This window comes from Strix uralensis, chromosome 3 (genome assembly GCF_047716275.1).
Source record: "Strix uralensis isolate ZFMK-TIS-50842 chromosome 3, bStrUra1, whole genome shotgun sequence".
Taxonomy (NCBI): domain Eukaryota; kingdom Metazoa; phylum Chordata; class Aves; order Strigiformes; family Strigidae; genus Strix; species Strix uralensis.
Genome location: NC_133974.1, coordinates 19,229,049 through 19,301,137, shown reverse-complemented (window position 1 = coordinate 19,301,137; position 72,089 = coordinate 19,229,049). Strand labels below are relative to the sequence as shown.

At 39.4% G+C, this 72,089-nt stretch overlaps 1 protein-coding gene and 1 long non-coding RNA gene across 2 annotated transcripts; one reads left to right on the top strand and one right to left on the bottom strand.

The window, feature by feature from the left end:
* Positions 1-41,179: 41,179 nt before the first annotated feature.
* LOC141940565 (uncharacterized) lies at positions 41,180-44,717 on the bottom strand. Its single transcript, XR_012628013.1, has 2 exons — positions 44,198-44,717; positions 41,180-44,039 (listed from the first exon to the last, which is right to left on the bottom strand). It is a non-coding gene; the product is annotated as an uncharacterized LOC141940565 (long non-coding RNA).
* Positions 44,718-45,358: 641 nt separating this feature from the next.
* On the top strand, positions 45,359-48,142 carry SOX11 (SRY-box transcription factor 11). The gene has a single exon (XM_074861625.1). The coding sequence runs from the start codon at positions 45,451-45,453 to the stop codon at positions 46,660-46,662; it is 1,212 nt and encodes a 403-aa protein (XP_074717726.1). The 5' UTR covers positions 45,359-45,450; the 3' UTR covers positions 46,663-48,142.
* The last annotated feature ends 23,947 nt before the right edge of the window (positions 48,143-72,089 follow it).

The window sequence follows — 72,089 nt, the reverse complement described above, 5'->3', positions numbered from 1 at the left end:
TCTGAATTCTCAGTCTTCTTCCTGGTTCATCTGCTATTTTGTTGCTTGAAAGTATTCAGCATGACCCTCTGTAGGAAAAGATCTATCCTAAGGGGCCTATCTCAGCAAGAAGGATCATAGCAGAAAACCCCAAGTGAAAACACACATCTAATTACTTTTGGAGATCTGGCCCAAGTCTTACTCTGTTCCTTAGCATGTCCTGCTCTAGGAGTTCTTTGATCATTCTCTTTGCTAACACTCCTTTTGCTTTGAAGAAAGGGCCTTGCTGTTTTCCACTTACTGATAGAGCACATATAATTAAGGGTTACAACACTTAAGTCCTTTTGGCTACATCTGCCTTAGCAAATACAATGGGCCAGTGACTTCTCCAGCCCTGAGGCTAGCTGCCATGTCATCACTCACATCCATAGTTAAATTGTCTTCTCTGTTCCCCACCACTACCTTCATCCAGAACAGGGAGACTGTGTTCAGATTGCTCGTTGAAAGCAGTCCCTGGATTGTGCTAGCTCCTGAACTGTGCCCAGGCACTGGCTGGGACTGCTAGCTGGCCATGACCAAAACTACATCAGGGACGATGATAAAAGATAAACTGTACCGATGACTGGGTGCCAGCGAATGGGCATGAACCCATATCCTGGTTCATTTTAGTTCACTGATGTAGGCACGGACTTTGTGTCTCAATATGTTAGAGTCAGTATTCCTGACTTTAGGCTTAAAAGTCTAATTATGCTAGGCTCCCATGCAGTCAATGGAAACATTTCCAGAGGAAAATTCAGATCTCCTTATATACACAACACACCCACTCATACACACCAAGATAAACAAGCAAACAAAACCCAGCTAAACAAAAAATGTGTGATGTAATGATGGGAAGGGACAGTAAAAGTATGAAGACATAAAGAATCTACCACACAAATACAGTGTTTCTGCTTCAAAAAGATGAAGGATACTCATGATCTGCTTGTTTTTTGTAGGGCTGAAATGTTTTCAGTGGGTAAGCATTTCTGACTCTGTTCTGGGCAGATAACCACATCATATTTGCCAGGTGGCTCTAACCTAGAGGAAAGATTACAGACTCATTTTCTTCATAAATCACTAGGTATAACATTCCAATGCATTCACCTCATCAGCTGGTACAAGCTGGATATAAAGCTGTCCAAAGGATTTTGGTGCGGGTCATTGGCAAACTCCTAGATACACATATGAGTTGACTGGGGGGAACTTGTAAACACTGAAAATAATTCTTGTCCATCAGCAAAATGGCTAATATCCAGAGTCTCTCTTGGAGTCATTTGTGCCTGTGCCTGGTTTGTCGTTGACTGTCTTTGGTATCACAAATCCATGACTACTGTCAAACCAGAGTGATTTACAGAGCGAGAACCTTACCATAAGCCTGCTGGCAGGGTTGCAGGGAACTGCTCTCACCAGAAGCCTCTAAGTTTGTATTCTGCTAGGTTCAGCATAACAAGAAGTATGCTAGAGGGGAAACTGCTTTGGCCAGCAATGATAGAGTAACTTATTTCATAACAGAAATTATGTCTTAAATCAAAACTTTTGGAAAACTTTGATTTCCAGCTTCTGAAGGAATGAGATTGCTTTGCCTTTTTAGTTTTTTTCATTCCAAGAGAAGAAGTTACAAACAGGGAATAAAACCTAAAAAAAAGTCTGTGAGCAAAATGCTTATTTACTGTTTTCATTAGGTTTTTTTCTTACCCAAACTGTAAGTACCATTTTCTACATAGTACTAGTTTAGGCATTTTCTGAGTAACATACTAAAATCAGTTCCATTCATTATTTTGCTATTGCAACTTCAAAATCAAAACCTGGCCTTGAAACCTGACATTTACTGTTTCAAAACCTAGCTTTTCTGCACGAATCTCTCAGATTCACTTCTGGGTTTCTCTGGAATCATCATCTGTATATTGATTGCACATCATGCTTGCATCAAATATTGGTACTGTCTATTCTGTTAATAATTATAATGATTTTCCCACATAACCCTCAAAATGAAGAAAGCGGTAGTCGTTTTCATTAACATAGCCAACAACAAAAAGTTAAATCTGTTAAATTTATTGTCACTTTTACAACAGAACCTGGCCAACTGGAAATATTATCACGTTTATATATGTATAAGTTTGTATACATATTTTATGTATATAACTCATATATAATGATGGGTAAAATTGATGTATGTTTCAAAACTGATTAGGCATTAAACAAAAATGACAAATTATTTCAAATAAATAGGAAACTAAAAAGTCAGGCATAACTATTTTATGTAAAGAATAATAAACATATGGAATAAGTTAGCAGGAAAGGCGATTGCAACAACGCACAGAAACGAGTTGAAGAGACACCTCTGCAGATCTTTTCCTCTCTTTTCTCCTTTCTCTCATTTTCATGGAGGAGGAAAGGATTAGGAAGAACAGTGAAAAAACAGGGAAGCAGGCTTAAGATATACTAAAAAAATGCATGCATGTAAGGCCAGATGGCTTTTTCCTGTTCCTTAAAACATCTTATGTTCTTGACATGGGCCTCATTTTGAAACTGAACTGCAGGCCAGAAAAAACAGTTTTTACTAGGGAAATCATACAGGTCCTTCTTGTAGACATGATGCCTTGTTCAGCTGAATCCCTATCTTCAGGTACCTGATTCATGCCCGTCTGGCCCTTCCCCAGCACCTCCACTGGACTCTTTGCATGGCTCACAACCTGCACCTGAAACACAGAGCTACATTGCATGGCAAAGTGCCTCGAAATGCTCACTGCGTGGGTGCTGTGCTGATTCCCTGAACTCCTACACTCCACTGCTCATTTATATCTCTTCTCTGTGGTGGGATTTATCAGCTTGTTCACAGATCCTCCCTGAGATGTCCTTGCTTGTGACACCTCCCTCCCCAACAGGGTTGATGTGGGGCACTTTTCCATTTTGGTTCATCACTCAGTAAACTTATTTATTGGATTCAGCACTGTGTGGAGCTGAAGGTTTCTGAAATGCATGAACAGAGCATCTCCTTTCTCACATGACTCCTCACACTTTTTATATGGATTAAAAGTCTTGTGGCAAATCTCAAAACCATGTAGCCAGGACAGGTTTGCATTGCTCAGAGGGACAGATTCTGTTGGCTAAGCGGAGGTGCCAGCTATTGTTTAACACAGTCTTTTATGTTTGATTACTCAGGTATTCCTTTAGGGATATATAAATGAAACTGTGTCACTAACTGGTCTGCTGCTATTTTACTAACACGCTATGCATGTTACAGCTGTCGACTACGGGATCAGCAATCTCCATGGCAAGAGATGTTCCCCATATACATTGGATTCCCAGCTATGAACAAGTATGTTTGGCTAAATCACATAAAAGAGTTGCAGTCTGAGTCACATTTTTTAAATAGCTGAAAGATTTTATCTTTACCACAGGAGAATTTTCACTTCTGGTAAGTTATGAATAATGATATTAAAATACACATTGGCGTAATCCTCACCCCAGATAAGATCTTGCCCATCGTATGGCTGCTTCATTCAAATCAATCTTCATTACTCAGGAAATCTTAATATAGACAAAGATGAAAAAAATATCAAAGTGATTACAGACATCTCCATACAGATTTGAATAACACCAAAAACAAAAATTGAAGGGGACAAATTTTCAGCTGGAGTAAGCTAAGGTATTTAACATATACATTAATTGAAAAGTATATTTCAGGGACTACATATGCTCCAGAAAGGGTGGGGCACACTGAACAGACCTTTGTGTAAAATAGTTTCCATCCCAAATAGCCCTTGAGATTCTCTTTTAGAGTCCTACTCAGAGTAAGTGTCACAAAGTAACAGATGAAATGTCCTGTTCATCTGTGTTAGGTAAGGTAAAGATTTACAACTATCAAGTGTATAAGCATAAACAATGATGACAATACTGATTTTATTTCATTGAGAAATTATAAGTAATTTTAGATGGAAGGATGTTCTGAATGAAATGTCTCCTTGCTTCAGAAAGATAGTGGTGGCACCTCAGTCCTTGCAACAACAAGTAAAAAAAGGTCAACCCCATAGCCACACATTTAACTCCCAGCATCACTTAGCCAGTGGCTATGAGAAAACTAAAAATGAAAACCATAGTAGTGCCAAGCAAGTGTAAACCCAGTCTGAAGACTTAAATTAGCATTTATTCTGTTGATTTCAAAGCAGAGAAAAAAACCTAAATCCTGATCTCAAATTCCCTGTAACATTTACTAGTCTATCCACCCTTTTGCTGATGCCTGTTACCCTTTTTGTCTTAAAAAGTTTAATAAAAAAATTTATAAACAGAGTAACAAAGAGCAATTCCTAACCTGTACTTGAATTTTGACACATCTTTTTCAGATCTAAAGAAGAGCATCTGTGTCCCAAACTTTGTCTGATTTTCTAACATTACATCCACCTAAAAATGATAAATTACTACCTCCCTGCCTCAGGTGAACTTGTTTAATCCAGGGTCCAATATGATTCTTACTGAAATGAATAGAAAACTTGCCATTGCCTTCATTATAGAAGGACCTGGCCATTAAACTGTAAAGACAGCTATCCCTAGTGAACAAGATTATTGATTACTCAGCAGCTTCATTTCTGAGTTGGGAATTAGGAAGTTGATAGAAAAATTTAAGTTAAAAGATATTTGTGCATTCAAACCAGATTATCCTAATTTTAAGATTAATGGTGACTCTAAGAGTGAGCATGCAGCCCTAGAAAGTAAACAGATGACCACAGAGAAGTAAAATGAGCTAAAATATTATTTACATTTTGATGCAATTGCTCAGTGGAATTTCGGCAGATGAAATCATCCCATAAAAGGGGGAAGGGAAAGGTTTTGCTCCCTTCTCCCAGAACAGAAGACAGGAACCAGGCCTTGCATTTTTATATGACACCAGCATGTTCTCATACAGGAACTAAAGACAAGGAAACAGTAAAAAATACCCCTCACAACTAAACCCTCAAAATCAAGGCAAGGCTACCTGTAGCCCTCTGGAGAATTCGGTACATCATCAGAGTGCTTCTTGAAGCTTTAGTTTTCTCCTGAGCCTTATAACTATAAACTGTGGGATGGGATGAATAGGTGTTATGGATCCACTAGCTGCCATATTTCCAAAGACCTTATGATGCTTTCTCCATCCCATGAGGTGAATGCTGCAGGATGGAGGTGCCCGAATTGCTCTGCCAAATCAGTCTCATACTGACTCCTCCTCATACCCATGCAAGGAAATGTTATCCTGTTTGATATCTCAGTCTGGAAAACTGTGAAGTTACATTAGTGCTTAATCTATCAGAAACATCATTTCACTTGTTTTACACACTGCAGTCCCATTTGCACATTAGGTGTTACCTGTTGGGGTTTTGGTTTGTTTTGTTATGTTGTTTTCACAACTGTAGGATATTGGTGGTCCCTATCTTGCATTTGTGTGGCTGACTATTTGACTTTGGTAAAGTATTTTGTACTAGTCTTCAGTGACTTTTATCCATGTTTTTTCAGGCTCGCTCTCTAGTTTATATGGATCAGTTTGAATTCTGATACCATCCTGCTCCATGTATGGAGCTATTTCTACTACAGTTACCTTGACAATATAGTAACCAGCCTCTCTAATTTCCATCATCCCCATTACTAATGAAGGTACTAAACAATTTACCAGACACATGACGGATCTTTACTGACAATCTCTTAATACATCCTTTCAGTTTAATGACAAGCAATCCATAACTACTATTAAAGGACAGCTTTTCAAGCAACTGTGCACCCACTTCACAGTAGTTTTAGTCGTGTCAGTGAGGTCTAGGGCACAATTCCTAACATCCTTAAGTCAGTGTCTAAAACAAGCCAAATGAATCTTACCATCAAGGTGCCAATTTCTTTCCACTGATTATTCAGATATAGATATCCATTCTGTAGATATCTAAAACTAGATAAGGTGAATTTCACCTGTTTGCTCCTTTTTGGTTTTCTGTAACCTCATCTGTGTTGTATTAAATGGTTTCAAACAGTCCCCTATGATTTCACCAAGCCCAAAGTAACCAATTTATCTAGGTACTCTCTCACTTATTTTTCTTTATTCTGGCTTGAATTCTTACCCTTTGAATGCAAATGAGGTACATGTTATCCAGCTGAAGCATAGCAGCATTAAATATTTTTGCCTCTTTTCAACTGTCATTCTTGTCCCCTTGAATAGCGGGTGCACTGTTTTCTCATTTTCCACTTGCTGCTAATGTGCTTATGAAATATTTTATTGTTACATATTTTATTGCTTGTTAGTTTAACTCCATTCTGTGTCTGGCTTTTTTTGATTTTCTGATCTTTTCTAATGTTTCAGGAACTAACAATTGCTGCTGTGGTTGGTCCTTGCAAAAAGGCTCTAGAGGCTGACCTAGTACACATCAGAAGCTAGATTTCAAAAGGTCTGTAGGATATAAAGGTGACAGTTAGCTGCTACAGATTGGCTTGAAAAAAATGATTTAGCTAATAGAACATAATTTATTGTAGTTACAAACTGATGACATGTCACAGTCCCAAGCACCGAGAACCTCCAGCTCCTGTGGAGCACCATGGACAACTGCATCATGAGAACTACTGTCACTGCTTGCAGCAAGATTGCCATTTGGCAGTCGAGAATTTCTTGCAAGAAGCAAGGCAAAGAATATTTCAGCTCCTGATATAACCATTTTCTTAAATTCCTGGAACAACCTGAAGTCTAAGCAACAGTATAGCATAAGTAGCTAGCACCACTGATACCTCTCTCTAAGGCTTGTAAAGTCTTTAGGAAAGAATGTTGCTTTAGCAGGTAGACAAATACCAACCTGCATTGGACTTCCGAGAAGTAGAAAGACAACTGTCTAGATAACAATTCTCAAACTAGTAATGTACAAATAATAATGACCTAACACACCTTTTGATTATAATAAGACCTATAAAAGCTTTTGTATTTGTAAATATCTTATCTATAACCAACAAAGAGCAAAACATCTGTTGCTTCAGTTTGACATCTACAACAACTGTCCAGGTTCTCTCCTGGATAATGTAACAGTGCTCCTCCTTATTAATAACTGTGATTACTCTAAATTGGTTATAAAACTGTAGGATTTAACTAGACTATGAGGGGACATGTTATAACATTTAAAATATATTTTATGAGGTATGTCATGATAAATTATAGCTGTGGGATTCTTATAATAACACATTCTGCTGTGTTTGCAATCACACTAAGATCAATCTCGCATTTAACTATACACCTGAAAATGCAAATAAACTGGAAGCAGTCAAAGGGACTTTGATTCAGATCAAATCAGAAGGACACTAAGGTCTAGAAGTCAAAAAAATAAAGAGAAAATAATAGACAAGCAAAAGGAACCATTAACAGCACTCATCATCATCATTTTATTAATTGTAGGTTACAAGTGCCCTTCTTCTGGACAATATGCAATGACCTTTTCAAGTCACAGATCTCATCTTCCTGCAGTCAGATTTACCCTAAATACAAAATTCAGTCACTTCTCTTTTTACAAGTTTAGATCAGTAAATAACTGCATTTGCTTCTATTCACAGATTTCCATTAAGTGAAGAAGTTTTCTGAAATAAGAATATTCTCTTGATTTGGGAACTCTCTGGATGCACCATTAGGTGCTAGAAAACAATGTTCCAGCTCTGGTACTGCTTACCAATGCAGACCAGTTAAAATGACAATAATGGTTTTACTTTACACAAGAAACTACCCAAAACAAATGGCATGGTCCATTGACTTCAAACTGGATACATGTCAGAAAACCACTGTGAAAATTCTTATGTTTTCTGTCACAAAAGATAAGGCCAGACTTGAACAGACATGGGTATAGAAGAGGTCTTGTCTTTTTTTTAAAGAAATCCATGCATTTCAGGATTCTTAAGCAATCATGTAAAACGATCTTGAGCTGCTCACACTAGCTAGCCCATTCTCTGTTGTTAAATAAAGGGTTCGGTTTGTGAGACAAATAAACAGTTTTATTAAGTTTTACCTCTCTTGAATGTAGATAAAGTAAACAAAACCAAAAGTTCGGTATTAAATTTGCTTCTCTTGCCTTTCTTGGTAGGTTTCCTTATGTTCCTTTTTCTTTGCATATGCTTACTGTGGTCCTGAGCCTTTTACTGGGAGCAGGTGCATTTTAATGGTATTTATAACATAACTTGGCTTTCTAACATTGAAAAATGGACAAACTGCCTAAGGAAGCTACCATATCTGATCATCCGTTACTTGATGCCTACCACATGTATCCTATTGATACATGTTGAGGAGGTGAATGTTCAATGATTCACAAAGGTCTGACAACAGACATGGGAACAAATCCAAGTCCTGAAACATTTCAAGGAAATGCTTCAAGAGTTGTGGCTGAAGGAAGACTCAGAGATCGCTGGTGAGGTGCGTGCTGAAGGGAGCAGTCATAGTATTCTAGGTGTTATATTTTTGCGTTGAAAATATACAGGGAAGAGCTGCACATATGAAGACTGTAGCTGTAGTCCTAGTAATGGGGTAAGGCCTGAAACGCTCTTCCCTGGGAGTCAGCCTGACTGTAAAAAGGTCAGCTCCTTCGCACGTGAGTGCTACCTCTTGCAGAAAAGGATCACGGTACTTTTCCTCATGTATATCTCCAGGAGACACTTGGAGGCTCTATGACATTCATTTCAGTGTGCTGTGACAGTGGGGACACTCACTCACTGTCTCCATCTCTTCTAGCAAATGAAGACATGCAAAGCCATTCCCTGACTCAGCTAGCACAGCCTGGGCACATCCACGGTCTTAAACCCTACAACCCTCCAAATCAGGGTGGCCATATGCAACCTTTCTTACATGTGCAGGGTCTGCTGCCACAGGCTCAAAGCCTGCCAGAGACTCCTCTGTCAATTTAGCAGTACAGGTAGTTGCTTTCCAGAGTCAGTACCAATACACTGGTGCCAGTACAGACATTGCTACACTATCCAACACCAAGTGCCCTATGAAGCCAACAGGGAAAGGTGATTAACATCCTTTAATATAAGAGCATCATTCTCATGTACTATGTAAATGATGTCAAAAACAAATGGGTAAGAATTAGGGCCTTCTTTTTACTGTTTTTTAGGAATAGTCAAATACTATTCCTACAATAGACCCAAATTCTCATTAAATCCAAAAATTACTTTTGGTGAGCACAAAATATATAAATCAGATCACAGTCAATTCTGATGAAATGGCAGCAGACCTCATGCATCTGACAAGATGATGCCTAATAGAGACATGTGCTGTCTCCAGTTTATAGAGAAATCACCAAGGTTATGTTACAAAAAAAGTAACATAAAGGGAAGTGATCAGAGGGCAAGAAAATAGTCAGAAAAAAGCAAAAGAAAAAAAAGGAAATATAGTATCCTGTAAAAATAAAAAAACAAAAATAACCTTTCTAAGAAGAGAAAGCACAAGGGGAAAGAGAATAAACAAAAAGAAGAGAAGGTAGTATGGATTAACAGAAAATGATCAGGAAGAAGAAAACAAATGAGACTACACCTTGGAGAAAGAAAAAAAAATCATAACAGCGTCTGTATTTAGACTCATGGAATTGATTTCACTTGCACACCTAACAGCTAAATATACATTATTTCTCTGAAAAACTTTCATGAGCCAGTGTGGAATGAGAACAGAGTGGAAGATGATAACTTCAAATAATGAATGCTGATGTCATTTGAGAAAAATCTTTACTTACTCCTCTGTACAAAATTCAGCCACTGGGCTGTTGTGGTTAAAATGAAAATACTTTCCACCAGACTTTTTTTTATAGTGAATTATAAACTCTGCAAGAAGAAGAACCCAAACCAGTGTCTCTTATGCAAGACCGGACAATGTGTGTTGTTCTACAACTGCTGTTGTGTTTTTAATTTGCTTGAATTGATTTGTCTTTACTTGTTCATTTCCCTGTGTATATGATCTTTCAAAAATATTCTGACATCAGCCACAGGCTAACCAAGAACAGAGCTACTGTTATCAGCAGGGAAAATAGATTGTATAAAAAAGAGCCTTTTACAAACAGAGAAAATATAATTGCAAAATATATGACCCAAAAGAGCTTACAGCTATCTTACAAAGGTGTAGGTTGATGGCCTAAATCAACCATATCCAAATCCATATTGTGGCAGAATTAAGAGATTATCTTTATGAAGTGAGGACTGAGAGGGGATCACGGGATTTAGCAAATAATCCAACTTCTGGACCACAGGAGATACTTACAGATTTGAAGAACTCACAGAGGAAAATCTCAAGAAGGGTGATAGAAGGTGTCAGCTCCTGCCTGCTTTTTGTGAACACTTGAACAGTGTCAAGGGCACTGTTCCCAACACAGTGAAACCTGCCATATGTTAACACCCCCTAAATGTGTAAAGATATTCACCTCTGGCATGAAACATCTTGGGACAATGGGAAGTGTTATAATATCAACTCATCTTGAGTAAAGAGGGTTTTCGTGTTACCATCTGTATTTAAAATGCAGTAGTGCTTAAGATTTGCAAAGAAGATGAAATAGTAATGGCACGTATGGACCAGAAACAGCATAGGGCCCCACAGTGCCAGCTGTGTCCTTATGCCATTACACTCTAGAACCAGTACAAATGGTTGAAATCCCAGCAAAATGAGCTTTGTGCTGTATACAGAGAGGGTACTCCTGGAGTGTCTGGATTCAATGGGAAGGATGTATGCATATTTAAGGACCAAGATTCATCCCAGGCTGTAGTTCACAATATCTAGAAATAAGTCTGATACAAGAGTTACTGCCCTCACTGTTTAATGCCATTGGTCAACAACTCCCTAGGAGACACTATGTACTGCATGGTGAGTCCACTCTTGAAAAACTTTTTAATAATCGGAGAACACTGTTAGTGGGGCAAATGTACAGATGTTAACCTCCTGAATCTGGCTGGATGTTAATCAATGTCCTCTGAATTGGGGGTAGCAAGGGTTAGCTTCTAAGAAAGAGCTGTATCTCACACACCAACCTAAACAAGGCCCTCTCAGAGTCTGGCTTTGGCTCCTTATTCAGCATTGGAAGACCTCTGCAGCTTGCCTAAATGAAGGCTGACTTGGGACTTCAGTAGCCCTTTACTTTTAAAGTGAAACCCTTCAGAAGTCTTTCATGTTAAGGGACACATTGGTGGTTCCAAGGAAAGACAGAAGGAGCAGGAGTGTTCCAAGGGCAAACCTCCACCAGCCCACCTGAACCCAGCTCACTACCTCCCTCACATAGCTCAGCAGTTTCACCCAGAGCACTCTCAGCCCAAACACTTTCTGTTTAACTGACCCTTCCTTTTCCTGCTTCCCTGTGGTGACGTTCTTGCAACATCTGTATCTGTTCTTAGTCAAAGACAGGAAAAGAGAGGAGTGAAGATGCTGTTATTAGCCTTACACATCAGTACCACGGAAGATCACAAAGAGTTTGCCTATATTTTTACATTGTCAGTCTGCATTTTCACTGTTTTCTGTCTCTTCCAGTTCCTGCAGAACCCCCAGCTGCAAATAGCTTCACAATAAATTGAGCTTTTCTATCAGCCACAGAACTTTGAAACTTATAAAACTTCTCAGACTCTCCATTTCCATATAAGCTACAATAATTCTTGCTAAACTTTGTATTTAAAATAACTGTACTGTGTATGTATATTTCCCTGCATTACGTAATAGGAAGAGAGATCTGGTATCTAACACAGGGCTGAGTGGTTTTTTTTTCAGTGAGCTACAATAACTCCATATGCCAAAACATTAAAATAGCTCCAGTTTTTTGTAAGTGGGAATAAGGCATATGCAACTTTCTCCACATGAATTTTTAACCTGCTATCTCCCAAGTTCCTTGTAAGCAATGTGAGGATGCAAAACTTACTCTTGTCCAAACAGAAATTAATCTTAAAATGATCTCATGAATATTTACCGAAAATAGATACTTAAGTGGTAACATATACCACCTTACTATCATATTTTTAATACCTGAAAAAATCTTGGTATGCTAAAAATGGGCAGATTGATTTAGTTAACTGACAATACAAAGATGAGTTTTGAAGTTTTATTTTGCTAAATCCATATATCCAGCAAGGTAAGGGTTTGCAACACTATTTTTCATAATGAAAGCAAATTAGCGTACTCCTAGCTAGTATGTTTGGTTATTAGATTTTCCCCCTTAACCTTGTGCTAAAATATGCCACATGGAAAATGCTGCAACTCTTTAACCAGCAATTCTTAGTTTAGTTTACTTGAAGAAGTATGCCTGCTTACAGTTACAATTACTACAGTTGTTTTGGCAATAAAACACAATGGAAAGCCTGCTTATAATTTAGTAAATATCTTCCTCAACCACACCATCCCAAAATTCCAATCTCTTCTCCGACTGTCTATGGTCCTGCCTACTGAATTCGTAGCTTTTTTGTCCAGTTCCTTCCCCTGACAAATTTTGCTTCTCACCTCACCCACATACACTCACTTAGTATGTGAAGCCAATCAAGAAGCGTAAGGGTGACCAAAGAGGTTATTAAGAAAAAGCTATGGTGATGAGACTTGGAAGAATGGCCAAACCAGAGATTTATGGCCCCTAAGCCTGAACAGAGGGAGGAGGTGGAGGATAAAAAGGAGCAGCAACCTGCTGAGAAAAGTGCAGGCAAATGTTTCACAGGGGAGAGGAAACCAAATTTTCTGAAAGGCTTTTAGCAGTGGGCTTTACTGCCCTAGATGCACCCCTCTGTAAGTGTCCACATAGTTTCCTTCTCCTGCATACATGCCTTCTCCAAGCTGCCTTCCCATGCTCTATTCCCCAAGTGGCCACTTTCACCTCATTTTCAGCAAAAAGTCAGTTAGTTCAAAACAGCGAATGACAAAAGAAAATATTTATAAAATATCACAATGTATCAGTAGAATATTTCCAGTCCAAAGCTGAGTCACCATGGCAAGATGCAGCCAGACTGGCTTCTACCTCGGCTCCTGGGCTTAATTTCCCATTGGCCAAGTGCCTTTGCATCTCTGAGTCAGTTAACAAGAAAACATGAGGAAAGGAGATGCACACAGACAGAAGTCCAGCTGAATTTGGACAAGCTGTACTTTTATTATGCTGTCTTCCTACTTCTTCCATCTTCTTGGCTTCTCCTTGCCATTTGGTTAACCTTTTGTTGTGTCACCTCTGCATACACTTTGGCTCCTCTATGACAGCATGAAATGTTCTGCTGCCATAGCTGAAAATGCTGAGCCAGCCTCAAGGGTCTTGTGAAGAATGTTGCTCCATTGCTCCATACAATTTAGCTCAGTGTTATTGCTTGTAAAATAATCCTCTTTTAAATACAACCACCTTACAACCACTTTACAGCCTCCCATGGCAATGAATTCCACATGCTACTTAAGGACCCCGTACTTCATTTTATTTACCACTCATCATATTCTTTGTATAGTTGTTTTGGAACAGCTAAACAGGGAGAGAGACACACACATTTATTTTTGCATTTTACTGTAACCTCAACATTCTTAACCCCTTCAGTCAGCCACCTTTTACCAAAGATAAGAAAAACTGCTATTCCTATTACTCTTTTAAAATTAACCAACAGTCCTACAATCATTTAATTAACACAAAGGTTTTCCACAGCCTCCTTCATAGTCTTCATATGATATGTTATATATCTTATGTGTATGCAGTTGTGATAACTGCATTCACTGATTAAATCAAGATTCTGCATTTCCCTTTACTGGCAGATTTAAATTACTGATTTATTTTAAATAATCCAAATTTTTCTTTTGAGAAATATACATTTGAATTAGTAGGGTGTGAAACTAATAGATGGTTCACCAATCTCTAATAAATGTGCCATAGTCGCTTCCCCATTGTATTTCAGTTGTCTAACATGAATATGAAAGCACTGTAATTCATTTTCTGGGAGATTTGTTCCACTAAGAATTTCAGAACAGTTTTTTCTATTAGAAAATCCACCTTGACCTACCTTGCCAAGACCCCTGTTGAGTCAATTTGAATTAATTACTTTAACAGCTTGAGTTTTCATGAAAAAAGAGAATTGAAATAACTTCTAATTTGACAGTATGTATTTAAACTTATTTATTTATTTAGACTTACTTTCATCATGTCCAAGGTCTTCTTCATCTCCCGCACTTTAAGACAACTCATTTTGAGAAGTAAAAAAAGGGCATAGGAGACCCACTAAGTATGAAATCTGCCAAAATTGAAAGTTCCATTATTTTGGCACTTGCCTTTAAGAAACTGGAGCTGTAACCGCCTGGTGAACGTGTGCCAGAAGTCTCTGACTTGGCCCATTGGCAGACACCAGATAATGTAGCCATACTCACCAACAAGGTGGCCTGATTACTGGAAGCAGAAGGTGACAGTTTAAGGCAGAGTCTTGTGGCAACAAGGATGTATGTGCACTGGACGGCACCAAGAAGAGGTCGTGATTCTCCTAGTCATGTCATTAAAAGTGTTAGAGAGTGCTTTGACAGGACTCAGTTTAAGAACAGATCTTTATGTGCGAAATAGGACCACAAAAAAACGGATCAAAATTATCATGTATGAAAAGCAGACTGTGATTTGTCTCTTTAAATATACCCATATGCTGCACCTTAAATCTCAGACTCCTGACCATTGGCTTTATAATCTCCAATTCTTAACACTGTTTGGTGTTGATCTTCCTTTTAAGACTGATTACCTTAAACTCAATAAAAAACCATAGTTCCTTCAGAGGAAGAAAATCACATATCTCTGTACCATACTGTGCAACTTCAATTATAGCAACAACAACAAAAAGCAATAGACAGCTCACAGTCATCCAGAGGACATATTTTTCCTATTAGAAAGACATTAAAAATATTAATTCCCCACACTCTCAGTTTGGTTTCCACTGAAAAGTACAGTTGATTGAAATGTTAATGAGGGAAAAAGAAGAGCAAGGTAAAGATACTATGAATCTACAAATATGGTTTTGCAAAGACACAGAAAAAGCTAATTATTAGAATGTCTGTCATCAGCTGTTATCATATCTGTCATCTGGTGGTACCAGAAATGCTGTGTGGTGACCTCCTGGTATGCACTAGAAATTGCTCACTTGCCTGTACAGAAACTCATCTTAATTTCATAAAGATGAGTGAACTGCTGTATGGATTTTTTTTTTTTTAAATTTACTCTTTTCTTCTTGAATTCTTCAATAGTAAAAAAATAGGGTTTAAAATATTTATTTATTTAGAGTCATTTAGAGTCATCACTGGTTTTAGGCTGTGGGGACTCTCTGATGATGCAAAATGTAAACACAAGTCATACAGTCACTCTAACCTTATAATTTGAATTTTATACCTGGCTAGAGTCTTTTTGGTAATAACATTGATTCAGCAGGATTTTTCTTCATGGCTATATTTGCAGGGTTGAGGCCCTGATAATGTTACGGCTGAGTGTCCAAACCACAACCTAAGCCAGCAGCAAACCCTGCCATTTCCTCTTAGCTCACCTCCTCCTTCTCCAGATACCTGGAGATGTGTAAAACAGTGCTCATCTTTACTGGCAATGCAGCCATACAAAGAGCCAGCCTTTTCTGAGATTTCAGTGGGAAATACAGGAACAGACGCCTTAACTTTGTTTGTAAGGGTAATAATCTATAGGCTATCAGTATAATTTAGCAGAAGGCAAAGTTAAATGTAGTAAGTATGCAATTACCGAATCACAGCTTTACTCAAATTCTTCAGAAGGACAGTAGGAAGTGTTCTTATTTGAAAACAAAATGAGAGACTAAGCACCTACCATTTGCCTTTTCTAAGATGGAATAAAGAGTTTAAATAGAAATATAAGCAAAGCAAATTGGTCTAACATGCCTCTGGAAAGAAAAAGTTATCTTTAATTTGGCAAGTGTGATATAATTTGGAAAAAAAATCCACCCCCACTAATAAATTTTAGATGTGAAATATTTCCTGTGTTGTAGCAAAGAATTAACATTTCCTGGAAAGTTTAATCTTGCAAAGACATATTTCTGTATGGCTCATGAATTTTTGATTTAGACAGCAAACATCCATAAGAAGAAGAAACTCTTCATTCAAGAGCAAATCAACCAAGAAACTCTTGTTGACTTCAAAAATGTTGGATCCAAACCTACAGTGGTTGTATACAACCATTTGATAGAATTGCATTCCAGTTTACATTAAGTAGTATGATTCATCTATCAAATCTAATAATGAGCAATGGCCACTTTGGCAACCTCCTGGGATCCTATAATATTGATTAAGGTAGCAGGGAGTTGTGAACCAAATAACAGTAGAGGCTTCAAGTCTTAACTCTGCACTGGACATGGACCTGGACATACAGCTTCCCTGTAAATGGTTCCCACTGTTAACAGCCACCTCTGGGACAGAGCGTAACTGTAAGTCCCCACCATCAGCCACTGCCACCACACAATAGTGGAAGACAAAGAGTGACATGTTTTTTTCCCCACCACATGCAACTTCGGAAAAGCTTTAAACAGCTTAGAGGTAATAAAACACGAAACTTTGTAAAACATATAAGTTAATCTTAAAAATAAGTAAATGTGCAAATGTGAGAAAAGGGTAAATGAAAGCTGATTTGCACATGGCCAGTGCTAAGTAATACTGATACTAAACCCAGTCTGAGGGACTTAATGTATTTGTTTGCTTGCATTATATCTTTTATGTCAGCTAATCATATCCTCATGTTTGCAGAGGCGGAATTTCTCATAATTAGTGGAAAATATAACAGCTTTCTATAAAACAGGCTTGCAATAAAAAGCGTTTTGACACTTCCACACAGGTTACAATCCTGATAACTTTATATGGAAACAATCCAAGCCTGGCAAAGAAAAAATAAATCCCACAAAAAAACTGTTTGAAATTTTTTTTCCTTGATATTTAGATGCTTTTCTATGGCTTTTCATGAGATGTGATATTATAGGCTTCTTGCAGCTGAGTCTCCATACACTTTAAATATTGGCAAATGCTGAACATATGTAGGTCAAAGTCACTCTTTTCAATCATATTTCACTTTTATATGTGATGACTGTATATTAAAGTAACAGAAAAGAAGTAGCTTAGGGCCATAGAAACAAGGCTTCTCTTGGCCCTGCAGGAGAACCCTGTGTCCATCAGCCTTACAGGAGAGCACTATACCTTATACAAACTGGGAGCAACTTATTTTGGCAGAGCCTTTTATTAAACACCCAGAAATGAACAGAGGTGTGGGGTTTAGACTTGTGTTCTTTTATATGTCCAGTCCTGATTCTTACAGGACCTCAGGTTCCTATTTGCAAATGAGAAATATTGTAACTATTGCAAAATTTACAAACATTATTTGAATGTTAATTAACGTCAACTCTGAGACAGTGCTGTAATTGGTGTGTAACTATCCATGCAGACAGACCTGTAAATTAGAGGTATTCAATGCCTTATAGGAAGCGGTCATCACTTTTTTCTTTCGATCTCTTTTTCTTTCCCTGCTTTTACCTTGCACAAATAGCCTCTGAAATCTGCCAGCCACCTCCCTTTTCCCTTCAGGCTGTTCAAACCCACCTAGGAACCGTGCTTCTGCATCTGGCTAAAAGTGGAGAATTATTTCCTCTAGTGGAACCCTATCCCAACACACAGAGGACACGCCTTGTCATCACATGGGCAGGACAGAAACTACAATCTCATTTTTACAGTATCTTTAAATCACCTTAATTGGTGATTTACCACAGCCCCTGCCCCGAGCGGCACTGATGCAGAATTCCCTCAGAATTACTAAAGTGGAAAATGTCTTATTCCCTAACTCCAGACACATTGCCTCAAAGTTACTGCTGATGGTCTCCTAGGGAGACAGAGTTTGACATGGTCTTCTATCAACGTGGAGTTAGAGTTGATCGACAACTTATCTACAACCACTTTTCTCTTTCTTTTAGTAATGGCCTTTCAAAAGAAAATTAGACGCTAGGGTTTCTACAACTCCTTTCTGCAGCATTTGCATTCAAAATAAGTACAAAAAAAATGGGTTTAGCACAAAGACTGTTCAGAGCAAGCAACACATTTTGCAGAGTAGTTATATAAAAATTTCAACTTAAAAAGTCACAAAGTAAAACACACCCACCCCCCTTTTTCCCCAAAAAATGCAAGACCAGTAGGAAAACCTGTGCTTAAAAAAATCCACCTTTAAGATGTGGAATGATTTTCATCTGGTAGATAAATGTACTTGGCCTTTTTGTAATAAGGCCATTTCTCCTTTCCATCAGTGAAAATAGCACTAATTATATTTTCTTGCTTTTCAGGGTAACTAAACTCTATGAATAGGTGTATGAAAACAGCAACTATAACAGACAAATGTAAAAGTCACACTCAGAATCGCATTCACTTCACTAATTGCAGATGATTATTATAAAAATGTGTTAGTGTTTACTATGACCTGCAAAGGGGAAAATAGTGAATCAATCAAGATTGCAATTATGCTCTGAATGCCCTTAATAACCAGACTAAGATGGGCATTCAGCAGATAATTAACTTTAAACATACAAGTTTGTGTTGTTGCTTTTAAACAGACCCCACAGCAGTTTTCCATCCTGTAGTTCACCCTTGTGTAAGCTTCCCCCAAGCATTCTCCAGTAATGCAATACTACCCCAGAGAAGTATGAAGCCAGTGAAGAGAACAGATTTTCCAGACACCTCCCCAAAGCAAAGAAGCTAGTAGTGGTTTGCTTGTTTGAGCATGTTCTCTTCAAATAAACCAGACAAGAAGTAACAACCTGTGAAGAGACACTCACCCTCTGCAAAAGAGAACAGGCAGTTGTGGAAAATGGCCAGCAATGACCTAGAAAATGCCCTAAAGTTTCCTCCTCCTAACAGTCCTTGTGAAGGCCCTAAAGCTAAATTTATACCTGGCCTCATCAGTGAAATACTGAACTGAGTGGTGTTTTGCCACAGTCAGCAAAACTGTACTTGCATCAACATAATGGTCTCTTCTGCAAAAGAGTGCTGAATAACTGACCTCTGCGGCTCTGTACTTTCCAGATTAATTTGCTCCTTTTCACAAGTTGAGTTAAAGTTAGAAGAGGCTTAAATTGTAATAAACATTTTCCCTGTTATTTTTTCCTTTGCATTTATTACTCTTAGGTTGCCATTGAGGAACTGTATTCAACCATGTTCTTGTTAAGTTGTGGCTAGGTTCTCCCACGGCACTCCTCATTTTTATTTTCTTTAACTACTCTCAGCTGTTCACAAGCTTCCTTTGGTTACAAAAAGTTATGGAAAAGAAAAAGCCCAAAACAAAACACTGTAAATTTGCCAATCTACCTTTCCAAAACTTAATGGAATTCTGAAAAGTTAGAGATTTTCAGTTACTGCTATACTTCTTTCTTCAATTCATACCCCACTGCAAGTTAAGAAAAATTTTAATAGATGTTCAAGAGTACAAAGAGAAGAGAAAAAAAATGGAAAAAACCCCCAAATATATAAAGGCTCTTCTCAAAAAATGACAGGCACATTTCTTATGAATAGATTCAATACAAAAGGAAAAAAACCCAAAAACTTTAAAAACATTTTCTGAAAATGTTTGAAAAAATTAGCAAGTGTTATGAATTTTTTCTTTCAGAAAATATTTACATGTCAATATTCATTATTAAAATAATTGAAATTGGACAATTGTGAATTATGAATGTTTTATGTCACTGGAAACATAATTAAAAATGATCTAACAGTCTTGAGACAAACATAGTGACTTTATTATGAATAAATAGGTAAATAGAACATGCAAAAACACAGCTATGCACATGTAAATGAACTATTTTGATTATTTTGTTTTTTGTTTATACATATAAGATACATGAAGATGAGCTAAGTTTTTTAAAATATCTTCTCTTTTGGGACAGTGTGAGAAAAAACTAATCCTGAAACTCATGCGTACATAAGTTGAACAAATCAGCGGCTCTGTTCCTTCTGCAGTATGCAGCAGCTAAGAAGTCTGGTAGGCTCCCCAGTCAACAATATGGGGCCACATCTTTTCTCATTTGGGTGGGAAAAGTTCCTACAATATCTGAATTCCAGTTGTGTTGTCTCCTTTGCAGGTAACAAAGAAGGGGTAGACTTTCCCACCTCTCATATACCAACGAAGTTGGTAGACACAAGAGGTGAGATTCATCTTACTTAACTTCACTATTCACAGTGAACTTTAGTGATGATGCCCTCCTGCTACCAAAACCTTGCCACATAAACCCAATGCAATACTCAAGAGAGTCACTTATTGGACACAAATCATCCAATGTATTTTAGGTATTTACTTTAGCACAAAAAATTTAATGTTTGACGAATAATATCCCAGAAGCATCTACTTCTTTCTACTGACTATTAGAAACTCTCAGTAACTACTCAGATGGCAACATTTATACAGTGAATCTCTAAAATAATTGAAAGGTATTCTCAGAAGTCAAGCGCTTTCTACTGAAACATTATTTCTCTAGTTGTAATTAATCCCTTTCCAATGGGCTATTCTTGATAGTATACTCCTAGATGCTTTGTGATGCTTAATTATAAATGAGATGATAGAAGTTTAATCAATTCCATTAAGAGACTATTTCACACTCAGATTGGTATCATGTTAAAATTTGCCCGGTAAGATCTGAGCTAAATATTCACCACTTGGGCTGTGAGCATTTTATTTGTGCGGCTTGCACAGTTGCCTTCTTGAATATGCTGAGGGCTTTCAGGTCTTTATGGACCAAGAGACCTAGAGAACTAAAAGGAAAGTAGTCGGTCTGCTTTTCTGTTTTGGTGTAATTCAAAATTGCATTAAAATACTATTTAAAACTTCTTCAGAATGTGAGAACAATGAGTCAGGACTTCAGGAAAACAAGTTTTTTGAGTCAATTTGGAGCACCATAGCAAGAGTCAGTGTACTGCTGGAGCTATCACCTTCATGAAACATAAAACTGAGATCCTGGTTTCTTGTGGCCATTGAAGACTCCAGAGCCTTTTTTCCAAAAGTGAAAATGCTAACAGCAGTTTTCTATAATGCCCAAGTAAAGCAATAGCATTCTGGTACAGCACACACCTGAAGCATACAAAATTACTATTGGGGTATGCAAAATAAGGGACTCTGATTCTGTATTAAAAATAGGATGGTGGAGAATTTGTGTCTTAACAGCAGCAGGAAGAAGATAAAAATAAGGTATATGTAGCTAAGTGATTGAATGCGGGCAGTTACATGTACATCTATCATGCTGCAGTCAATGCACACTCAGTACTCACATAAGCTTCTGCCACCTACTAGTCTTGAATGTAGGACAGTCCGAGCTGCACAAGGGGTGGCTTTCTTCAGTGGATAAGCATGATTTTGCAGTAGATTATTTTGTAAGGTATGTATGTATCTAAAACTGCTCACAGGCACCAGGTGAGAGACTCCATAGAAAAAAGTTCAGTTTATTTAACATTTATTTCAACAAGTTACCTTGGAGTTACACTTTTAGAAAGTAAGATCTTTGGCTGAGACATGAAAAATTGTTTTGTACTTAAATAGCTGAGTTAAGATATTTATGAACCTCACTTCTTTTTATTTACTTCAGTCAACACTAACTTTCTAAGAAAAAGATTTGTAAGACTAGGAATTATTGCTTTTACAATGAATCATTATTCTGGATTAAGGCATACTCTGAAAGACTGTCAAGCACATGACAATTTGGGTGGTGAGTTAAATTCTTCTATATTTAACCCTTTAGTAGTAATTTGCTGTAGCTGTAATGGTGTAAGACCAGTGGCAATAAAAGGGTTATATATAGATGTAGTATCTTTCATTAGACCAGATAATACTAAAACCGACTTTCTGACACACAGATTCTGAGAACTGAAGATGATGTGAACATTTAGTTAAATCCTGAGAGTCAATATAATTTACACAGCTACACTGGCTGCAGCATCTGCATTGACTATCCTACAGCATATTTTGGGGACTTCTTTCCAATAGCACACTGGCCAGAATAACTGTTGTGCAATACTTTATGCTACAATATCTGTTTGGAATAGTTTGTTGCAATTTCGTCTGTAGACAATCTATTTTGGATTACAGGCTTTTTTTTTTTTTTTTTTTTCTTTATCACTTGGTGACTGTTGTAAATGTGACAATTATTCCAGAATAAAATAATTTGTATTCTAAAATACATTGCCCATGAAAGGAGGTATTCCATCGTAACTACCGCAGACTAATTTAGTCCACTAGAGGTATCCCAGTCCATTTCCTTGCAGAGACAAATTCGGAGACAGCAGGAATGAGTTCCAAATATTGTACACAAATGTGTTAAATTTATTTTATAGCTTTAATCAAAGTCTCCTTTCTGTCTTTATATTTTTATAATTTTTTTAAAATGAAACATAAGACTGGGTACTTGTCCTGGGATTGCTTCCCTTGGGCTAGCAACTTGTTATTAAATATTTCACGACACTTCACAAGAGTTGGTGTTAATGCCAATGTTTTGGCCAGATTACAGTTAATGTAATTATATTCTACTTTTGTAAATTCCTCCTGAAATTTCAATATAATGTAATCCATTTTTCTTCATTACTTTAAAATACTGGGATTTGTTTCTATGTACTGTTATACTGCTGAAGTTACCTCTATTGGATTCTCGTAGTGGGTGAGGTGGTTTTAATAAATGCAACCTGTCCCAAAAAAGCACTGTGGAGATTAATTATTAGACTTTCACTTTCAAGTCAACAGATGAAAGATGCAGTCATAGTACAAAGTATAAGCTGTTGCTATGTTGTTTTCCACCACACCTTTTCTACTTAAACAGCCCATAAAAGTTTACCTCTTTCTTGAGAAAACACCTTTCACTCCCAAATCACTCCCAAAAATGTTACAGCAATGAGGTATGGAGAGAAAAGGGCCAATATCAATCAGAATATAACAGTTTTTCTTGTAGAAACATTTTTAATGCATAATCAAAGCTGCTATAAGTCATGCTGATGATTGTAGATTGTATTGTCGTTGACTCTTTTTGCTGTTTCCTAGGAATTTCTGGACTAACACCTACCGGAAAAGAGAATCTTCCCCATGAATACTAGAAATCTTCTCAACTGAAAAGTTAGATTTCTTTCATTATAAACTGAGAATTATTCACCTGAGAAAGAAGAAATGGACCAGCTTGAGCTTTTGCAAATCACAATGTTTTTCTGCAGAGTCGGACCAGTGTTTTGTAAATAGATAATTTCAATTTAGTCTTCCAAATTTATCATCCTTTACATGACAGATTTTTGTATTGATCAATGTAGTAGCTGCAAAAGAAATTTTGAACTGGATTTAAAACTACATCTGGAAAAAACTTGCAGTGGCACAATATGTAATCCCTGTTGGTTGCCTCAATGGAATATAAGAACCAAAGGTGAAATTTATCCCTCATAGAAGACTAGGTATTTAAGTATCATTTAATTCTGGTTTTGGTGCATGGGCCCTCTTTGCACAACAGTGAATTTTACCTTTAACAAAGACAGAGACTAAATGGCTCCTTAGAGAGCCTTTGCAGAGCACAGTTGATGCTGTCGCAAGAAAGGGAGGAAACGTGCACTCTGGTGATCAGCGCTATCTCTTCTGGAAAGACGTCAGTTACCAAACCTGTCAAGATGGCATCTTCCTCAAACACAAAATCCATTAATGGAAATAAGTTCCAGCCAGCAAATAATATCTTCTGTGGATGAAGGAGTCAAGGGAATTACAGTCATAACTTGTGTTTTTTCTTGTTTTTATCTCATATCTATGCCATCTAAGAGCAAGTAAACAGTCTCCTTGGAGAGTGATCAGCTGCTAGAGAGCCTTGCGTTAGCAAGGTGGGACAAAGTGAATTACCTCTGGGGTGTTTTCTGTTCCAACAACAGCAGGACAGAGATCCTGAATTCATTCCCAGTCTTTAGGTTCCCCTTGGTTACTATGTGAGCAAAGCAGAGATGAGAAGATTTTAATGCACGATTAGGAATTTCATGCATTAACATAATGGTTCTTCAATTTGCTGTTCAAAACACAAGTAAATGGAGAACTGAAGGAAAAACAGACCTTTAAATTAGGTCTCAAGAGGAAGAAAAATTTAATCCCTGCACATTGTAAATAAAGCAGTCTATTCCAACCATTATATTTGCTAAACAAAATAAATTATAATACACACACTTCATACACAACCAACTGAGACATCACAAACTGATTCTTCAGATCAAATGGTTTGGGTCTGTGCACAGACATTTGATGAGTGATAAGGTTTTCTCCTTAGCTGTGGTACTGTTGAGTTTCATGAACTTGGCAATAATATCCCTGAGGTTTTTGGGGGGCTGGAGGTAATTACATGTACCCCATTATAAAAAGAATTTTGTATTGACTGTATAGTTAGCAATGAGGATGTCTGCATTGTCCCTGTTCATTTTCTAATTATGGCTCAAGGCAAGAGAATTTAAAAGGATTTGAACTGCACTTCAGAGTGATATGAAAGCTGCTGATTTTACTCTGTAAATTTTCTCCAAGCAAAAGAATGAGAAAATTACAACACATCCAAGCAGTTTATTTGGTGTGGCTCACATTACAATATCTATGCATATCTACATTATAATCCTTTTTGCTTTTTTTGTTGTTTATGATTTCCTGTTCATCTCTTTTCCCCTCAAATTTTCATCATTGCTTGTAGTTTCCTGGCTTCATCACGACTCTTTCTGACAAACCTTCTGTTTCTCCAAGGTGCACAAACATGCATATTCAAGGACTGAGTAAGGAAGAGGCAAGTGGTTGTCAGAAGTATGCTAATTGCTCTACTTAATGTATGCACTATCTGCTTTCACGTTAAAAGCATAGTGTCAATCATTTAAATTCAGGTAATCAGTAGGTTTGTGAGAGAAAAATAAACATCTGGCAAGGTAGTACATCAATTTATATTTTTTAAAATTTTTTTTCCAAAACAAGATGAAGGAGGGGAATCCCTTCAAGGTCACCAGTTTAGGAACAGCTTATAAAATTTGATGACAAAGCCCACAAGAAGAAAAGATTAGCACTTAAATACACGATTTCTGTTCCAGGCTCTCAGCTCTTTCCTTTTTTTGGCTGTTGGTCTCACTCAGCTAAAACAACTGTGTCAAACATATATCTCAGTGCTGGCAGTTTGGAGGCTGCATTTCCCTCCCACGACTAAGTAAGCGAACGAATCGTAGTGAGTTTGTGACCCTTCCCCAGAGGGAAAAAAAGAGGCACTGGCTTGCCACACTGTGAATCAATGGTGAATTGCTTACTGCAGCTCCGTTAATTATTCTGAACACATTTATGGACTTTATGAATAAGAAAATAATGTAATTTTCTTGACAAATCTGAATGGGATCAGTTACTGATGCTCTCACCCTCTCGCTTTTTTTTCTCTCTCTCTCTGTATGTATTTATATATGCATGTTCATATAATTGCATGCCCTGAAGAGGGCTTCTTAAATACAGTTAAAAGCTTGAACAACACAAATGAAAATCAGCCAAAACTTTTTTGCAGCAATTTTAACTTTGATAGGAAGCCTGACAGCTACTATCAAAAAGAGAATTTTAAAAAAGAATTATTTAAACAAAAAGGTATCTTCCTTTTAGAGAAGACAGCACAAACAGTTAAATATTTACTTCAAGGTTCTGTTATTGCACATTTTAATTATAATTTATTTCAATTTATGTCTACTGAAAAATGTCTCAAACTGAGAAATACTCTTTCTTCTATATAGATCTAATATACTTAGGTATAGTAGGGTTACATTTCTCTAGAACTGGAGGAGGGCAGGAGGAAGGGAGAGGGGAATTTGGGGAGGAAGAAATACTAAAATGAGATCTTTAAAATCAAATACTAAACATGACTGTATCTTGATACAGACTTGCCATCCTTAGATTTCATGTACTTCCATCCCTCTGAGATAATCTGACAATAAAATAATTTTTTTGTCCCCACTGTAGAACAACTGACATAACAAACCATAGTAGGAAATGCTAAAAATAGACACTGACCAAACATGCAACTTGGTGCTTTTTTTTTTTGTTCTTTCTTGTCGTGCACACACATGACCTTCTTAATTACTTATTTTTTCTTGTTGCTTTTTGCTTGATTATTTCTGTATTGTTGTTTTTAAACAGCACTGATATCAAAATGTTTCCATGGCCTTCCTTTACATATCCACATGTACAAACATAGACATATGTATATACTGTAAATGAATCAGTGCTAGTATCTCATTATCCTCATCACAGCCCTACAATAATATATATTCATTCAGAAGGAGAATCATGCATTGACAAAAACAGAAAAAGAAGAATCTCTGGTATTCAATCTGAAAGGCTTAGTTGCTTATTATAAACAAAGGCAAGATTTTTAAAAATATTACCATTGTGATAGCGTCTTTATATCTGCAAATGCCAGCATTGGGTTTGGTCTCCAAAGGCTAAGATCTTACAGGTTTTGCATAAAACTGATGTGGAAGATGGGGTGTGCAGTGGCTTTTAACAGAAAGAGCATCCTAAATATGCAGCTGCCTACAGAATCAGGGTGGGACTTGACTGTCAATATTTATGAGAAAAATGTCACACATAGGCAAAGACATTACGCTTTTTGGTCATAGAATGAAAATTATTGGGATGGTATACTATGGCAAAGAAAAATCTGGTACCTTCTATCAGCCCTGTGGAGTAAGGGTTGCCCACTCCATTGCAATCATGTAAGAGTTTTGGGAGCAGACCAAACATGACTTATCTGGAAAGGGTGTAAAGGTCTAGAGAGTTTGCTTTCATCATGGATCCAAATTATGGCATTACAGAGCCATGATTCTGGAGTAGCTGACAGGACATCACCATCCATAATGAATTTGTTGTTTTCATAACCTATAGAGAAACAGTCTAACCAATCTGCCCTCAGAAATTACTCTGAGAAAACAGGTTTGAACCCAGACCAGCTCCGAGGCATTGGCCACCTCCAACGAGCCATGGCATTTGTCCCTGAATCTCCTGCCTCTAGGCACAGCCCATGCTGCCCACAGCAGCAGCTGGGTGGGTGTCCCCACCCCCTGTACCCTAAGCAAGGAGTCATAGCTGCACTAACCTTCCAAAAGTGGAGCAAGGCCCATTTCCAGGCCAAACCAACATAGCTGGTAATTGGGAAGGTGACTGTTATGGCCAGTATGAACACCAAAAAGCATCCGCTGGATTTTGGGGATGTGCTGTAGTGGCTTTCCTCTGATTTATGTGACGTGCATCTTTAGCTGCCCTTCCCCTGACAGATGAGTACTTTTAAAACTAAACAAACACACAGTGTGTCCAAGTATGTCATCAAATGACCTCCTGCTACCATTATTGATGAGTTACACCTGTTTGCCAACAAATACACTCCTTATCACTGTCATGTGAGTAATCAGGTAAATGCTTGAGTAAACAAGTCTGCCCAGTGTGAGGCCCTGGCAGCTATCTCAGACGGATGCAGATGAAGACCCTCTACAGCTAAGGTGGAGGTAAGGCTTCCCAGTGACTTAAAGTGAGAGAAGTTCTTCACTGGTTTACCATGTTTTCAAAGGGCTACTCTAAGGAGTAAACTAAATTTAGATAGTAGACTTTACAGATCACAGTTATCTCTAATTCAAATGCTGGCATGGCTCAAAACAAGAGACATCCCCCCTGCACTGATATTCATGGACACCCCAGCAATGTAGTCCCTGAGTAGCTGGGTCAGGCTGTGAGCAGCTCAGACAGCAGGCTGGCTTCAGAGCAAGCTGGGATGCCCCCAAGTCCGATCTATGAGTAGTCTGTGCCAGCACAGATGGTGTTAGGGCAATGGTAATTTAGTTCTTCTGCCTCCATCAGGAAAAAGGCTCTCTTGTCTGATACTGACCCACCTGTGAGGGCACCTGAGACATGGGAGCTTTACAGCTGTCAGGGCATTCCCTGGAAACACACAGTGACTCCATACTGCAGTATATTTTTTAAGGGCTGTCTTAGGCAGTGTCAGAACTAGGGGGCTAAATAATGCTTGTATTTAGATGGTGTATGTTTGATGTGGGTACACAGAATAAAGAAAGGAATTGAGAGCCCAACTGAGATTGGGGTTTGGAAGGTCCAAGTAAACACACTCAGAAAGAGGATGGGGAAGAAAAAAGGAACAGTGGAACTCCTTCCACACCCATCCCAAAGCATGTCAAGACCACACAAAGGAGCAATCTCTGTCATCACAGGCACTTTGTGCAGTCTTTTTCCAAATATTCCCAGAGGAAGTATGGCTCTACCCTGCCCCTGCTTTAGCCCCTGTCTAAATAGCGCCATTTAGCTTAGTATAAGCAGAGTCAAGGTTGTTCTTTTTTGTTTTCTTTCTCTCTCTCTGCAAATTATTGCTGAGTTCACTACTGAAAATGACAGAGCCAAGTGTTTGTTTTGCTTACCTGCTCAAAGAGCAGGTAAAATATTATCTGAAGTTCATGCCACAAATATATTTTGTTCTTATCTTTAGTAAACATTTAGTAACAGTGAAGCTCTCATTATCAGCAAGAGCTGTGTACCTAAATCCCTTCCCTCCCACTGCTGATGTCTTTTTTACTCCAGAGCTGATAAAATGCTTTCAGTTACAGAGGTCTACTCACAAGAAAAGACATAGACACATGCAAAACCTGTGTGTCGATTGTGTGGCAGAGACACTGTACGTTACATTGTATTACAGGGCTCATAATAAAAATTGGTATGAATTATTGGAATACCAGAATGAGAACAGCTTAGAGGCTAGTGTGCATTATTGCAGCATCTGCTAGTGCTTCTATAAATAGAGGTTTCTAAACAATTCCATATTATGAACCCCTAATTTCAGGAATTTATAACCCGCATGTAAAAAAATCCCTCGCATTTAACATTTAGAAAATGGATATAAATGCCTTAACTGAGATATATGTACAAAAAATTTGTAAATCCATAGTTTCTATCTATCAAATATATAGTTCATACTGCCTCTAAAGTCAGAGAGTAGACACTTGAATTGTTAACTGATGTTTTTAATAGGAAAATTCAGTATTGGAGATTTATTTTGTTTACATATTAAGTCATGGTGTCATATTTCAAAAAACCAAAACATTTTCTCACACCTGAAAAACTGGAACTCCTTGGTACTTGCCTTGCAGGTCACAAGTGGAAATGAGCCTGCCCACTCTGTTTCTACATTAATGTTGGAAATGAGCTCCACAGCATGTAACTGGGTGTTATCCTCATTGCAAGAGAGGCTCAGGAGTGTAATTATTCTCTATACTTAGAGATTTGGTGCTACAGAAAAGGTACAAAATTTCAAACCAAACCACTGCTTTTAAAAGGAAGGGACATATTTGAATCTCCGGATCTGTGTATCTTTATCCATTCTTCTAAATTAGTCAGAACATCTACTGTAAGGGGCATGGCTGTGTTATCTCTCCACTGACTGCACAGAAAGCCAAGGTCTGGCAGCCCCGGCGGTGTCCAGGATGAACCCTCCACCACAGCCTCTGGCACAGGAGGTGGTGGAGGAACAGGGCATTAGGCATCTGCTCAGATTTCAGATCAAAAAGCCCTTAGTCACTGTGTGGATTGCAGTAAGGTCTCATGAGAGCAGCACGCATCCGCAGAGATCTCAGGAGATGGTAGCTACCATGCTCATGTTTTCTCCTGTTCCTGCTTGAGCTCCTGTTTGTGTAACTGAATCTTTGCTGCTGATTTCACAGGGACTAGCATTTCATCCTCGCTTACTAGTGCCCTCTCAGCCTACTATTTGCACCCTGCTCAGTAAACTCAATTTAAATAAAATGGGAAAAAAGGATATATTAAAAGGTCATTTAATGGTTTTTGATTTGCTAGGTGCAACAAAGGATGCAATGGTGCAAAAGGCAAAAGGATCTTTGCAATGTTCACTTCCCAAATGTGATGAGATTTATTCTGTTTATGACTTGTTTTGACACTGGAATCCGAAAACTGTGGGGAACAAGTATCTGTAGTCTGAATGACCTGACCATCAGGAAGAGAATATCAGCAAATGTAGACAGATATGAGAGTAATTTCTAAAATCAGCAGAGGAATTCAGACAAGTTACATTGAAATTGTATCATTTCAGACAAATGATATGATGTTTCTTCGCTTGGAATTTTGTGAGTATTTTGGGTTACATGTTTTTAACATATCATTTGTTCAGAACTATTATTTAGTGTAAAATATATTTGGCTTCATGCGACCTTTTAATAAATAGTAAGTAACAGAGGAAAACTTCTTCAGTAAAAACTAAGAAAATATGATAGGTTTAATGATTCTCTTCAGACTGTCAAGTAGTAACAAGTCAGTGGGGAAAAAAAAGAGTAGACTGATTTGGAAAAAAAAAAAAAAGGCCATATCAATACAACATCATTGTTGAAATCCACCAGGAAAAAATGTGGTTTAGCTACTAGTATTAGAAGTACCCTTCAGGTCGTATGTGGAAGAAAATACCTGTGACCCATCAGATTGTGGAGGATCAGGAAGTCTGATTGCAGGTAAGGCCGAGAGAGCCAGTACAGGGTGCATAATGTTGAAAGAGAGAAGGGTACTTAGCTCTGCACACTGGTTTAAAGATCTGCTTGTAGAGGTGTTGATATAAATAACGCCTTGCTTTTCACACACTGTCTCCATATCCTGCAACAATGCTGGGAGTAGCAGAACGAATTATTTCGTGGGTGGGGAAAAAATGGGAAATTATGCACTTCCTATTAAAGTCTATTAAACAATGCAAAGCTGCTTCATAAAAAAAAAAAAAAAAAATCTGTGTATTTTACCCATAGATGTCCCACTGCAAGCTTTAGTCACACAGTCAAGGAGTATAAAAAATGATCAGTCAACAATCCCAGAGACTCTGAACAACATGCAATTCAGTCAAGAATACCATATAAGCAAAAAAAGTTAGCAAATACTAAAAAATTGCAGATAAGTGGAATGTTTCCTGGCTGAATCACAAATTCCTCAAAAGCCAACATTTATCCAATTTTTCATTCAGAAAATAATATTGCTTGACCAATTCTACTTTTCATGCTAGCTTTCAGAGTTTTAAAACACTTTTCAAAAGACAGTTACTTTCCTATACCTCTAGCAGTGTCTATCCCTATTTTGAGCATATGTTTTCCTAGATAACAGAAAGAAAAAAACCTCAAAACACTCAAAGCATTGTATTTTCCTGAAAAAAATGGTTTAAATTAGGAATTGTTCTACAGAAATTAATACAGCTACACAGACAGAGCCAGAGCTCATATCTTTGTATTCAGACTACATTACTTACTGTGTTAAACAGTTCTGCCTTCTTCCTCCTTCTACTAGGGGAAGGCTCAAACTGGACATATCTCTATAAATTTTATGCAATAAAGATGGAAAATTTAGGGGAGCAGATAATAAACTGCAGCATTTTTTCAGTGGGGGTTATGATAGCTTCTTAATTTCATAAGCAAAGAGGTACAGATCCTATCAAATATTTATTCCTGCTCCATGTAAGTGCTGTTCATCTTCTAAGAAAACAGTTTGTAAGAAGAGTGTTTGGTCGAATGATCATAAATTTTGTATCAAAGTTATCAGTTCATAGCTTTAATGCTCAAACAGTTGTTCTCAGTGTTCTCAGCTAATTGGAGAAATATTTTCCATTTAATTTAGAAAACTTGTGATTTCTATGACAGCCTCAGAAATATTCTTTTGAGAAACAGGGCTCTTTTCCCAACATCAGAGGTAAGGAAAACCCTATGGCCAGCAGCTACAGAAACAATTTTAGACTGGATAGCATTCCCACTAGTTGGCAGTTTTCTGTGCTCGTAGGTACTCAACTCTCCATCAAGTGGCGTAAAGTTACTACAACCCCAGGTGAGCATTATTGCAAAAGAGCTAATGAAAGTGTCCCTCTGTCTGACATCTCTCTTTACTGCAGCATCTCTGTCATGCAGGATGGGGCTCTGCGACTGCTCCATGCATGTGTGTTCCAGCCTGCAAAAATAGTGCATCCAATGCTATCATTTTGTACCATCTTTGTGACTCAAGCTGAATGGGGACATGAATTACTAAGGCACTTGTTTTGAGATGGTGGTAATGGGAAGCTCAGTCTGAACCACTCACTCCATCCTCTCGCTTTGCTGGGGTTGCTGGTTGCTCTCTCTGGATACGCTGGGGGACCCTGGGCCTGAGCGAGAACTAGAACTCAACAAGCAATTTGGTAGTCTGCACATACCCTGCGATAGTTTGAATTTGGCATCTGATCATTTGGCTAGCAGAGTTAATGTTATTGCAAAATAGTGCAGCATAAAAAAAGGGCTGTGAAAATATATGACTATTGATTTGGTAAAGGAAAGTGAGTGGATTGGTTAAATACATACTCTGGTATGCATATTTCTGTGATAACAATCATTACTTATCCCTTAGACATTTATGGCTTCTTTAGAAATTTTATTGTTGTATAAATTCATACTTGGGCACCTTATAAAAGTAGAGTTTTGACAGCATAATAGTCCATAAAGAAAACACAGTTTCAAGAACTGGACTACAGATTTTGTGGTTTGCCATCTTAATGCAGTGCCACTCAAAAAATACCAAAACCAGGTTTTGAGACCTTGAATGGCCTTTCATGATATGAAACCAGGCCTTCTTCCTTCCTAAAAGCACTCTTTGAAAGTGGATCATTAATTTGATATCAGGTTAATCCAGCTGCTTCCTCTCCATATATACGTCTGGTGAATTTGAAAGCCTTTCTAAAACATCACCAACAGAAAATTCACTGTGAAATTCAGGTTTCTAGCACACAGACTTTCAGTTCTACAATTTTTCCCCTCAAAGTGCCAGAAGAGATAATGTATTAATCATTTGCCAAATTCCTATTTTCAAAACCAAGCTGTTTATTTTTTTTTAGTTATTTAGTTGCATGAGGACAGAAAATGTCTTTTATGTTTCATACCTGTTTAAGATAAAAAGCAGATCAGGCCAAATGTTCAGCAAATTAGAGGAAAAACACTCACTTTCATGTTGTTTACAAGGTGAAGTTCAAACCTGCAAAAAAATTTTAAGGTAAAAATACTGTCATTCACTTATATTTAGTAAATAGTCCAGGCAGACTACTGTAACAAGATAGTTGGATATAATTTTGAATAATGTATTAATAAAGCCAGTTGTAAATTGTGATGGTGGCTGTGCAGGATAATTGTGAATCTTAGGCATTAAGGCAATAATTAGCATGTGGCTCAAAAGATTTACTACTGTACTTCTAATTTGTAGGTAGCATCTATAGCAAAATAATAATAACCTGAAATGAAAATCCACAACAGTCTTCATACTTAATCAAATAACGCTGTACTAATTATGTTTGTCACAAAAAGTTAATTCCTTGGAAAAGCTCTTTAATGTTTATAAAAAAGCATTATGAAGACAATTTCTTAACCTTATAGCATTTTAGTCACCACTAATTGTTGAGTTCTGCGTGAAACAAATATTGGATATTTATGGGAATTTCTTATACTTTTTCCACCGTGCTCCAAAGTGAAATTGCAGCTGGTAAGATCCTATTAAGCTTATCTGAAATATAGTGACACCAGCAGAAAAATGTGTTTGTGAGTTTTTAGGTATGTGTAGTTGTTGTGTTAGGATCCTTCAAAGAAATTTTTTTTTTTTTGCTTATGCTCCATTTACAAAGGGGCAAATGATTGAATTTGCTTCACTGAATTGAACTTATACAGCTTCCTGCTGGGTTCTGGGGAGCATTTATGGAACACCACCTGGAGGGCAGCTGCTCTTTTCTCCTAGCCCTGAATATCATTAAATTTCAGCAGCAACATGACACACTGTAGAAAATTTTGTTTTAAGGCTGCACTCTTCTGTGCTGTTGTCAAGAGTAGAGAGAAGCAGGGGGGCATTTCTGGAAAGAGGGAGTGATAGATTTCATTCCTTGTCAGCAAGTGCCCACAACCAGGAAAAGCAGAAGGACTGGAAGCATAAAAAGGACTCTTTTTTTTTTTTTGGAGGGAAAAAAAAAAAGCCACTAGGAAGACATGTATTTCAAAACAGTGCACTGTCTTTGTGTAAATATAAGTACTTACGGACTGTGCTGAAGCAGTCACAATTTAACTTCATATTTGAGCTGCAGAATGTCTTCACTTAAAAAAGGAGAGAAATTGCTAACCTTATCTTTGCACATGTGGGTGACATTTGAGCTGCCCTAAGAATTCATTTTCTTGTAACTATTTGCTTAAGCATTTCACTACCAGATTAAGCCTGAAGACAACATTGCAGTGAAATGCTGTGAAACACTGCTTTATGCCTGTGCCTTCCAAAGGAGCAAGTAACTGTGGCTCAGACCCTGTATGGGTTTTACACATTTTGAACAGATTTTTTTTAATTACAGTTAAGAAACCTTTTATATTAAGAGCAGAGGTAAGACAGGACCAGCTTATGACAGCTCACCTACTATTGCTGTGCTTCAGGGTTTTTTCCTCCTTTAGTTTCCAGCATTTAAGTGACAAATCCAATATGAAGAAGGACTGCACCTCCCTGGGAATTACAGCGTATGTCCCAGCTATCTCTGTGCTTCTCATATTCCCTGAAGTCTCCATCAGTCATCTTGCCAACGCTATCAGGAAGCTTGGCACAATGATCAGAAACAGCAATCTACATACAGTAAATGTTATCCATGTGATATATCTGCTCAGAGCCTTGTTATAAAAATTCAGTGTTTTTTCAGTGGAATATGACAATTAAATTGTATTTCTGCACATTTTGACCTCTGCGTTTCCCTCCCTCTTTCCATGTTGCATCTTTTCTCCTCACCCTCTCTGTCATTTGCATCAGCTCTTGATTCCCCTCTCTATCCTCCATTAAAATGCCTAATAGCAACACTAGTGTGGTATCCAAAATGAGCTGGAGTGTTGTACAACTGGTCACCAATTAATATTGCTGTGTAATATGAATGATTGACATTTTCTTCCCAAAGCAAAATCCAGAAATATGTGATTTTGTCAAAATCATGTTACTGGAAAAGCATCACTTTCAACAGCAGTGAGAAACTACTGTTACAAATGAGAAAATCTCAATAAAGATAATCTGAATAAACTTAAAATTCACATTTCTTGTTGATTTAATTTAAAGGTCTGTTTCAAATAGAACAGTTGACAGAAAGTTATATCACTTACTTTCAAATTGAAATATCTATGCTCTCACTCTGACACTTCTAAATCAGAAGCTTTCATAATACTCTTCATGAGCAGCATTTCAACCAGCAGTTCCAGTTTTGTCTGGGTACTCTTTGAAAATTCACAGTGACTACAAGTATTTGCACTCTGGGAACAACAAAAGACCCCTGATGCGGACCAAAGAATCATTGTGCTAGGTATGACCCAAAGTCTGAACCAGACTGAGGCACCAGGTCATAGACAAACACTTTGGGCTCCCGAGAGAGAGAGTGAAACAGCAACTTTACCTGACTTGGACTAGATGGCTTAACAGTATAATCAGGACTGGTTTTCCCTCATGACCACTGGAACTGACTAATGCTAAACTTTCTTACAGGAAGAAAATTTTGTATGTGAAGCAACTTTGACTCTTTAATATTAGTTGAAGGACCTGATGAGGATCAATGCTGGCAAAGCAGCTCTCATCACTGAGACTACACTGAGTAGGAGCTGCAGGACCAGCACTTCCAGCTGATTCAGAATCCTAGACTTAAATACAGAATTATTTTGTTTTCTCAAGGGAACCAATATTAGCCATTCTGAAAGCCAGGAGAGGTCCAGGTATAAGAGAGGCAAATTCCAAGTGGCAGGTGAGGATGCTAAACTGCTTTCCAAAAACAAACCGTATTTTCTAGAATTGGCCCCACATTTTCCAAGCTCAGTGCTCAGGGATACTAGAAAGGCTTTTTATATATTACAAGAAAACTCATACTTAGTGAAGCCATTGAGTTTGTCTATATTTCTTCTGCCACAGCAATCTTGCTGGAAATGAAAACCTGCATACGATGAACACCAAATAATGGATTTTCAAACTAGCACTGAAATGAAAAAGATCTTTCTGGGCAAGACTGGTGTCTAGATAAAATGTAAATTCAATCTCTCCGCAAAGCAATTCTAAATAATCAGAAATGCATACAGTCACTAAAATACATTACCAGAATAACACAGAAATGGAACAACATGACTATATTTTTTTTCTGCTTGAGAATAGAAGTATATGGTTCTCCCAAATAATCATCTGTTTCAAGAGACAACTGTTCACATGCAAAAAAATCATGCTTCCATTTCATATATCTTGCTTCTTGGATTGGCTCTAATTCTGATCTTTACCCTGGCCCAAAATGGAAGCAATTGCATTGTACAAGCTGTCTTTTCAAACGTGACTTCTCAGGGTACTTATTCATTTAGTCTCAAGACTGTGTGGTGAAGAATCCACAGGACTGTAATGGGGAGGATTTCAGGGCCATTCCTTTTCTGCCAGGCTCATTGTGTAGCCTTAGATAAATTATCTTAGCACTGGCTCAGATCTTCCTTTCCTGCTTCGGTTTGTTTATGCCTAAATTGTCAGATGAAGAGCTTGGAGAGCACTCTGAACTTGTGTGTAGCCAGTCAGCTGTCCCCTTTCTTCTCTTGCAGTTTGGGAAATGAAGAAGAAAGGAGATGCAAAGGTATGCAGAAGCGGTTAAGCAGACCTCTGTTAATCTTATTCACGAGAGATATGTTTCTTTATAGTGAATTTACCCTGCAAGGTGAGGAATATACTGGACTGTGTTGGTACCTGAATGAAGGTTTTGGGCATGCACTCAGGATTTGGGGCAAGTCTGTACTTAAAAAATCGTTCCCTCCATGCTCTACTTAACTGGCAGCACAGACATTCCTCTGGTTGCACAGTCAGTCAGATAAATCAGGCCCTTCCAGGTAAAGCAGAAAACAGAAATCGGGAAGAGGTTTCTAGCTCCCTGTACCATCCTTTTCTGACCACTACTGATGGTGCAAGGAGAACCCCAAAAATGCAGCTCCCTTCTATAAATTGCTGATAATAATTCCTTACCTCAGACTTCGCCTTGTCATGAAATATCAACTGCTGTGAAAATTGCAAGTACAATTAATTATTAATTTCTGGTTTATTATTGATTGACCATTTTGTCAAACAGACTATATAATAAGCTGTAATAAACTCTTTCTATTTGCTGCTCTGACTTACAATTCCTAGTGCAGCAAAACTGAAAAATAAGATGAAGTCTCAGCTGACTTACAAAGATCATTAGTAACCATGTCTTGTATGCAAGAACTGGATTCGGGCCATGCTGACACAAGACAATCAGTTTTCTATACTTGCAGGATGCTGTAATGAAATGCCTGATTTGATGAAGTTAGAGGTGTTATGATATTTTCATCATTGTGTAATAAAGCATCAGGAAACCTTCAAGCCTCTAATGTTATTGAATATCTTGGTGGTGTTAATACTAACAGTGTACGGTTTGCAATGTAAGGGAAGGCTAAGGGAAGGAGGAGGGAGAAGGACAGTTTGGGCTTTTGGTTTAAGGTGAAAAATCTTTCTCAAATTAATGTGTTCACCATCACTAAACGACTGGTACAGTCAGGGTTTTGCATGCACCTGGAACCTCCCAGCATATTCGTAAATAAGAAATAGTGGAATGAATAAATAGATGTTTCTTATTTTTACTACAAAGCAAAGGTTATTAGAGTGAATGGTATGCTTTTTCTTTGCAGTTACTTATTTTTTGTCACTATTTAATAATATTGCTGGATATTCTTTTAGGAACTGAAAGAACACAAGAAGATTTTCATAAGAATTAGTAATGTACTTTTATATGCATATACATTTGCAGTTCCATAGTGGCTTTTATTTTAAAGTTATTATCCAAATTTACAACAAATTAATAAAAATGGAAAATTAAAACCAGTATTAACTGAAGTGTTGCTTTCCCAGGGTCCCAGTCACACTCAGCATATTTAATTCATTCCTGTGAATTCAGCGGGGCTTTGTGTAGAAATAAAACAAACAGCATTTCTATGTGCCTTCATTGTTTAGCTACTGTACAATTTCTTGTGACTGCTGATATTATTTATAACTAGGAGGTTTGTTTGTTTGTTTTCCATTTGTAAAAAAAATAGGCAATGAAACATTTGTTAAATTTATTTCTTTTTGAAACAATGGTAATAGAAAGATTTACATGGACATAACAAAACAAGGACATAAAGAGCTTTATAAAGATCTTCATATAACCTTTTCTCTCTAAATATATACAACCAATAGGAATATTATGTGGTTTTCTTCTTTGTTCAGTAATGAAGCGTTAATTTCCATTTCCACTGTACAGCTGTTGCACTTCTCTCACTCGGATTTTGCCAGCACAAGCCCAAGCTCAGGATTGCCAGCAAGAAAAGTCTGCCTGGAGGGAGCAGTCATGGCAGCCCAAGAAGCCCACATCTCCAGCTTTTCCAAGCCGAGCTCCGCCAAAAGAGGGCAGAGATAGCTCTGATGGGAACACAGCCAGGGCACCTGGCGGATGCGCTGACTCGATACTCCCAAGTAGTTCCTGCCTATGCTGTAAAGCTCCACAGCTATCTAGGAAGGAGATTACCTTGCACAGAGCCAGCACGCACACCACTGAGCTCATCGGCTTGGGCTCCACACATCACACACAACGCTTCCGCAGCTCACAGATGAGAAAGCACGGCTGAAGCCAACCTCTGAGTTGTTCCCTGGTAGGTGACTCCTGGCTGATCTGATAGGGCAGGTCACATTACAGCCATGCCCTTGGGTATCTTCAGCTTTGTGATTGACATGGGACTAGGTGGCATTTAGGGCAAGGCCCTTCTTAGCAAAACCCCTGCAGAAGTTTGCAGAATCCTGCTCACTGCGTGAGTCCTGTAAATTACAAATCTTTCAGGAATATGCTGCAGAGTGGCTTTTCACTTGCTCTGTGACTGTATATACAAAGGGCAGCTGATCAGCAGATCCCAATCAGGTGAGCATGTGGGACATGAGACTTCTTAAGTGTCTTTCCTGCAGGTCATGTTGCTGCCTCCTTCAAGGAAGTGGAGCTAAAGAAAACACCCTGTGTCCATTTTATAGCTTCAGAAGTTATTTGGTTGTAAGTGAGGGTGAGGCCAGCTGCAGCCCTCCACTGTTCTTTAGGAGGAAGGAAAAGGTAAACAATAAATCTGTATGTCTGTGTCTGTTCAACTGTGAACATGCTCTCTAAAGGGTATATTGGTGTGATGTCTAATGCATACATTCTGTTATGCATTTTTGTCATGCCCTTGCTAAATTTTCACATTCTAAGAAACCCACTGGACTAAATAAACTTCCCCTCCACCCCCCAAAATATGAAGCAAATCCAATGCAAGAGCTATGATTATCATTCTAGACTTGACAAAGAGAAGCTTTAAGCATATTGCATAAATTAAGTACATAATGTAACAAATCCTATATGAGTCGTAAATAGTCTCCACCTAAGCAGCTTAACTGGCACACATGAGTGTGAAATATTATACAGCGAAACCTGTGTGCCCTAAGAGACTACCCTAGGGTATTGACAAATACTTTACAACATCAAATTACGCATATTAAGCAAACTGGCTCTGCAATTTAACCAGAGATGGTCTATAATTGTTTCAAGGTACAACACTTTTTCCTAAGAGACCTGCTAAAACACTATGGATTTCAATGTCTATAGGCTAACAATATAAATGTATAGTATTATGAATGAACTCTGTCACTTTGAATTGCTTTGAGTTTTGTGGAAGATTTCATATCAATCAAAATAAAACCTGTTAAAAAATATTGTTTTCTTTTTAACTTCATGTAACTGGCTATTGAATATTTAATTAAGCTAAAATGAAAATTTTGTGTTAAATTCACACATTGAAATAACATATTTCAAGTTTTCAGCAGAAACAAGTAAACATTTCCACTTAAGCTTAGTAACAGTAATTTCTGATATCAAATAACTGCAATATAATCTCGTATGGGATTCCCTTCACTTTTTTTCAAGTACAATTTTCAGACACTTTTAATAAGAGACACATCTCTTCTAAATTGTTCTCCTGCCCTAAAAGTGATTTGGCAAAAATGGCACTGGGGGCTCTGGATTCATTATCACACTGCTTTTCCTACCCAATATGCTCAGTTTGCAAGTAAATTTCTAACTGCCAGCTGCACAAACTCAGCCTGGGTCCTGGACCCCTTCCATCTCATGCATCACCACCAGTAATAAATACCCTGTATGCCAGAATATGCCCTCTATGGCATCTGTGCAATCCCAGTGCCATCCATGAATTTGCACAGGTGTTGCTGGGGGCAGACATTCAAATCAATAGGGTTACACACAAGTGGCTGAGGAAATTATCTGCCAAACAGAACTACTGGTACTACAATGATCTGTGGAATGGAAGGGACCCTGTCTGACTTGCAGAGCCAGGTTTTAGTCTCACAACCAGGAAAAAAAGAGTGTTTTGCCTTACAAACAAAAATTCTGAGAGGGTTGCAACGTATGTGGACATCCCCACGCTATTTTTTATGCCATTTCAAAACCATAAAATAGTTTTGCAGTATACATGATGCCCAAAGAACACATTTGGATTGTTTTTTTCAAAAGAAGGGCTTTGTGGAAACCACAGTCTAACACAATCTCAACTCCAAGAGCATGCAATAGCTAGTGTACAGTAGCTGAAAAGACAGGAGAGGATGCCATTTTCCTAGCAATGACAAGGAAGTTGAATTTTTCATGTGAATTAGCAGCTTAAGATAAAAACTCCAGGGAAGGGAAGATGCACCAAATCTTAAAAAGCACAGCCAGTGTGCCTTTTCACTATTTTACCCTGCATTAGCTAACACGAGGTAAGACCACAGCTTATTTTTTCCTCATGAATGCAAGACTCAAGGAATTTACATTTATTCCAGAAAAGTTCCCTAGAAAATGTGTCTGTGATCTAACCTCGGGTGCGACCCCTCTGTTCAGAATTCATATGTTTCCCGTTAAGACAAAACTCTCTTGACACTGTAATTCTTTCTTACTCCATTTTGAACGTACAGCTTGTGATTGAAACCACTTCCCACACCTTGCAGAAGGTGCGTAACTCCAGTTTTCCCACACATTCCCCATGCAAAGTCATTTTGGGCTCTCCAGACAAAAATCTGCAGCACAATTCAGAACAGGCATGAAATAAATAGCCGAAAGAACACTGCACTCATAGTACTATTTATCTTCAGAGTTAGCACAGTAAAAATCTTGGCTTTGGGTTTACTTAAATCTAACAGAGAGCAGACACTATAAGGGGAGGGAATATCCTCCGCTTTTTCTAAAACACTCTTTCTTCAATTACAAACTTTTTTTCCCCATATTTTATTCTTGCTTGGTCGTCAAAATCTTGCAAGAACAGCATAAAGTCAGTCTCTTAAAAAGATGGATCACTTCACATTTTTAAGCACCAACGGGGGCAGGCGGAAGCACATCGGGCCACATTGAGAGGGCCTGTACTCCTGCGTGAAGCGTTTTCTGCTGCTTAGCTTCAGGCCTTTGGAGGCATCTCGCCAGCGTCTTGACTCGGAGACCTCAGTGCTTTCACTGGCATTATATATTCATGCTGCACTGCGCTCAGGAGAACATGTCCCCCCCAAACCGGAGCACTAGGAAGTTCAGCGTAGATGCAGACCCGCAAAAACAGGGGGCAAGCACTGGGCGCTCTAGTGAATCCTGGTTTACCTCTTCTCTCCCACTTTCTGGGGTAGCCCAGGCTTCTCTTGACCCAGATAATGGAAAGATGATTATTCATTTGAATTTCAAAAGAATGAGTAGTGGGCTGTTAGCTCTAACTGCTGCACTCTAATAGGAATATACACGCACGCACACATACAATTATTGAACTGCTTTTAGAACAGTAAATTATTTCATTTTAATAGTAATATCTACTTATTCATGTAGATGTTTTAATCAGATTTCTAAAATCCTCAAGATAATTTTGAGAGTGGCTATTATCTATCAGTCTGTTTTCAGCTTCATTATTTTCCTAACACTACCCTTCAAAATAAAACAAAAACCAATCAGAACATAACATTAACAAGCATGAGAAAACAGTATTGCTGTTTATATTTAAAAGATCACTTTGAGGAAAAATTGAAATGCTGCCAAGACACTTCAGAAAATGAGATATACCAGAAAAATAGAAAAATGGGATTTACGAAAGTTATGTGATGCCCATCGTATTAACATGCTTCTTCACATGGACACACATGAAGAAGAAACAGTCCAGATGAAGTCTGTTGTAACAACGGTGGCTTCAATACATACCAAAGCTTTATTAAAAATGATCTCTCCTGATCTTAAATGTGTTAAATGTCAGATTCTGTCACCCTAGTGGATGGAGTCCTAGTCATCCCAATCTCTTATCAATACTGATTATATGGTTTCCATTGCAATTGACTGAAAATTTTCCAAAATAGTTCATGGCTCTTAGAAAATGACGATTCAACAAAATAACAGTAGTTTATGAAAATTCATTGTTTTGATTCATTTCACAGGAAATTGAGGAAACATTCAATTTTCATTCCATCAGCTTGAATTTTATACGATTATATGATATAATGAAATCTCCCATAAAAGTTGAAACACTCACAACAAATTAAAATATTTTGATGCGTTTCATTTTGCAAAACTACACCATTACTTCTATCTGGATTCAGAACGCATGCAAAACCCCCGGAATTTCTCACAGGGGCAATTTTTTTCGGTAATCTGAATACTGATATTTACAGAAAAATACTAAGAAATAGGCTTAACCAAGACGCTTGGTATCCTGGTACCATTTTAGCTAGAGTCCCAGCAACGGTAAAGCTGCCTTCCCTGGAGGCAGCCAGCCAGCTGCGTATCTCCTAAGACTCCTGGCCATGCCACCGTTATAAGAAATGTACTCTCGCCCTTTCTGAAACTCTTGCGACACAGATGGCTGTGTCCGATCTGGGCGAGTCCCCACCCAGACAGAGTGGAAAGTGCCAAATTCACAGCCCTCTCGGAAGGAATGCCCTGCCCTGCCAACATCCCTCCTCAGAGAGACCACAGCTGACCACAGCTGCGGCACAAACCCAGGCACTCCCAAAGGTACTGCACCCTCTCCTCATGTGGTTTCTCTAAATTGTAACATTTCCTGACAGGTTGAGAACCCTGCCAGGCAAGTTTTTAATTTTACCTCCTATCTCAAAGGATAAGCATTATTATGGGGCTAGACTGTACCACCAGGTACAAGCACATGGAGAGAGAGAGGTGGCAGCAAGCCTCGGAGGAAAAATCCCTCCTGGGGGCATTCATGGCGAGGCAGAGCGGCATTTTCCAAAATCCATCTTTACAATGAAGTAAGTGAACCTTCTTAAGCTACGCCCTTTCTTTCCCCTCTACTCTGTACACCCAGCTGGGGTCAGGCAGGGGAAGCAATACAACACTATGTATCTGCCTCTCCTCTACTCCTTCAAACTCCTCCGACTCCTGACAAGTGCAGCTGAGACCTCCCAGCCCTAATGTATCCATAAAGCTAAAAGAGGTGAGTGACTTTATTTTTGTTCCTGTAACAGCCCTAGTCACTCTGCAGCCCTATGATATCATAGTCACATCATCCAACACGGTAATTTTGCTGTGGTCTGAGGAAAATGAACCACTGTGCTAATTAGAGGATGATGTACCAGGGGACCTGCTGCCCCATTAGCACCAGTTCATAGGATGCGCTCTGACAGAGGAGAGGCTGTGCCAGGACTCATCCCTCTCACTGCCATCATGTCTGCACCCAGCCAGAAACCATCACGGAACTTATTAAACTTCTGTCTTGCTAATAACTATAAGCAGTAGCTAGAAAACCACAAAGGGACCCACAGAACAGTATGTGAATTCATTTTCAGCACACGTTTTGCAAAGCAAAATGACCACAGATGAGTACACCGTCGGCTTTCGATTTCATAAATTCTGCGATGAAAACAAACATGGGATTATCTGGAATAGCTGGATCCGCTACGGGTGTTCTGCAATAATCACAACATTGTTGAATAACTGGATGCTTTCTGGAAAACAAACAAACAAACAAAAAATCAGCACTGTTAGATGCTTTCTGTAAATTTTCAGCCCTTACTTTGGAGAAATCGCGTTTAATCCTCTGCCTACACCACGCGGAAAATGCCCCCGGGTGGGTGTGATGCCCTCCCTTAGCCGGCTTGCTTACCTCCCGCGGGCAGCCTGGGCCTTCCCTGGCGGACAGGGGCACCTCCCCCGCACCCCGGGCAGGCCGCCCGTGCCGGCCCGGCCCCGAGGAGCAGCGGGCACCGCCGCCCAGCCGGCCGGGGCCGCCGAGGCACGGTCTGCGGGCAACCGGAATCCCCCCTCCGCGCCCGTGAAGCGCGCCCGGCCCTGCCCTGCGGCATCGCAGCCCCGACCGCTACCGACGGGCCACCGAAACGAGGCCGGGGTGGGGGGGGAGCCCGGGAGGGCAGGGGACCGAGGCACCCGGCGCGTTCCTCCGGCGGCTCCTCACGGCCCCGGCCCCGCTGCGGAGGGGAAGGCGGCCGTGGGCGGACCCGCGCCGCCGACCACCGCGGCCGCGCCGCGCTACGGCAGGCATTCCGCCCCGGCGACGGCAGCCCCGCGCACCCGCGGCGGAGCAGGGGAAGGCGGCGGGAACGGCCCCGGGGACGGCCCCGGCCACCTGGCCCTGGCCCCGGCCCCGCTCCCGCCAGAGGGGCCGTCGCGCCGCCGCTGTGACGGCCGCGGAGCGCCAGCGCCCCCTGCCGCCCCGAGCCGCGCGGGGCCCCGCGGCCCCCTGAGGGGAGCGGGCCCCGGGGGAGCCGCCGCCGCCCCCCTCCCTCCCCTCCCCTCCCCGTGCCGCTCCGCGCCCGGCGGCAGCCAGCGGGCGAAGCCCCCCGCGGCGCCGCCGCCGCCTCCCGGGCGGAGGGACGAGCCGCCGAGAGCCAGCGGCCCCCCCGCCCGCCGCTGCCGCCCCCCGCGCAGGGGGTGTGTTCGCGGGGGGAGAGGGGGAGGGGCAGCCGGGCCGGAGCGGTGGGCGGGCCGGGGGCGCGGCCGCGCGGCGCCATTGGCCGGCGGCGGGAGTGATGTCACCCATATGACACGCTGATAACGCGTCGGGCGAGGAGCCGGGAGTTTCGCAGAAGGGGGAGCGCGCGCGGCGCGGCGGGGCAGGGCGGGCGGCGGCGCGAGGCCGGGGCAGGGGCACAGCGCGGCGCCCAGCGCACCAGCCCAGCCGCGCCCCAGCCCGGCCCGGCCGCAGCGGCCGCCGGGGCCGCGGGCAGCAGCCAGCGCCCGCCGGTCGCCCCGCGGGCTCCGCCTCGCAGCGCGGCGGAGAGCGCGGCTCGCTCGCAGCAGGGGCAAGGTGCGGCGGTGGGAGGGGGCGGCGGAGCGGCTTTGTTGGCTCGGAGGGGAGCGGCGCGGCGGGAAGAGCGGCGCTGCGGCGGAGAGCCCACCATGGTGCAGCAGGCGGAGAGTACGGAGGCGGAGAGCAACCTGCCCCGGGAAGCGATGGACACAGAAGAGGGCGAGTTCATGGCGTGCAGCCCGGTCGCTTTGGACGAGAGCGATCCGGACTGGTGCAAAACGGCGTCGGGGCACATAAAGAGGCCGATGAACGCGTTCATGGTGTGGTCTAAGATCGAGAGGAGAAAAATCATGGAGCAGTCGCCGGACATGCACAACGCGGAGATCTCCAAGCGCCTGGGCAAGCGGTGGAAAATGCTGAAGGACAGCGAGAAGATCCCTTTCATCCGGGAGGCGGAGAGGCTGCGGCTCAAGCACATGGCCGATTACCCCGACTACAAATACCGGCCCAGGAAAAAGCCCAAAATGGACCCGTCGGCCAAGCCCAACGCCAGCCAAAGTCCGGAGAAAAACGCACCCACCAGCAGCGGCGGCAGCAAAAGCGCCAAGAGCTCCAGCAAGAAGTGTAGCAAGCTGAAAGCCTCCTCCGCCTCCTCGCCCCCCAAGCCGGGAGCCAAAGCCGCCCACCACGGGGACTACGCGGGAGACGAGTACGTCTTCGGCACCCTGAAAGTGAGCAGCAAGACGGTCAAGTGCGTCTTCATGGACGAGGAGGAGGACGAGGAGGAGGACGAGGACGAGCTGCAGCTGCGGATCAAGCAGGAGGCGGAGGAGGAGGAGGAGGACGAGGAGCCGGGGCCGCAGCAGCTGCGGCGGTACAACGTGGCCAAAGTGCCGGCGAGTCCCACCTTGAGCTCCTCGGCGGAGTCCACCGAGGGGGCCAGCCTCTACGAGGAGGTGCGGGGCGGCGCCGCGGCGGCGGGCGGCGGCAGCAGACTCTACTACAGCTTCAAGAACATCACCAAGCAGGGCCCGCCGCCGCCGCAGCAGCCGCCCGGCCTCTCCCCGGCCTCCTCCCGGTCCATCTCCACCTCGTCGGCCGGCAGCGAGGAGGCGGACGACCTGCTCTTCGACCTCAGCCTCAACTTCTCCCAGCACGGCCACGCCGCCGCCGAGCTGGGGGCGGGCGCCGCCGCCGGCAACCTCTCCCTCTCGCTGGTGGACAAGGACCTGGACTCCTTCAGCGAGGGCAGCCTCGGCTCCCACTTCGAGTTCCCCGACTACTGCACCCCGGAGCTGAGCGAGATGATCGCGGGCGACTGGCTGGAGGCGAACTTCTCCGACCTGGTGTTCACGTACTGAGCGGGGCGGCGGCGGCGAGGGCGGGCGGCGAGGCGGCGGCGGAGCTGGAGCGGCGCACGCCGGTGATGATGATGATGATGATGCTGATGATGATGATGATGATTAAAAAAAAAAAGTCTTGTTTTCTTTTAAAAAAAAAAATCTCGAAGTTAGTTCCGAGCCCGGGAGTTGTGATTTTATTTTTTTTTAATTTTTTTGTGTTTTTTAATTTTTATTGCATTTGGTGATCACAACAACAACAGCAAAGGCAAATGGGACTGGGGGAAAAAAAATGATACAGAAGGCGCTGTTTGAAGCTTGTCGGTCTCTGATTGAAGTCTGGAAGATGGTCTGCAAAGAAGTCTTTTGGCAGCACAACTGTTACTCAAGGGGGTTTGTGGATTTTTTTTTTTTTCCCGTGAGAGATCTTAAAGAACTGTTCTGATTTTTTTTTTTTTTTTTCCGAAAGGGACCATTGCAACTTTTTTTGGAGGGAGAAAACTGATGTCTTCTATGCATCCGATTCTTAACAAAGCTGCAGGGAGCTTGAAAAAATGCAGACTGTACAAACGCTTACAAATAACTGAACTGACTTAAGATCAGAGTTTACTTTTCAGATCAAATTGTTTATGGTTTTACAAATGTGATTTCTACTTGCCAACTTTTTTTTTTTGTAACTTGTTCCCTTATACCTCCTTGATTGAATACCAGACAGCCTAGACCTCAGTACAAAAAGGTATTGAAACATTTTTGATACATAACAGACCTCAGTCTTTTTTAAAAATTAATATATTTTCAGGCGTATTTTTGTACAGTGAAAAGGGAACATTCTTGCTGTGTTTTTTCAGTAAGACTTTTCAGGCACTTCTTCCCTTTTATTTTCTTTTTTTTCTCTGTTTTTAGCATGCAAGTTTGTTGGTACGTTACGTCCTGGTTTTAAAAGGATTAAAATTTTAAAAAAATAATCCTTGCATCTAAAGGCCTTGTGGTTTTAAAAAAAAAGAAACAAACACTTTTTTTGTACAGCTATAGTTCAGATTTGTTCAATATTTGTAGGTAAAGATTTATTGAAAATGGTGATATAGACCTCAGAGCTGTTATCTTAGTTTAAAAGATTGTATATGTACTGTACTATAGTAGGACTTTATGTATCTCATACGCTGTGATATGTGGATGGGGCCCCAGATGGAAGGTATGAAACTGGATTCTCGATTTTAGCAAAAAAAAAAAAAGAAAAAAGGCACATAGTTAAAAAAGTTTCTCATGTTGTGCAATATAATCTAAAGTACAGACCATCTGCATATTTTGTAGCAAATGATGGCAAAAGCAGACTTGTGCACTGTCAACATCATAGCCTGTTTTTTTTTTTTAATGCTGAAAGTCTGTATCTTGACAATTTTAATAAATCAGCTGGAACTGATAGAAACTCGTATCGCTATTAGTGTCTGTAGAAGTACCGCTGGAGATGCCATGTTGTCACCCCTCGCCTGCGGAGGAGCGGTAGCTGTATGTAGGCTGTTGTGCATGACCAGAGCTAGGGGGGAAGGAGAGTAAGGACTGCTTTTCTTTTCCTTTTTTTCACCTCCCGTCGCCTTTCCCCCCCCACTTTGGCTCCGCCAGGCCCCGGTGGGCGCCCGCCGGCGGCGGGGGTTGCCGTCAGGCGGGGCCGGGCCTGGCTGCCTGCGGGCCGGGCCGGGCGGCGGCAGGTGGGCTCGCCCCGGGGCTTTTTGGCTCTCCCGCATCCCTCCCCCCCCCCCCCCCCCCCCCGCAGGCGGTGGACGAGCCCGGCGCCCCGCATCCCATTTCCAGGGAGGTGGGCTGCGGGCGGGGCCGGCTGCCCGCTCCCGCCGCCGGGGACGCGGCTCGCCCCGCTCCGCTTGCCCCGGGGCTCTCCCCCCGCCCCCCTGCCCTTTTTGATCAATAGCCCGGGCGAGCGGAGATTCTGGGGGTGGCGGGGCTGCATCTCCTCCGCCCCGGGGCAGCGCCCGGTCCGGCGGGGCGGCTCCGGCCCCTCTCCGGAGAGCCGCCCGCCGCCCCGGGCGGGGCACGGGCAGGAAGGGGGGTACGAGCTTCTGCTGTAGGTGAGCAGACTTTGTCAGTGTGCATTTTTTTACTTTTTTTTTTTTTTTAACCTTAGAAGCCATCAGATTTCGGTTGCGCGCTCTGAAATAACTGCTGATGGCAATAAACAGACTCACAAGGTGGAAGTTTGTTTCTCAAGAAGTTTACTTTTTATCTGATAGGCATTGGTAAATTATTTTTTTTTTCTCCACTAATTAATGATCCAGCTGTTTACAGGGACAATTCACTGTGCTGGTGTTTTGGTGGCAACCACTGCTACAGGCTTTCAGACTTGCTGAAATGAAAATCCTGCATACACATTTGTAAGGCATAATAAAACATAACATTAAAACCTGCATGCATGTTATGTTTAATCAAAGACAACTCTTAGGCATTTAAGTGGTGAGATATCTTACTTTAGGTTAGTTAAACTGGTAGTAAAATGATTAATATAATCTGATCTCTTTCTAATAATAATAATAATAATAAAACACTCATGATTCTAAATAAAAGTTGTTTGGCCTAAATCTTTGCTATCAGAAAAGAGATATAGCATATCTGGGAACTCAAATTTATGTCTTGCATTGTGATAATTCTTTATGAGAAACTGTGTTTTAAAACAAACTTAATTACAATATACAAGATATCCTTGGCAATGGATAGTCCTCAATAAAACAGAGTTTCTTGAATTTTCAGTTTTTGGTCTCAAATGATTAGTGTGTTCTCCATGTAATAACTTAGTAATCAGATTGAAAACAAATGACATTTATCTCTTCTAAGGCAAAAGAGTGAAAGAAAATAGATACACTGAAGTGCTCTAGCCCAGCTATTCACTATCCTGCTATCGAAAATCTGTTCTTGGGCTAGGGTAATGGAGTAAGTTGATCAGGTTTTAAGTCTTAAAACTGAGCCAAAATTCTCTTAGTAATTCTTCAAGCTATCATGAGAGTACGGGGACTTGTTCTTCCAGTCCCTTTCTTCTGATATGCATCCTTGTTTATTAAAGTGATAATAGGCAGTGTCATTAAACATTTGTGCTTTACAGATGTTCAATGAGTTATGAACGATAATGGTCAAATATAGGCTGCGTTTAGTTTGCATTGTAATAAGGTCTGTGTCTCAGCCTACAAAAGTTTTGACTTGCATATATTTTTGGAAGATGTTTTTAAAATATCCATTAAAATATTAGTCAAGGATAACTGATTTTAAAGGATCCAAGTATAGAGCAGTCAGGCATATTTTAAAAGAGCAACAGGTCTACTTTAGTCATAGAATATAATACCCACTCAGAAGTATATCTTTTCTTTCTTCTAGATGGGAATTATATGATGCTATAGCAGAGGAATATTTTGAGTGAAGGTATATGGTGCAGGGAGAAAATTTTTTGTCCAGACAGTTCTGTGTCTTTTATTTCAGAGTTTATTGTCACATATTGCTCAAGGAAAAATTAGGTAGTGTTCTGTTTAAGCCACTACACTGTTAGGGCTGAAGTTTGATGCTGTTGAATGCCTAAGCTCCTGCTGATCTCAGTGAGAGTAGAAAACAATCTTCTAATCATGAAAAATAGCATCTGCTAAGCTTCTTATATTTTTTGCTTTTGTCATATCTAATAATATTCATACCCTCTGTTTCTCTTTCCTTTTATTTTTTTAATGTACATAGGAATCCTTGTTGACTTGCTAGAGCAGTCCTGTTGCAGGCTTAGTAACTCCCGTGGCCTTTTTTTCCACATTCTTTTCATTTGTCTCTGTACAATACTACTCTAAGTGTAACAGGACTCAGTGACAGAAGGGAGAAAAATAAGGGTTTTTTTATGTGGCAAGACAATTTACTTTGTAACACTGAGGATGTCAACTCAATGTAAAACCTAATCAAACATGACAGGTTTTTTTAGTTTTAAAATTAACATTTTTATAAATTTACCATTTTTCCCCTTTTGTTGTTTTTATTATGTTTTTCCTCTCTCCCTTTGAAAAGAACCACAACTAGGAAATATTTTCTTCCTTTAAGTGCAGTCTTTTACAAATGTGGTAGAAGGACTCATTCGAAGCATCCTTTAAGTGCCACATGCTCTTTAGGCATTCACCGTGGTTCAGATGAAACTTCTTCAAGTCTATATATTGAATGTGATTTGCATGCGTGCAGTCTGATCCTTCACTCATGCCTGTTTGAGGAAAACGCAACTCTGTTGTTACACCAAGGTAAAACTGGTGTGGGGTCAAAGCAGGGCCATATAATTTTTAGGTGTTTGATATTCAACACAGTTCATTAAGTTCCTTTTTACATCTTCACAGCTGTTGCCTAGAAAGGCCTTAAACCTGCACTGGTTAAAAAAAAAAAAATTCTCATTGAGCTTAATGGGAGTTTTTGCCTCAAGGGCTGCTGGCAGGCTAGGTGTCTTAGTTCCTCCTAACCTTCATTTGTAAGCATGGCCAGGAAAAAAACAAACAAAAACTTAATACAATGAGTTGCCTTACATTTCCCCTACTATACAGTTGTATTTCTTTGATTTATTTCCTTTCCCCTCACCCACATCGAAGGCTGTGATTGTTTTTGTTTTGTCTTAATTTTTTTGCACACTACCTATACCAATTAACTGCCTAATTAGTTTTATCTTCTCTACATGGATGCAGTGAATTTGTAAGAGAATTTCACAAGCAAGTAGTTTTTTAGTGAGTTTAAAGTAAATAGAGTTTTAAAGACCTATTTTTATATTCAATATAAAGCACAAATGTGCAGAAAGTGTAGAATGACTTACAAAAAGGGAAACAAAAGTTCGTAATATTTCATGTATAAAAGTAATACCTTCTTTGGGTTGAGATTCTCTTAGAAAACCCAGTACTTATGCCAGTGCAAAGATAGGAATATTTTAAAAACTCTTAGAAAATTGTGATTGACAGCAATTTCAAAGGAATGACTTCTGTAGATACAAGGAAACCCCTAAAGCAATATGGATAAGAAGGGGTGAATGGTTTTCAATGATGAACAACAACCTGGAAGTGTGAGAATGGAGGTTTCAATCCTTATTAATCAATCAAATTTCTTCTTTTGTGGTTAGCTACAACATCTGGATTTTCTGTGAAGTGCAATCTTGCAGGATGAAAAAGCGCAAGGGCACCAAACTTCTAAGACTTGCAAATGCTCAGAAGCAGGTTTGATTTAGAATTATATGTTATTAATTAGGGCTTTAGATTTTGGTAATCCCCGCTTCCAAAAAAATCAAGACATCAATTTACCGCTTGAAGAAATTTGATCAAATAATAATGATTAATCCAGGAACTCCCATTGTCACAATTTGTTTTTGTTTCCATCATCCTGCTTATCTCCAAAACCAACTTGCCTCAACTCCTGGCGAAGCCAGGGAGAAGAGTTATATGCCATTGTTAGTTCATTTACAATTTGTATCTGGTTTTGCTCTTGTACATATGTTGGCGTTTTGGAGTCTTTACATAAATGCTGTGATACTTTTTTTCTTCTTTTTATTTTTTTGGTGGGCTGTTTTAAAATGGAGGCCTGTTTTCCAGTGTGGGACTTTGATGGTTACAACATTTCAATGATGTTGCATGATGGCCACAGGTGGGGGAAATTGAATGTTTTAGAGCAGTTTTTCAAGCATGACACTTTTAAAATATGTAATTTCAAAGACTTTTCAAGGCCACATGAAATTAGTTTTCATAGCCACTCCAGGTCTTGGGGGGAAAAGCTGAAAAGTACTTTTGTTTAGAAGTCTGAGTGATGGTGGGGGGGAAACCTTTTCTTGAGGTTTTTGCATGCCCAGTGCACGGCCTATCGCTGTGAGAGAAGGAAGATGGTAAGGCTGCTTGAGGCAATGCACTGGAGGACAAAGTGTTTTCTAGCACTAGAAAAAGAAAATGCATGGCAAAGTTTTGTCTTCTAGTAGGCTATATAGCATGCAGAGTTTAGTATGTGTCAAAACAGTGTATGACATTGCTGTATCAAAGTTGTAAAATTAAGCATTATTTATTGAAAACTATGTATTTTTTTTGTAAAAACCTGATCACCTAGAGGATTAATATCAGTGACTTGTGCTAGTGCTACAAACTTAACCAGCTTCTTTACTACAGTACTTGATATGCAGTGTTAATGCTCAGGGTTGAAACCAGTCCACTCCAATGTCTTTTTTTGCAAGAGTTTTTAAATAAAGGAACAACATAATGCAATTGTTCAAAAGACTCTAATAAAATTGTGTGATCAATCTTCCTATGTGTTTTTATGTGGATTTTTTTTTTCCAGTGTTGCATTTGGTAAATGCAGTTCAGCTATTACAGTGAATCCACTCTTCATTCTGTGGGCACCCAAAGCTTAAAGTCAATGGGAATGTTATGTCTTTCAAAAAAACCCTCGACTGATGGTTATGGTCAAGGTAGTATGTACAGAGGGTAAGTGCTGTTCTGGGCATGCCTGAGAGACACTGAAACAGAGAATAAGCCAACTAACTTCCTTTTTTTTTTTTTTTTCTGGTTAAGACTCTGGATAAAACAATAAAGTATTTTACGATAAACATTTTAGATATTGTTTTAAAGTTGACCATGAAAGAATGAAATAAGATGGATTACATGCCAGCAAACCCCATTTCTCTCTGTATCTTTTTCTACAAACAATTTACCATCTAAATGTATTTTGGCATAGAAAAAAAATCATTCTGTATTAAGATTCTAGTTATGAAAATGTTTTTATGAGAATCCTGTAATCAGTTATTGGAACTATAAAAAGGTGTTTTTAATGTGTTTATGTGGTGAAAGTTTGTTGTATATTAAATATTGTTTCATAGAAATGATGGAGTTATATTGTTACAGATTCGGAATTTGTAATTAACACAAGCCATCTATTGCTGAAGTTAACCTTCTAGAGCTCCTGCCAATAGGCATATTCCCATATTCCAAAAAGTATACAAGGCACATCTCTCTCTTGCTCATATTTAATGTCTATACTTTTACAAGTTTACATAGGGATGAAAATATCAACTTGATAATACCTTCCTTCCCACTCGGGGGTTGGTGGTTACTCCTAATATCCAGGAAATAATAGAAAAATTCTAATCAACTTCAGCTGTAGCCGATACAAGCCTTTAGTCCTGGGAAGACTCAATTCACCAATTAAAAGGTTCCAGATAATTTTGTATGACTCTTGACCACGATTCTTCCCATTGTTCCTGTTCTTTTCTTATCCCAACAGAGTTAGCTGAATAGTTCCTTTCTCCAAAAAACACTTCTTGGATGACAAGTAATGATTTCTGTTTAACTTATCAAACCTATTGAGAACACTGAAAGCAATCTATATAATTTCAAAAGTCTGTTGTAGCAGTATTTTTTGTGTGAGTGGAGATGTGTAACTGATGTGAGGTAAGGGTTTGAATGTGACTTCACAGTAAAAATAGGAAGTTTAAGGTGGTCATTGTAAATCATTGAAATAAAATCTTGATATACAGCCATCATACCACTATCCTTTCTGTACATATCAAAAAGGTTTCAGAAAGCATTTTTAAGGTATTAGGTTTTGAAACAATGCACTGAGAGTATTCCCTGGTGTTTTGTTGTTTGTTTGTGGTTTTTTAATTCCTGTAGAGTTTGTTTATTTAAGCCACATTGTATATAACCAACCAAAAACTAGAAATCTTCTAGAACAGACTAAGGTCATCTCCATACTGTCTCAAATGTCTCTAGCCGAAGTTCCTTCTGAGTGAGAATTCTCATTACCTCATTGGAAAGTTGAGTTTCAGTTCTGCTGTATCAGGTCTCATTGTTGCCAGAGGGAATTTCTGCATGACACATTGGGAATCTTTCCTATCCAGTGTTTGAAAGTGTTTTTGGATTGGTAAACCACAAGTTCTCACATTTTAAAATTATCATTGTGGAGGTATTGTGTGGTGTGGGTGTTAGCTCAGTTTTATATGAAAGAAAGGGTAGAGGCATGTGTTTGGGAGAAAGAAGAAAAACATTTACTTGACATTTCAGTTTTGATTAATATGTTCTCAAGTTTGAATGTTAGGTCTAACCCTAGAAGAAATGCATGGAAACATGGAGCGTAGGTAACATAGACCCACACAGATACCCAAACACATTCGCATCATTACAGAGTTAACACAAGTACACATGTAGTTGTGTTTTCATTAACATGCTCACTGGCTGGACCACTCTAAATGGCTGGAATGTAGTGTCCATTAAAATCTATGCTTTAAGGTCCTGAGAACTTCTGAAGATTTTCATCTCTTGGACTTAAAGTGTTATCCCTGGAGTTTCGTAAGTTTTAAGATAATCTTTTCATAGCCTATTAAAATTTCGGTAGAATAGTAAAAAAAAAAAAAAAAACAACCCACAAATATCTCCAGCTCCAGAGATTACAATTCCCACCATCATCAGAGTAAAAGGATCTTGGCCCTTTCCCTTGAAATCTGATGTTCACATTTATTGGCATTACTCTGACATTTACATAAGCTAAAGGATCTATGATAGATCGCTTTTTCTACAGCTCTGTAAATTAAATTAAAAGATGATAATTATCTTCAACCAAAATTGACTCATGTATGTACTTTAAAATACAAGTCTTACTTTCTCAAATTATAATGTTAAATAGTGAAGGGTACATAGGGAATGAGGCAGGATTCGTCTGCACGCAAGCACAAGGCAGTCCAAGAAATGCATAGCAAAAAAGAAAATCTAGATCTCAGTTATAATTGTTCCATTAAGTTTCATATTAATGTGGTATTTTGGCATTTCATATGCATAACTAGGTTTTTTTTTCTCTAAGACACCAAATATGCATCAAGTTAAAACTCTGCAATAAATTTGTGTTCAGATTGCTTTTTTCAAGTCAATACTATAAATAAGAACTTCTATTTTGTGCCTAATTGTAAAGCAGCTTATACTTGTACCTAGTTTTTACTTGATGAGACTTCATAATCTTATTGTAATAATATTCTCTAAATCTCTGTAAAGCCTGCCTTTCATTCACCTAATTTCATTCACCTTGTTCATTCAGTTTTAGTGCTCATACTCTTTAGAGATCAGAACCAAACTGCTCCCCTGACAGTAGCGCTGCTGTGTACTGCCTTTCCTTCTCTTTTCAAGGGTAGAAAAAGGGTAGAAAATCACTGAGAACTGCCCACCTTCCACCCATTTATGCCCTTGGAAACTTTTACTACTATCTCTTTTCCAGGCTATGGACAGCCATAGCCTCAAACCAGCTTTGCTTTCCTCAGCTATGTGTTGTCATTTGTCAGCTGTGGGTTATCAAAGCCAGTAGTTCTGGAGGTGGAAAGATTCAACTATATTTATGAAAACCACCTTCTTAAACTGTTAAAACTATCCATCCTGATTTTGCCTGAAGCTGACGTGAATTGCTCCACAAACAGAATAGTGGGGAAATAACAACAGCAAAAATACCAGCCCCCCCAGATAACTGCCTGTTTGAAATGTGACTCTTGATGTAGCCATGATGACCTGAGACTTCTCCAGCCCCCAAGAAGAGCTTTTGTGACTAGATATTTTTGCATATTTTCACTATATGAGCCAGTCAGATGTAAAATATTGCATTTTTCTGCAAATGTATTTTGCATTTGGAACAAGCAAAGATATATACAAAATAACATACAAATGGAAAGTATTTGCAATAATACTAAAGACATTGAAGAAGACTATGACAATAGGTTTTCAAAAATACTTATCTTTCCTTTCCTTATGTCAATCTCTTGCATACATGTTCTCCCTCCAACCTTTTCCTGAACATGGATTTTATATATAAATGGACAGATATAAATATTGATATATATATCACAGTCTTTCATGCAAAATACAATTGAACATTTTTAAAGCTGCTGTATCAGTCATGCAAAGTTAAGGAACAATGTAGAAAAAATTGCATTTGCAACTTTATTCAAATCCTTTTTAATAAATATACTGACATGAGAGCATGTGTACCAAGTGATACAGTACCTAGAAGTTAGGCACCTGGCATCAGCTGGCCATCCACGGTAGACCTCTGTACTCAGCCTTCCTGAGTCTACAGCTTGACTGTAAAAATAGGACGTGTTTGGTGTCTCCAACACCTGACTCAGGATTTCACATTAGACATCTCTATCCACTCAAGACCTCAAGCAAGTTCATAGTTTTATTCTGATGACAGATGACCAACTCTTCCCACCAATACGGTATCCTGTAGGTAGAGCATGGTAGGAAGCACAGGGAAGAGCTAAAAAGCACATCTAGACTAAGAAATTAAAACAGAGTCAGCATATAGTCCAGGCGTTGGAACTCAGCGGACTGTATTGTTAAATTGTTAGAAAAAAAAAATCTCTGACACGGTTTTGGCTGGTGAATGCTAGCAGTCTTCCAAAAAATCACTGGAACAATTTGGAAATTAGCATGGGCCAAAGATCATTCCCAATAGGCAATTTGGATTCAGCCACTCTGTTTTGGAAAGTAAGAGAGTTTAATAGCATAGACGTGGCCAGATCATGCCAGCTGGCCTCAGATCTGGGGAACAGACCCTGGTTTAATTTACTAGCATAGATGTAGCTACAGGTTATAAACCTTACTTCTGTAGGTCTTTGACCATAAAGCCCCTGTACTTTTGGGGAAATACCTTAGCCTCAATCTGTGGGATAGTCTCAGAGAGAAGCTGTCACCACTGTCTATGACTGGAATGCAAAAGTCATGAGGCCAAAGGCAAAGCAAAAAGGAATTTACCCTAAAACCTTTTCTGCTGTATTACTGATCCATACTGCCTATTGTTATATACAGTGTCAGTTCTACAACTGTTGCATTCCTGTTTAAATGGGGGCTCATCTTTAACAGAGGGACTACAGAATGAGACTGTGGGTATGAATTTTTTAAAACTTGGAAACTTCTTATAGAATTTGGGATGGGGGGAGTGCTCCAGCTCATAAAAATGATAACAATTTACACTGCTGTTCCTTCACTCCCAAGAATCCAAAAGCACTTTACAAATACTGTTGGCCAATTTTGTTCTTCCCTTGTAGTCAAAACACCTACTGAAATCAATTGTAGAATCACTTCTATTGAATCTCCTCCAACTGCAGAGCTGAGTGAGAATTTTATATGTTGAACAGCTGTAGAACTGGAGCCTTGAAATTGCTATTTAAATTATACATAAGAACCATACAGTGTATGTTCTTCTAGCACTCTCACAGTTAGTTTAGACAATATTTTCATAAACTGCACTCTTAGGAAAAGAAATCAATCCATCTGGACTAGATACGAAGGAATCATTAAGTATTTTTCCTGCTTAAATATTAACATAATTTAGTAAAATTGATTTAGTGTCCTGCAAAGGGAATGGTCCCTTGATCAGCACATCAGTGTTATGGTCTAACCTCAGTGATTACTGAAGCATAAAAAGTCCCTTCTTCAAACATGAATGATTTTTTTCTTTTTCTTCTTTTTTAAATACTAAGGATAAGAGATGAAACTAAAGCTAGAAAAGCATAAAGGAGGATACCAGTTTCAGACTCATTTGGGTTATTCTAGTATTGAAACAAAATGGTACATCTGGAGCGCAACAGATCTCATGCTTTTTGTGATGTTCACTGGTTTTTTGCTCCATGCGTGTTCTGCTGGTGTTAACGGTGTTATTCACAGAATAAATGCCATCTAAGTTTGAATTTAGACACAGAAACTCCTGTGGATTACAGGAAAAACAAAGAAGCGTCATCCTGATTTGGGAATAAAGGAAGAAAACCAACAAAGTTAAAAGAGAAAGACAAGACAACTTGCCTACAAAGAGTTGCCCACTGAGCTCTGTACTTTTTGGTTTTTAGCACCTATATGAGAGGGCTGCCTCAACAGAATAATTTCTGAAGTGCCCTGAACACTGAGAAGCTTCCTCTGCTGCTGGATCTGTCAGGATCAATCCAAGTTAAATCACACTTCTGAAGAATGAACGTACCCAGGGCACCAGCCAGCAAGATGTGCTGTGGCTGCCTGGTGTCATCCCCGGCTTCATATGGTGCACATGGCAATTCTGGTCTCCACCAGTCTCTCGTGGTGAGACACTTGATCCCAAAGGGAGGAAGAAGTAGAAATTAAAGCCTGGATTTACAAAGGATGAGGGCGGAGATATGTAATCCCACATCCATGCTGGCATTCACAGACAGCTCCTCTCCTAAACTGCTGGAGGCACGTGGAGGGTTGTGTCTCCACGCTGCAGTTGTGGAGAATGAGATCTTGAGCTGAGGGATATTCCTCCTGCCTGACACCAGCCTTTTCCTTATTCACCATTTCAAGAGAAATCTTAGTTATGAAAACTGATTAAAAACAAGTGTGACTTTTTTTGGATGCATCTAGCTACAGCTCTGATTCCCTGTAATCAGTTAATCAGCAAAAAAGTTAGAGGAGCAGCAGATTTCTTCCATTCCTTCCTAGAGTAAACAATTCAATTAATGTGAAAATACCTTTCTCCAGTCATGCCCAGAAAGTCACTTTGTATGAAATTGAGAAAATATCTATTGAATAATGACCTGATACTGAATGAAGATTCCCACTAGTGTAGGATTAGTAGGCTTAACCATTAGCAAGTTTCGCAAAATGCTAATAAAATATTTATTTGGCTATTACTTTTCTTGACCTATTAGTTGAGTTCACTAATGGATTCAGGCTTCCCAGACAGAAATTTATACGTTTATGTGAAGCTTAGCTAGCTATTTTCCTCAGTGATGATACATGCATTTTTCTGTCACATATATTTTTGCTTTATAAAATTAGAAGTGTATATATAACTATATATATAATGTTATGAATATTTAAGAAGTAAAACACTAATCAATTTTAACTCACACTTTCAGGTATAGAAGATTTAAAAGAAATATTCACCAGTTGGTCCAACAACTATTTGTTTAGGATATTGTATTAAAAATCAGAAACTACTTACTGTATACCTTATATTAGGATACTGTCTAGTCAAATTCATACTTACTGAATAATTCCATGATTTTTTTCTTAAATTCTACTCTACAAACCTTTCAATACATCTTGATTCTGAGAGTCTCCTCTGCACAAATCACTCTAATTTATATTAATGTCATTTTTGCATGTAAGTGAACCGAGATGTTGGAGGTGATATATATCAAAGAGGATTTTTGTGAAAAGCTTCCTGGGATTCAGAATTCTTGTTCTTTGTGGGAAACATAAAACAGCTACTTGGAGTGCCATGTATAAATATATTATTATGAAAGTTATTTTCAATTTAATTTATATGTACTGTGGTTTAAAGCAGTCACTTAGTTCCAGCTATACCTTGTGATGCCTTGTACATTACAGCTGCAGAAAAAAAATATTAAAAAGTTTGAGTCCATCATAATTTTTGACAAGCCTTGAAACAGAGGGAGTGTCTGGTAAGGACTGACAGGGTGTCAAAGAAATAGGTAGTATTTTCTCCAAGGGAAACCATAGTTTATCTGCTAAGGGCCAGGCACCAATTCCCAAATTCCCAGCTCACAAAAGTTAGCAGGGACTGGAAATTCTCCTTGCCTCCCAAGAGGTGCATGTAACCTGCTCAGCTGGGAGGTTAATGCACGGGGTGGATTTCCCAGCACATCATAGAGAAATAAGGTTGCCTTCAAAATACAGAAAGATATTTTAATTGCTTTTTGTCTTCCTCCTTTCTGGTAACTTTGCAATGTGATTCAAAGTTTTACATAATTCACATATGTAATATATAGAATCAAAAGTAAATAAAGTAACCTTAAAAATGTAACCACTGACCTCTTACTGAGAAAACCAGACATAATTAACAACCCTCATTTCTCCTTGTTTTTCTTTTCCTTTGGGAGAGTGGCAGCAGGAGAAACTATGGGGGTTTTTTGTGATTGTTTGTCTTCTCCAGTCTTTTTGCTACTAGCTTTATTTCATGCTGTCACCATTTAGCTTGGATTGATTAACCTCTCCAAAGCTAAGTGTTAGCCATCAGACATGTAAAGTACTATGGAAATATGTTGCAAACTAGGCTGAAGTGAATGACACAAACAGAATAGTTTGTCTGCTATGTGAAATGTCAGTATTAGAGAAAACAAACTTGAACAGGCATCTGTAATTTTCCTTTCTTTTTCTATAAATGTATATTTTTGAATAGATGCCTCAGTGACAGCTGAAACAAATATGTATATAAATGCTATCTAAGAGGAATGAGAAATAGTAGAAGGTGAGACACATTGCTGCCTTTTTCCCTGGGGTGCAGCATGTGTAATACATGAGAAAGATGACATCACCCACAGAAGGGACTGGATTCACAGACATGCTATAAATAAATCATTCAACAAAATGAAGAACCAGCAAAAGGGACAGCCAGAATCATATTCTTAAACATGCATTATTTACCCAATAATCTGAATCACCTCCTACAGTCTTTTCAGTTTCACAGGTAAACGCAATAAGCATTGTCATCTGAAAAATAAAAACATCCCTTATTTATATTTCTTCCTTTAGATTTACAACTAACATATACAGAGTGTAGTTAAATAAATCCAACTCTATACAGTTGCTTTCATATATCATTTTTATAAAACCATACATGACTATGGTTTTGTTTTTTGTTTTTTTTTTTTTTTTTCAAATACAAGATGGAAATACTCCCCCAGTCCCAGCAGGCATGGAATAACTTGTGGACTGTGAGGACTCGGTGAACAGAGGGTGAGTGTGGCCAGGCTCCAACAGTCCAAGAGGGAGGTTTCTGTATGAGGCCTCCACCTCCACCCCCCCAGGCCACAGGCCAAGCCTCGGGAAACCAGCTTTCCCACCCCATGAACACACTCCCAAGGCCGGTCTCAGAAATCATTTGGGGATTTAGATGCTTGCATCTCTTGGACTTTCCGGATTTAGGATGGGATTCAGACTATCTACACCCACATAGGACCCTGCTGAGGAGGTTAAGTGCTTTTGGTGTCAGGCAACTCAGCCCTGCCTAATCACTGCAGGTGATTACAAGCCTGTACTGGGACAGGAGGTTTCCCCCAGCACTGGTGCGGGTGACATACAATGTGATCAGCTTTGGTCAAGGGAGTGCTGTGGAAAGCCCACATCTGGGTTTTCTGGTAATTCAAAAAGGTTGAAAAAGAGGGTCCCAGTGAGCCTACATCAACCAAGTCACTATGTTTAGCACAAAGTTACATCATTTATATAGTTCCTTCCCAGTAAGATTGCTTTTCTTCAAGAGCCTTTCTCAGGCTGCAGCTCTAAAGTGGGGCCTCTGAAGATGCTCTGTGCCTGGAGTTGGGACAGATCCCTCTCCCTGCTGCCAGAGCTGGACCATCAGTACTGAGCACAAGATTCATGGGGGCAGACAAAGCAAAAATACGTGCAGCAATATTTACTGTCCTACAGTTATTTGTATAAATCATGGCAGCGTCAAAGAAATGTGTCTTCTTCTTGGGGTAGAGGGTGATGGGATTCCTGTTTAAATATAGTGCCTGGGGAAGTGCGTTCGCAGCCGAGGCCTCTGAGAATGCTCTGTCTCCTTTGCAAACGAGCTTCACTGCTATTTACAGACTCCGACCGAGTGCCAGTGACTGCAAGCTGGTAAATGTAAAGATAAATTTGGATATGCATTTTTCTGAACTGGGACATTGTAGACTGCTTTTGAGTTGGTCCACAGATCCTGGTCATAGTGGAGACTGAAGTTATTAAGAAAATACATGAATAACGAAATAAGTGGAAATTGTTTTGTTTTGTTTTGTTTTTTACTTTATTGTGCACAAAGTGATGTAGTTTTCTTTACATAGCTTAAGATCTGACTTTTCATCCTTCCTTTGCCCTATCTTTTTGACCCTCAGCTTTTCCTCTCTACAAGATATACATTAAAAATGGTTACCTCTACTCTCCCTATTCCATATTTTTTCATTTTGCTTTTTTTCACCTCTGTAAATTTAAAAACTTCTTTAGCTCTGGAAAAGTATAAAGTAACAGAAAACTCAAATTCTATAACTCTGTCTCTCTGTTACATTTTAAAAACTTTTTCACCTTTTTGAAAAGTTATAGAGTGACAAAGTTACTGAGTTTCATTTTACTTATTTTCTCTTTACTTTTTCCAAAGTTGAGGAAGTTTTGAAAAGTTACAGAGTGTCAGAAGGAAAATGGAAAAAGTGAGAAAACATCCCAGACCCCTTTCATTCATTCATTCACCAAGGGAAAAATTAAATAAATAAAGCAAAATGAAATTATACAGGGAAAAGAGAAAAAACAAAAAATATTGTTTAATGTATCTAGACAAATAAGAGCATAATAACAGTACAGAAGTTTCATTTTAAGAACAAGTAGTTTTTTTCACTGTAAAATGTTTAAATGAAAATATTTGTCAAGCTTTAACTGGTCTCTGGGGTGCTAGGCAATGATCATACAGATCAATAGAGATATGATCTCTGCTGAAAAAAACCACTATGTTTTGGATTTTAAAGATATTAATATCTTTATCGATGATCTAGATGAGGGGATCAAGTGTGCCCTCAGTAAGTTTGCGGAGTTGGGCAGGAGTGTTGATCTGCTTGAGGGTAGGGAGGCTCTACAGAGGGATCTGGGCAGGCTGGATTGATGGGCCGAGGCCAACTGTATGAGTTTCAATAAGGCTCAGTGCTGGGTCCTGCACTGGGGTCACAACAACCCCGTGCAATGCTACAGGCTTGGGGAAGAGTGACTGGAAAGCTGCCTGTCAGAAAAGGACCTGGGGGTGTTGGTTGATAACTGGCTGAATATGAGCTGGCAGTGTGCCCATGTGGCCAAGAAGGCCAACAGCCTCCTAGCTTCTATCGGAAATAGTGTGGCCAGCAGGACTCATGTGAATCAGAAGTATAGAAAAATAAAAGGGAATGCACATTACAATTCACTTGGGCAGGACTCAGAGAACCATTATACAGGCAAAACAGTAACATACTTAATAGAGCCTGTTCCCCAAGGAATGTCATGAAAAGTGATATAAGTGCTCTGCAGAATTTTTTCTGTGTACCAAGAAACATCTAGGATGAGGCACTCTGAGACTTGATATCCTTCCCATATGTCACATATACTTTTATCCTGTTGTCCCTTCTCTGAGTCAGACAAGGCAGAGACCAAAGTAGGTGGTTCCTACACAATCAGTATTGTGACCCACAGTGGAAAGGAAATGTCTGAGGCAGAGTTAGAAAGGAATGGACGAAGGAATGTGAGAAGTGGAAGAAGACTGATGTGACTCTCATGTTCTTTCTGTGCTCAGAAGGATGCTCCAAGTACTGCAGCCACCAGGAAGGAGCTGGACCAGCCTCTGAGCTGCCCTAACTCAGGCTGGGGTTTGGTGGGGAACAGAGAACCATGAGAAGCATTCCCTATTCATAGCAGTGCTCCTTTGAGTTTTGGAAGGCATGGTATGTATCTGTTAGATCAATGATTCCTAAGCTCTATTATTATTTTTTTTTTTGGCACCCACCACCCTCCCCACTGCCTATCACATTTCCATGGGGCTCATGAACCTACTAATCCTAATTGCTCACAGCTGTGACCTGTAGTTCGGGAATCACTGACTTGCACAGACATAAACATTTTTCTTGTATCATACTCAAGAAAATGACCTTATCTACCTATTCTGGGATAAATTATTGAACTAGGATAAAATTTAATTCTTTTCCATGATCATTTGTACTATACACATCTCTCTTATATACGTTACATACAAGCAATTCTTATTCTACTTGACATATGAACAATTTGTGGATCTCTCATATGCCATTAATAAAAACTGTGTAAACCCTTGGGCAAACTTAATATTAGAATTGTAAATAATTCAGAAAAATATAATGTAGAGGAAAAAGAAACTGGAAAAATTGTTTTACAAGGAAAGTGGAGAAGGAATCTAGATATATTTAGATTGACCAAATGAGACTTAAGATGGGTACGGTAACAGATCACAATTATTTGCAAAACGGAAATACCACGACTGAAAGGAATGGTTTATTTTGTCACAGGATTATAAGTAAGCATGACAGGATGAAACTTAACACCAGACCTGTCAACTTACTAGATGAAGGGAGCTCCACAACTACTTCTATTAAAAGCTGGATTTGACAGAGAACTATTCTAGGAGGACATTCTCTACCGGCACAAACCATGTCCAAATACATCGCTTTGCTTTAATTTCAACAGTTCAAGTTGAAAAAAATATTAGCATATTTGTGCAACGTAGTACTGTACGGTAGTATGAATGGGATTAAATGATCTGGTTAAGAATTTTATATGACTTCTTTTACTCTGAGTTTTAGCAAACTGAAGAGGGGTAATGACATGTCAAGGTTATCAGAAAGACAGAGAAACATTTGCTACCAATTTTATTAGATCAGAGGAAGAGATGCAGTGGATCAGCAGGATTGCTAGTGGGATTCCCTGTGGTTTCCAGTGATCTCACAGTAATGTGTAAGCAGTATTTAAATCCTAAATGGAGTAGTGGTGGATGTGAGTGGGAATGGGAAGTCCATGCTGCGCTCCAGCTTCCTTAATTCTTCGCAGTGTGAGCTGATGAAACAACACTATTGCTGTCAAAGGCCAGGTTAACTTTTAATAGCCCTGTAAAACTTTAAACTTACTTTTAGAAAGTCTTAAAACATTGTTATAGCCTGGATTAAAATTCAGTGGAACTATTAGGTTTAACCACTACCTTTCATTTAAGATAACTTTAAAAAGTCATTAACCTCTATTATAGAAGAAGGAAGCTGAAGTAATAGAAATCTCCAAGAGCAAAGCATAGACACAAAACTCTGTCCAAGCTGGAGGCAAATGCAAGTCTGTTCAGGAATCTGATTTGTCTGAATAGATGTGTTTGGATTTTGAAAAGCAAGAAGTGCCCTGACAGTCAGGGAAGAGAGCTTGGCACAGCCTGAAGGGTCACTGCTCTATGGCCCTAGGAGTCACACTTGCATTGATAGGATGTAGGATAAGGATTTTTAGTAGGAAGCTGGCTAAGAATAATAATGACTGTGAATGGTGAAATTTGTGTTCTGATTTGTCATGCTTGAGAAAACAGGATTATGTACATATTTTGTAACTAATATTGTCTTCATCACTAATTTCTCTTTCTACTTAAAACAAACTGTAAGATACCAAATTTCATCTAGTGAACAAACCCACTAATAGTGATGACAGTATGATAATCCTTCCTTCCCTTTTAATTTCTCTCTCCTTCTGTCTTAGCTAAGAATTAATCTATTACAAATTGGATATGCTGTACCCAGATAAAAATTCTTTAAAATAATTTTAACAGATATCCATAAACTACATGTAACAAAATAATTAATAGGTATGCTTCAGACCTCAGGTTAACTGAATAAGCAGCAATGCTTGTTCTTTCCTTCTTTCTTTCTTTCTTTCTTTCTTGGGACACAAAAATTCGGGTACAAAACTCCTGACACAACTGGACAAGAGAGACAAATTTTAAATACTGGCTTTCAGATTTTCACTAAAATTAATCTGATGTATGAATTTTCTCATAAGTAGGAATGATTTCCCTAGCCTTAAGAGCTAAATAGCTTTTTAGATGCTGAGTGTTCCCCAGTGTTCTATGCAGAGCCACCACAACAGGGTCCTGCTCACATGACTTTTAATTCTTCGGTTCAAGGCTTCTCAAGAAAATGGGTCCTGAATGTGCAGTATTTCCAGGACTTGCTTGTATGGCAGCTGGAAATCTCCTCTGGGAATTCAAGGCAAGGACAAAGTATCTTTGTGGATCTACTCGAACTATTAAAAAGTTGGCCTGGCTGTTTCTTACTGTCCTCACCTGAAGATTACCACATTCACTACAATATTGCCATAAATCATTTTAGTATTCCTTCAGTTATTCAGAAAAAAATCAGCTGAATTAATTTAATTTGTCACTAAAGAGGTCTCCTTCCAGCAGAGGGAATAGGCAGGTACATCACAGTGGTTGCTATTTTTGAGCCTTTCATCTTGCAGTATTGACCAAAGTGAAAATAATTTTATTACTTGTGAAGCATACAAAAATGCTTTGGGAGCTATCAATAGAAAACCAAAATGTAATCCTGATATGCAGAGCATATTTTTTTATCTCATCCTAAAACATTATGAGATCACAAAGCATCATTTGCATACTAACACCCACTATAAAAGCTTGTGCTTTTCATTCATTTTCTCCCAGTAACAGTGTCCAGTATACTTTCTGTGTAGTTTTAATATCATGAATGTATCTTTATTTAAGGATATGAAAGCTATTAGGCTCAGGGAGGTCTCAGTCCTTACCACTGCTAATCCACCATGCAGCCCAACTTCCACATTCATTGCAAACTGTTGTTGCCAAAAAGGGATCAAAAATTTGATTCAAGCTAATGTAATGGATTCAGCAGTCACATTCCTCTTCATGTCTGATGCTGTTATCAGGAAAGAGTGGGAGTGTGTGATGGCCTTCTACAAGTGGTCATCCAGTTGAGGAAATAACACATAGAAACAGCATTGATTTCATAAGAGACTCAGGGTGACCGCCTGTCTCCAGTGAGTATGGTAGTAAAACTCCCAGTGGTTTGGAAGGTACCGATATTTATTTCACCCTTATTCTTTAAACCACTTTAATGAGTTCTTTTTGTAGAGGTCACCTCATCTTCGCCTTCAAAGGATGAAGGGGTTGTCCCTACGGGTAGCATTCATCTCACTTTAGCCATTTAAAAGTTAGGGGTCTATCAAAGTGCATCATTCAGGTTGCTTCATGTGAGAAAATGGTACCTAAAATGGATAGCCTAAATTGTCCTCCAGAGAGTGATAATGAACTCTGAGGTGACACGAGTGGATGTCTAGATATTAGATCATTAAAGAAGGTGAGATGAATCCCATCTTATATATATCATGATTAGCTCATAATTAATATTAAAACCAAGAAAAATATATTGAGCGGTGAGATCTGTATTGTGAAGTATCAAACCCAAGGCTGATAAATAGCTAACAATATATCAGTCAAAGAAAGGAAAACTATTAGAGTTACCTTCTCAATTCAAACCTACTGATTAATCTAATCAGATAGATTTTTACTACAACTATTCCCTTTATTCTGTGGAAATCTTCTTATCATTACTCTGTACAATGACTTCTGTTTGTTGAAGACTGTCTGTCTCTGACACACACCTTGCCATTGCATGATAAGGCAGCTGTCAATTATGCTTGTGTCTTATTACTGGTGGCATGTGTCTAAATAATACACACAATGTGTTTCTAAAACAATCCAATGGCTCAACTGAATTAAAGCAAGCTTGCAAGGTAACACATGGGAATCTGACAGGCTGTCTTAATTTGTTGGACACGATATATTGCAGTAAGGATATTTTACATTTACATATTTTCAAAACACAATGCCACATGGTGGATGAAAATCTGAAAATACCCATGTGTGGTAGGCCCGACACATGAGTGCTATGATCATCAATAAACTTTTGATAGCTACTGCTTACACAGGAAATGTGCCTTTGGTATTTCTACCTTTCAGCTATCTGAGAATGATTTGCATGACCTCTTCAAGTTTGGTTCTACAGAGCTTGGTTTATCTCTTCACCCCTAAATGATAGTTCTGGTTGTCACAGAAAAGGTTTTCAGATGCTTCACAACCAGATAACATCACCTTAGAATCCACTACATGCTCAGCCTTTTCATAAACCAAGTATAATTTCACATATAGATCTTCTCTGACTTTTAAGCTGGTTTTTTTTTAAATGTCTCTGCATTTGTCTTCCAAGGACAGCATAAGTTTGGGATGTTATGGTGCTCTGGTCTACAGGAAATTTTCAATCAAAAAGCCACAGAAAATGAAATATAGGTACAAGTGATATATATATATATATACACACACACACATATAGATAGGTAGATATCAATGGCATATCCCTATGAATGATGCTGTTTCCTGAACTTTCATTAAGTTATAGGCTGATTTTGCCATCTCTTGTGTGGTAATTAATTTCCTTTATCCTATGATATCTATTTGGCTTCATGAACCTTACAGCTTTAGAAGTATGAAGTCTCATAATATGTAGGCTTTTTTCTTTCTGTTTCAGCTAAGGAAAATATACAGAGTAACTAATGGTATTGGAAAACTCATCTCACAATAGGGTTGTAGAGGTAAACAACTACATTTGCAGTATATAATCTTCTCTGCAAGATTTCTAATTATTGTTATGCTTGTGTAGTCAGGAAATCATGGTCTATAAAGCAAGCCTAATTTCCTGTGGCTTGCACCTGAACACGATAAAAGCTCTTGATCTCCTTTCCTTCTCCAGAGGCAAATCACAAAACTGTGACATTGCTGTTTAATCCTACAGTGAGTACATACTTCCACCCATGTAATCCTGAAAGTGTTACCTTGATGAATGCTTGACCAGGGTCTCTCTGGACTTTCTGTTACTGCCTTAGTATTTCTTTGTAATAAAATGAAGATATGCTACATTGATTTTTTTGTAATCTCAATAACTGCATGAGTTTGGCAAAGGACACTGATTAGTTTAGGTAAAACTGGTTTTCCTCTTCTTCAGACTTTTATGCCAGCTTGAGTGTGTGTGTGTTGGACAGAAAGTTAATTACTATTTCTTCCTACAACAAAGAGAAGACTATATTGATTAGATGTAGCTGTGAAAACATTTAAGAAAAAACAAAGCTCTAGGTTTGTCCTATGTAATGTGAGCTTTAGTGCTTGTGACAGGTGCCAGATTTACTGCACTAGAGACTAAAATCCTCTCTACCCAAGGCAGGTATGGCTTTTCCCCGCCTGTCACTCAACCATGCTCCAGTGGGAGAAGCACCAGATGTGCAAAAGCACTTCATTGCTGTTTAATCCTTTGGTGCTGATTTAGTGGGATTGAATCAGGGACATCAACTTATTTCACACAGGCCAACAAATAACACTGACTTTGCAGCCTCAGTCCAACAAAGCTGTTAAACACATACATAACTTTAAGATCAGCCATAGCCCCAACTCCATCAATTCCAGCACGTTAGTTCCTTATTCACTTCTGCCCTGGAGAGGATTTGAACTAGTGACTTACAGCTAAAATGTTCCATATCCTTTCACTAATCCCTCCCAGTCACTTCCTAACAAACGGCCTTTGGAGCCATATAAACCATACCTTGCGCTCGATGCCTTGGCAGTACATTCATGTTTCACAGCGTCTGGCATTTAACATTATCCTGTATCAGAGGAATCACTTTTATTTTGCTGAGGTTTGTCAAACTTCACATCATGACTTCAAGTCTAAAACCCTCACCTACTCTGAACAGTAGGTTTTTAACCCCATGAAAACTCATGACTCACTCAAGTGATTTAGGTCTGCATACTCATACCCAACCTAGAATGAATGTTTATTATTTTGTAAAAAAAGTAAATGCCTTCAGCAACATGTCCAATCTTATATATTGGCAACTTTTCAGTTGAGCCGCTTGTGGTAAAAGGAAAAAAAAAATGTAGCAGGAATATGAAGAAGGAATGGAAACACTGAAAGCAGTACTAAAGTGTTGTTCTGAAAATATTGTGACCAGAGACCAGAATCACATTAATATACAATCATAATTGTTTTGGTGCTATAAATTACTTGAAAACTAAGTATATATGTGAAGTAGCCAGCAGAGAGGTCTGATTCACACCTCTGCAAGCACTTTATAGAAGTGAACATTTCTTTTCAACTGTGGAGGGAGCCTCTCTATCTCCATCCCACTTGCAGAGGATTCCTTCTGTGTTAGGACCTTTCCCTCCCTTTTGCAGCAGGAGTCTGCGCCTCTGTGGCACTGAGCCTTCTGGCTGCAGCTGCCACAGACGACTCACGGGTTTGTCCTGGGAAAGTGCTGGGCACAGAGCCACGGAGGTCTGCATCATGTTACACCAACACTGCTTCTCAGTGTGCCCTGTCTTGGGAGCACAGGAAGGGAAGGCAGCTACTGCAGGTCTCATGAGAACTGTGAAAAAAGAAATCCTTCTGAGCTGAAGGCTGGAAAAGGCTTGCTGGGCTATCAGGTCCTGGTTCCTCATATTACAAATGACCTTATATATACATATTACATAAGTCTTTCCATTATTTGGTCAAATTTCATCTCAGCAGATCTTGCTACTGACAGAAATTGTTTGAGCGCTTCACTGCTCGACTGATTTTAAGTATATTTGAATTTAACCTAAATTTATGTGTGCTACTGTTTTTTTGTATTGGCACTGTCTCTGAGCTGAAGCCAGTTCCCTATTGCATGAACCTGCTCACTGCTCCCCATTGCACATAGCCACAAGCTCTCTTCCCCTACTACAGCCTCTTTGTGCCTGTTTCGGTTATAGTTTATCTCCCAGAGTTGATCAGACCTGTATGTACTGTTCCCAGCTCAGAACTTATCATAGCTTCATTTGTTCAATGGCACTAATTTTTCCTTATCCATACCAGAAATATTGCTCCTGTTAACACTGGCTTTTTGCAACTGCATTACTTTGATAGTTAATAGTTATCCTGTGACTTGCTAATATACCCAGGTTTTTCTCTTCCTCAGTCATTTCTAACAAATGAGCTCTTAGCCTGTAGCAGAGGCTTTTGTTATTAGTCCGTAAGTGCATGACCTTGCATTTTGTACTATTGAATTTCAATTACTGCAGCCTACAACGTCATGCAGTTCTTCCTGTGTGCTTCTTCCCAGCCATCCTTTAGGGTCATATTCCCTCCCAACACTATATCACTAGGAAATATCAGCACCACACTGACTCTTTTTTTACCAAGGGCATTAAAACACACACAAAAAATCAGTGTCAAGAATCCTTGCCTGGGAGGAGCAGTAGGAACCTCCGTGCAGTAAAATACTTTCCAACCCATGCTTAGCTCTTATGTCAGAACTAAAATTTGGTTGGTCCCTTTTTGTTCTCTTGTCCTCTAAGTGATCACCTTTTTCTTCAGTTTAACCAAAAATTTCTCATGTAACATAGTATCACATGGTTAACTAAGATCACAAAGTATCTGCCACATACATTTTTCTGAGAAAACTGCCTTTTCAAAGACAGGCTACATACATGAAATTAACAGATATATATCTAAGTGTATGCATCTATCTATCTAGCAATCATCTATCATTATGTCTACATGGTTATATAGAATTGAGGTTTTTTTTCTTTTTTCCTCAATGCTTATTTTCTTAAAACCTGCATATCAGTTAGGTGACTAACAAGTCCTGTAGCCACATCACTTTTTCCTCTTTCTTAATACAGTACCACTCATATGTCACCACTTCTGCTTTAGCTAGATAATTTACTGAAAAGACTGGAATATGTTTGTGCTTGTGCTCCCAGCACATGCAGTAGGCTTCCAGAATTACCCATTTCCTTCAGTGGGGCAGTCTTGTTTTCTGCAGGGACAGGGACAGCGTACTTACAAACCACCCATTTCACTTACT

Coding starts and splice junctions, on each gene's coding strand:
- SOX11 (XM_074861625.1), top strand. CDS start 45,451: ATGGTGCAGCAGGCGGAGAGTACGGAGGCGGAGAGCAACCTGCCCCGG.